Raw genomic sequence first — 71,672 nt, forward strand, 5'->3', positions numbered from 1 at the left:
ACATCAGCTGTTCTAGTAGCAGCTGGTTTTAGGGTTGGTTCCTTTCTGCTGAAATAGATATATGGGTAAGGATGTAACATGTACATGTAAGGACAGAACTAAAGTGGGTTAGTTCCTTTCTCCAAAAATCGAAATTGAGTATTTTTGTGGAACCAATGTTGGTTCTTTTCTTCGAAATTCATACACAGGATTCCAATCCAAACAAAATTGTGTTTGTTTTTTTTTTAATATTAATGTTGTTTTGATGAGTGAAACAATTTTTTTTTTTACACAGATTGATTTCCTAAATCCAAAACAAACAATATCTCAAAATATTTAATTTTGTGGGTTGGTTCCCTTCTGCTAAATGCGGTCCAATTGGCTTTAAATACTGAAATGAAATAAATAGACATCTCTTGTGTTAGTTAACAGTGTTATTTTATTGGATGAAAATTTAACTTAGTTGAATGAGTCTTTTACACAGTGCACTAGTGGGAAACGATATTTCCCTTTAATGTTTTTGATGTTTTAATCATTAATGCGATTTAAAAGTTCCTCTAAATTTTTGTAAGATATCTTATTAGATTGGCTGTTAAGAGGATAGTGAATGTATAGGTACCCACGGTACCACAGAAATCAGTTATTGACACACTGTCGTTGGTTCCAAACAACGATCATTTTTATTTTTAAAAACTAACAACATTACCTAACATTTGTGTCTAGTACTATCAATAGTCAAAGATGATACTAACCAACTTGTGTCATGTTTCAGGTGTGGTGGATGGTTGGAGGAGATATGACATCGACCCTGGAAAGTTCTCTAGTTTCTTGATGAGGACGTGTGATTGTCTAGAGTCCACAGGGCGTTTCAGCACCACAGAACCTGCTTGTCTACTCTTGTGTATCCTACTACGAGCCTTTAGAGAACAAGCAGCCCCGATATTGGGTGAGCGAATATTTGATCTAGATATTTGGCTATTTGGTCTGAAACTAGTAATTAGACAATGGATATACTTTATGCTCATTAAGAATAGTACACTGGAAACATTGTTGTCGTTTGTTGACGTTCATGCAAAAAGTTGTACTAAAAAAACTGTACTTTTTAGGAGACAAAACAAAAACTAAAATCGCCTACAGGCTAGGCTTTGTTTTGTCGTTCTAAAAAAGCAAAACGGGTGTTAAGTGGCAGTTCAAAATAACATATTATAATACCTGACCTTACCTATTAAAAAGGCATAGGGTCGCCTCGCCTAAGCCTTTCTTGGGTTTCTTGGCAGCTTAAGTGCCCAGAGCCTATTCTGAGGATGACTGTGCACCAACACCAACTCCCTAGGACCTCAGGCGGGATTCGAACCCGTGAACTGTGTTAAGCGCTTTGCTGCTGCAATCTGCTTAGTCTATAGGTGATTTTAGTTTTTTTTCGCCTCCTGTAAAGTACACCAACTTGGGGTCTGTTTCAGGTGTGGTGTTGGTGGTTGGAGGAGATACGGCATCGACCCTGGAGAGTTCTCTAGTTTCCTGATGAGGACTTGTGGATCGTCTTGTGTCCACGGGGCGTTTCAGCACCACAGAACCTGTTAGTCTACTCTTGTGTGTCCTACTACAAGCTGTTACAGAACAAGCTGCCCATATTTGGTGAGTGAATTTTCAGCATTGATTAAATAATAATATTGATCTTGTTTGGTTGGGTCATATTATATCTGAAATTAGTCATTTGACGATAAAGAATGAAGAATGAAGAAGATTCATAAAGAATGTAGATAAGAACGTACATAGATATGTTGACGTAATCAGTGTTGGGAAGTAGCGCGCTACTTTTTTTGTAGCGTTAGCTGTAGCTACGCTACTTTTAAAATTTTGTAGCTTTAGCTGTAGCTAGCTACATTTTTAAAGTAGTTGTAGCGGAATTTTAGCTACTTTTCTCGCTACATTAACATTTGTTTGAGATAGTGATTTTTATCATAACCTCAACCTTACGTGAAACAACCTCTTTCAGACTGAGATTTTCAAAAAAATTAGGCCTACTTTCTTGGCTTCAAACAGCTGGTTGCAGCCGTTTCATTCCCTATTACAACGTTGTGTGGACATAGAGGCCATTAAATGAGTGTTATCCACATTTTTGGCTCTCATTTCCTTAATTTACTACTCTATGATTACTGTCAGATAAAATAAAATCGCTTAGATGCAGACGACGTTTAAACGGTACCGGTGACAAGAGAAGCTATTGAATTGAATGCTTGCAAGTGATTGACAGGACAGGGGAATTAGTAATCAATTTAGTTTCTTTATTATATCGATAATGCTTCAACTTGGGGTTTAATGGAAACCAACACACCTTGAAATAATGAGAAAGCTGGTCTATCAACCTTTGCTTCAGCTATTGATTGTGGTTTATCATCACAAGCCCTTCCTTGGTTAGATTACGAAGATTTTTCAAAGGTTTACTAAATTAGCAAAGAGGAAATTACCTGATGAGATTTAAGATATGCCTAGACTACATGATAATTGTAATGAAAAAATCTCCATATAACATGAAACTTACATTGAAAAAATAGCATAGTTTGCTCCTGCTAACAGCTCTTGTATAGGACTGAGGCTATGGTTTAAGACGAATACCAAACCAAGTTCAATTATTATGAATATATCTGTTTAGTCCTTGCAAGAACAAGCCTACTATAGCCAACTTGTTACATAGCCAAGTAGGCCTACATGTTATTTTTACTTTACAAATTTCATCATGTTTAAATTAAAAGCCGATTTCAGGATAAGTTGCTGAATACTGTTTTCTCTACCAAACAAGGTTGAAGCACAATTTGCCCTATGCATAATGACAATAAAAGACGATTTCTTGACATTGAAAAGTGTTATTCGTAGAATAAGTAATTTATCACTTTAAAAGTTATAGCAATGTTGTTTTTAACATTAAAAGTAAAGAAAGGCAATAAACTCCAATTTCAGTAGGCTAGGCTCTGTAACACAAAAAGTATTTTTAAATAATCTTTTTGCAGTTTTATTGGTCTTAATTGTTGATATAAAACATCTATAAATGAATCTATATTAAATTAATAAAATTAGCTTTTAAAATATAGTTTGGTTGTATGTCCTTTGAACTTAATGAAAATTTCATTTTAAGATGCTTAAAAATAATGCAATATTTAAAAATAATTACTAAATATGATGGGACACCCAACTATTTGGTTCTGTTGTTGTAATGTTAGGTTTATAATGCCAACAAATTAAATACAATCTAGAAATAATTTGTTTTCCAAGTAATGTTAGATACAATACTGACATTTTTTTAAATGTTTGTTTAATAAAAATGTAGTTGCAATTAATTTTACATTTACCTAATGTGCGTGGAATAAAAATTAACGCCTTTGGAAATGTAGCTAAAATTGTAGCTGTAGCTACATTTCATTGTAGTTGTAGTTGTAGCTAGCTACTTTTTCGGAACTGTAGCTGTAGCTGTAGCTAAGCTACTTTTTTGGAAATGTAGCAGTAGTTGTAGCTAGCTACATTTTAAAAGTAGCTTCCCCAACACTGCTTAATGACGTTCATGCAAAAAGTCATACTGTACTTTTCAGGAGGAAAAAAAATAACTAAAATCACCTAAAGGCTAAGCTTTGTTTTGATATTCTAAAAAGCTAAACCAGTGTTTTGTGGCAGTTCACAATAATATATCATATCAGATCTTCCCAATAGGGGGCCTTTATAATAATAAAGGCATAGTCTCGCCACACCTAAGACTTTTAAGGTTTTCTTGCAGCTTAAAACATTAGCTGCTGACGACTCCGATCAGAGTCATGCCGTACTGGCACAGTCGGAGTAACAATGCAGTGTGTAACAAGTTGGTCTATTGTGACCTCCGCATTTATCGGGGATCAACTTCAACTAAACTATTTCAGCATGTTGTGCTGGTCCTATACCTACTTTAATTTGGGTTTAAGTTGGTAGTAACATTTCCCGTAAAATCCCGTCTGGCAACGCTTTTTGTCTTGTTTTCAGGGATTTTCTCTCTTCGAGCCATTACAAAAACATTGGCTACGTATCCAGGCAGTGCTGCTATCTGTAAGTTTTTCAGTGAACTTACGTCCACTCTCAGGGTAACACAGCACCATCACCACCGCTGTGTTTTGCTGCTGTCAAGACCGAATTATTTTAATGCTATTGCGTTCCCTGATTCACTGGCGCGCAGAGGCTGCGTCGCATTTCCGACCGTACCGGTATACTGCCAAAGGGATTCTCACAGCGAACGTGTTAAGTGCCCATAGCCTATCCCGATGATGCCGATATCATATGCCTGTTCACTGACACCAACTCCCTAGGAGAATCATGGCGGGATTCGAACCCGTGAACTGTTTTAAGCGCTGCGCTGACTGCAGTGCAGCGGAGAGGCCTAGAACCATTACAACCACTAACAAAAGTTACCGTAGGACTTTTGCATTTTTAGAACTTCAAAACAAAGCTTAGCTTAAAAACAATTTTAGTTTTTTCCTCCTAAAAAGTTGGCCTACACTAACTTGTGGCATGTTTCAGATGTGGCAATTGGTGTTGGTGGTTGGAGGAGATACAACATCGACCCCGGAGAGTTCTCTAGTTTCCTGATGAGGACGTGTGATCGCCTTGTGTCCATGGGGCGTTTCAGCACGACTGAACCTGCTAGTCTACTCGCGCGCAGCTACTACAAGCTGTTAGAGAACTAGCAGCCCGTATTGGGTGAGTTAATATTTGTAGAGGTGTGCGGATAGTGAAATTTCATTTCGGATCGGATAGTTGAGGCTCGGTTCGGATCGGATCGGATATTGGGAGGTTCGGATTCGGATATTTTCGGATTCGGATAGTTCGGCGCGGTTAATGATAAGCTGCATATGCATTTTTAACATATAAAACACTGTAAAGCTGTGTAAATAAACATAAATGGTGATTTTGAATCATAAAATTTCAAATTAGCCACGTCCACAGTTTTTCTCTCTTGAAAATCACAATTCACAACATCTATTTTCAAAAGTTGGTTGCTTGAATTAAGTACACTAACAGCCGAAATCTTCACACAACACTTAAGCTCAGCAGGACTGATGTCAAAGTTTGGGTTTGTTTACTTGAGGTTATGTTTTATGTTGTTTTCTGGTTCTCACAAGACAAGGATTTCTATCTCAATTTTATTTTCACATTGTATTTCCTTACGTTTTTGGAACAGATTATTGGCCTTAAGTGGCATTCTTGGGGTTTGCCAAGTTTAGAAAACATCACTAATACACTAAACTGGGCTCTAGATTTGATGTTGTGGCAAGTTAATTAGAGCAATTAGGCTTTATAACTCTGTAAAAGGTGTGTATCCCTGAATTTATAAATTTCATTCTACACTTATTCACTGCCAAACATAATTCAGTAGAACCTTGATGAACCAAGAATTACACTAGCCTACATAACTTCATTACCCCAAGTAAAATACCAAGATAAGTTTTAAAAGTAAAAAGTTAGAAGTTTGTTAAAAATGGATTTTAAATTCAACAATTATTGCAGTCCATTATTGTTATGCAGTATGGTCCCAAGTTATTGTTTTTGATTTTGAAACATCACAGTTCATTTGAAAAAATTAAAGTTGAAGCAGCCCAAGGTCAACAAGTCACGCACTACAACAATAGTTTTTTTACAAGCTTTCTCCAGACCACTGGGGAGGGTCGGGTCTGATAAGCCGTCTATTGTTCACTTCAACCCTCATTAGTGCCGCTCGGATGCACTCAGTGGGGAACCCAATACCACAAATCAATCTTTTAAATGAATAAACATATTTGGTAATAATTGTTTTATTGATATTCACCTTGAAATTCCATTAAATTTGGTGTAAAATTTGACAAAAACCGGCCAATTTATTAATACATTACCAATCAAGTACATTGGTAATTAAATAATAGGTAAAAATTAACCGATTTTCGTCAAGTTTTACCCCCTGCTGTGCTATGTCACAAAAGCTGATAACGACATGGGCAACTAGGCAACTTGTTGAATGCGTGATGAAGGGAAACCCAAGAAATAGAAGAACAAAGAGAAAGTATAATGACGTTGTTATCTTTATACCCTTTTTACAATTGCTGTTATTGTTATTATCTTTATGTAAGATTTTATGATTTTGTTTTATAGGTTTATAAAATAATTCTTTTTAACCACGGGAATATCAATTTATAATTTATCAACGTGTTTCTCCTGAAACAGCAATACCGGATGTATAATAAAGGTCAATGACCTAAAATATATTGATTGTGCAATATTATATTTTGATGTTGAAATTCAAATCATGACAAAAGTTTGTATATTTCCCCTGGTCCCTATCATTTAATCATTTTATATAGGCTACACAATCAATACTAAATAATCGTGGTTAGTTCTAACGTTCTAATTTTATTTTTGATTATTCAAAGTTTCTACACAATAAGACAATCCAAAGTCAAACCGGGCAATGAATACTCGAAAAACAACGTATCTTGTCCTGTGATTGGAATACCACTCGCCAGTCCTTTAGATTTAGGGAAGTAGTGCAATTCTATATATAGCTTCAAGGTCGTAACTGTACTTTTTAGGGGACAAATCGAAAACTAAAATCTCTTAAAGGCTAGGATTTGTTTTGACGTTCTACAAAAGCAAAACGAGTGTTTACTGGCAGTGCACAAGAACATATTATTATATCAGATCTTCCATATTATAAAGGCATAGGCTTGCCAAACTGGAGCCTTTCTTGGGTTTCCTGGCAGCTTAAGTGCCCAGAGCCTATTCCGAGGATGACTGTGCACCAACACCAACTCCCTAGGACCTCAGGCAGGATTCGAACCCGTGAACTGTGTTGCGCTTTGCTGCTGCAATCTGCTTAGTCTATAGGCGATTTTAGCTTTTTTTTGTCTCCTGAAAAGTACACCAACTTGGGGTCTGTTTCAGGTGTGGTGTTGGTGGTTGGAGGAGATACGGCATCGATCCTGGAGAGTTCTCTAGTTTCCTGATGAGGACTTGTGGATCGTCTTGTGTCCAGCACCACAGAACCTGCTAGTCTACTCTTGTGTATTCTACTACGAGCTGTTAGAGAACAAGCTGCCCATATTTGGTGAGTGAATTTTCAGCATTGATTAAATAATAATATTGATCTTGTTTGGTTGGGTCATATTATATCTGAAACTAGTCATTTGACGATAAAGAATGAAGAATGAAGAAGATTCATAAAGAATGTAGATAGGAACGTACATAGATATGTTGACGTAATGACGTTCATGCAAAAAGTAATACTGTACTTTTCAGGAGGAAAAAAAATAACTAAAATCACCTAAAGGCTAAGGCTAAGGCTAATCTCAAGGATGGCGATATCACATGCCTGTGCAGTGCACTAACACCAGCTCCCTAGGAGTAAAATCGACCCCTAGATATTTATAACTGTTTACTACCTCTCAGGCCCGGTCTGGCTCCATTGGAGGCCCTCGGCTAGATGTTGATTTGAGGCCCCCAGCCAGAAATAAAACAAGGACCATGGGGTGCTCTCACGGCAACAATTAGTTAGCATATATGTTTGCTGCATGCCAAAGGTGCATAAAAGGGGCCTAATGTGGTTTTAAATGATTAAAAGTTGTTGATAATTTTGATTAAATTAATAATTGCTAAATTTCCCTAAATTAAAATCTTTTTGTATTTATAAATTTAATTCCAAGGTATCAATCAATTTAAATTTGATATAAAATTTTCTCGTATTTCTATTCATCTCTACAGCTGCCATAAAATTTAAAGGTCTATTCTTAAAATTGTTTTAAGTCATCAATTTAAAAACAAGACCAAAACCTAGTTCTTGGAGTTTTTGCCATACATGGTAAAAAAGCATATCACGTACCACTTTTGAATTTTGAATACATATATGAATGGACCACATTTACTGTTTATCACACACTTTACTCCATAGTTGTACTTCAGCAACAAAGACAATCAGAAATAATCAAAAGTATTTTAATTTAAACGTTGTAAGGCTTACAAAAAACTTCTGATGATTTCCGCCTGCCTGTTTGCGACTTCTCATTGTTAGCAGAATCGGAACTGAAACCAGCTAACCTGCTAACCATAAGTTCAAACAGTTTGACTTTAATTTGTTTTTATTTTGAAATATTTCCTATCCATTTTTATTTTACTTGCGCCACTTGGGTGCACACGTTTCATTTTATAAACTGAACGATTCACGTGTTAGTAATCTTTCAAACAATACGTCATAACCCACTACGTAGGAATGACTGGAAACAGTCGTCGGTGATTAAACTAGTCGTAACACCATACTCGACCTTTTGGTGTTGAGATGAGGCTGACTGGTTGAATAAAATCAGTTGTAGATAAACTGACGGATAGGAATTGGGAACAGTTTTTGATGATACATAAAATGTAATTGCATTTATTTTTGTTTTTAAAAAAAGTATAAAATTGCCAAGACACTGTGTTTTATATACTGATGATTTAGATTTTAATGCCTGTAGTAAAATCTGTTTTAAAAACCAGGTAACAAATAAATAGGAATATTTGTTATACTTAGTTAGAGACATTAGGCCTACTGAATAATTTAAATCTTGCAGTCATGTAATAAACTAACATTTTTTAATTAATTTTAAATTTTGTCATTCTATTACGTTTTATACCAAAGTAACAAAACAAAATATTAATGCAAATGACAACAAACAATAGGAATCAAGCGGGAAAACTCCAATGTTTAAAGTAAAATTATATTTGATAATTTTCTTTGCAATGACTGAAACCACTGCACCGATTGAACCCCACCAGTTGTTGTTGTAGTGGAATTCTCTCGGTTTTTCATTCAACTGAAAAAACCACTGGTTTTAAAAACAACCGATTGACAAATTGACTAGTCGATAGTTTTTTCCAGTCGGTTGTCCCATCACTATACTAGTACAAGCGCTAAGCTGTCTGCTTGAGTCCAGACACCAGACATATCGCAGACGCGCCGGCACGGCAATGTCTCGTCACTACCGCGGAGCGCTGGGCACTGAAGTGATTCGAACGGTGCGTTGCAGTGAGATCGGTGACTATCCTCTAGTACCGATTGACTATCACTGTACTTAGGGGCTACCCCTAACTGTAATTCAATTAAAAAAAGAGTATTGTTTATTAAAAATTGTTTTTGTAAGACTACGTCGCTGTGAAACAGTTAAACAACATATTTTTTTTATTATAACTAAATTTTTTTGAATTGATTTTTTGGCTTTTGGAGGCCCCCTTGAGCCGGAGGCCCTCGGGGATCGCCGACCAGCCGCCCTGGCCAGAGCGGGCCTGCTATCTCTATTGTTTTGCCTTTGTACCACCATTGACAAGTTGTTCCAAGCCTCCCTCCTTTCCTAAATACCATGACTTTTGATTTATTTAAATTGAGGTTGAGGTTCCATATTTCACAGTAGTTTTCTAGCCTATTTATCATGTGCTGCAGACCTGTAGCTGTCGGAGATATAGTCACTATATCGTCTGCATACATCAGCATATTGACCCTCTGACCACCAAAGTTGCACCCACCTTCTAACACTTCTGGCAGATCATTAATGAATAATGTGAAATTAATAGGGCTGATTAGATATCCCTGTCTTAAACCCATGGAGGTATTAAAGCTGTTGGTTATTCCTCCAGGAACCCATATTGACGCCTTGGTTCCCGAGTAATAGTTCTTATAGTTAGTAATTTTGTTAATAAGCCTAAACACGATAATTTGAACATAAGGGCATATCTGTCTATTGTATCAAAAGCTGATGAAAAATCAATAAAAACAAAATAGTTTCCCCTTGTTTTCCTCTAATCTTAAGTGTCCCATACAGGTTAGGTTAAAAATATTATCTATTGTTGAATACCCCCTCCTAAACCCAGCCTAAAACTCTGTTAATATATTTTTTCATGGACCCAATTAGTAAAGTTTTGCTATACAATCAATAAAAGATAAACCTCGGTAATTTGCTACGCAGTTAATATCCCCCTTCTTATGCAATGGAAACACAATTGAACTTTAAAAGGATTCTGGTATTATTCCCGTTTTATAACAATTGTTGTAGATTTTAAGTAGTTTAATTAATAAAACCAAAGGCGCATTTTTGTAAAATTCATACGGAATTCTATCACGACCCGGTGCTTTGTTTTGTTTAGCACTGGACAAGACGGTTGTTAACTCAGCGAGAGTGAAATCACTATCAAGGTATGCATCTATGATAAAAGGTTCTGCATTACTTATCAGTGGCGGTTCCAAGGGGGGGCTACAGGGGCTTTGCCCCCCCTTGGACTCTGGAAAAATAAATTTAAACGTACGTTTCGTCCTTAAAACACGCAATGTCATAAAACAGACATCAATGTAGTTTTTATTCAACATAATAAGCGATGGCAGGAGTAGTATTAAGTTGCACATAGATAAACTTTGTGGACAATAGCACAAAGAATAAAACAATATTACGCTATGGAAGGTTGTACGCATCATCCAATTTTTACAGCAGTCAGCTGTTGACATGCTAGGGCAAAGGCGAGCGCCAAGCGAGGACGGTGAAACAGCTGATTTCCTGATGTTCCATAGTTAGTTTTCAAATTGCCTGCTAGCCGCTAACTTTACACAGGCATCAATCAGCAATCAGCGGTAGCACCAGTAGCCTATTACCATTGTGCTACCATTGCACTATATAAACACTAGTGTTAAGTTTATATAGTCGATACTATTACTGAATTCAATACTATACATATTGTGACAGATCTATGAAATGGAGAAAAACGTAAGGTTAAAAAACGTGTCTACTTGCTTGCATGACATATAACAGGTGAAATTGAAGGTTTTATGACAATTGGGCACAGTTCTAGACGTTAGAAATGGCTTTGTAAAGTCACCAAACGACTTTTAGGAGATATGGCTTCGTATTCTACACTAGGCCTATGTTTTGAAATTCATGAATGCAAGTTCAACATAGTTTGATTTTTTAAATGTTTACTTACTCATAACAAAGGCAAATAACAGGTGAAATGGGAGGTTTTTGGACAGTTGGACACACAGGGTGGCTAGTGAAATCACATTGAAAAATTCTCTGACTTTTCCCTGACAATTCCATGATTTTTTTAAGCTTTCCCTGATCGACAAATTCAAAATTACAATTTTAATACTACCTAACTAATTCTTCAAAAGGACTAATCTTTATCTAAAGAAAATCTTATGTTTGTTTACATGAAAAAAATACATAAAACCTATAGATACAGGCTAGCTCATATTCAAACTTTGCAACTTACCTTAATAAAATTAAACTGAGTTAAGATGATACGCAGTTTATAATAAAATTTAATTTGTACAAAAACACAAAATTTAATTGTAGAGACATATTTCTTAGTTTTTAACCACACGGCACACATACTCTCGACCTTTCCTAGTAATTATTAAAATTATGTTTATCATTTTACAATTTTCCCTGACTTATGACAAAATTCCCTGACTTTTCCAGATATTTAATATTCCCTGACATTTCCAGGTTTTCCAGGTCACTAGCCACCCTGACACAGATATAGACATTAATAATGGCTTCAGAAAGTCAGTAAACAGCTTTTAGGAGGATATGGCCGTTGCCTACAATATGTTTTGAGATTTATGAATGCAATCGTCATAGTTAGTTTAAAAAATGTCTGATTATTCATGACAAATAAATGGGTAAATTTGAGGTTTTGCACACAGTTCTAGACGTTAAAAATGGCTTTAGAAAGTCACCCAACGGCTTTTAGGAGGATATGGCCGTAGTCTACAGTGTGTTTTGAAATTCATGAATGCAATCGTCAAAGTTTAATTTTTTAAATGTCTATTTGCTCATGACAAACAACAGGTGAAATGGGAGTTTATGGACAATTGGGCACGGTTTCAGGTGTTAAAAATGGCTTTAGAAAGTCACCAAACGGCTTAGAAAATTCCAAATTTTCCCGGGGGAGGACCCCTGACCCCCCTGCTTTATTGGTGGGTGCTCCACACCCCCCAAGCCCCTCGGTAGCCCCCCCCCTTGACAAGGTCCTAGAACCGTCACTGTAACTTATCTTCTCTACTAGTAAAGGTGGGTTGAGTAGGGTGTGAAAATGTTAAACCCACTCTGATGATGCAATTTTCCCAATCTTCTTCCCTTCCTTTTAGCGAATTTCCCATATAGGGAATAAGCTATTACCGTAGTACTCATGGTAAGACCTGGACCCGGGACCGATTTTTTTTTCGTTTTGAGGGCCTCCCTAGAGGCCAAAAACACTATCCGTTCAAATTCATATATATATATATATATTATACTAGCTGAACCCGGCAGACGTTGTCTTGCCTTTGACTATTTATAATCCCGCGGGCTTTGCCCCGTTTAACTTCTTAATTTTCAAGATGATCTCGTTCGCATGGCTCAATCACGTCCTGGTTGAAGTTCACCTTTAGGTTGGAGCTCGTTCGCTACGCTCACTCACCTTTAGGTTGGAGCTCGTTCGCTGCGCTCACTTGCCTTCAGGTTAGCTCGTTTGCTACGCTCACTTGCCTTCAGGTTAGCTCGTTCGCTACGCTAACTCGCCTCCAGGTTGAAGTTCGTTCGCTACGCTCACTCACCTTTTGGTTGCAAATTAGCTGTTGTCATAAATGTAAAAGAAATAATAGTGCTGCACCCTGTTGGTAATCCTTGTAACTTTAATGCTATTGGACATCATAGAACAGAACCAACTTGTTTAATTGAAACAGCTATTAAGATTCATTAATTCCATTTCTCATAAGGTTAACATGGGAAACTCCAGAGCCACTGGGGCGGAGCCGATTGGACGGTTCACGAAATTGATGGTGTGTATAAACCTATTCCATGACATTCTACACGTATGTACCAAGTTTCGTGGCAATCGGTTCAGCGGTGTCTGAGTTTATCACTGCCAAACAAACAAACAAACAAATATATATACAAACATCCTCTTTTATACTTATAGATATATGTGTCCGTTAGCGCGATAACTCGAGCAAAAATGATCCGATATTGATGAAATTTGGTACAAACGTGTAAACCTACGTATATTCGAACGAGTTCGCGAACCAGCATGATCGGACCATGGAAACGGGGGTTTATGGGGGCTTATATGGGGTAAAAATGGGTTGTCCCAATTTTTACCCAAAAACATAAAATTTTTCAATTTCTTTCTAAACTATTTTGTAGAGCTTAAAAAAACAAATAATTTAGTATATTGAAGCGTTATAATGCGCCTAATGGTTACGGAGAAAATTCCGAAAAATTTAAATATAAAATTCCCATGTTATTCTTATGGAGAATAAGTAAACTGTTGTAGTTTGCTTGTTTATTAACATATTTTGCCCAAATTTGGAAAATGTTTTTATTTCTTACTAACTATTAACATTTTACATAAAAAACACTTTTACCCTCCCTGTTGCAGCTATGTATGTTTTAAGTATGTTTTAAACTGATTCTATTTAAATAGGGAATAAATGTGATATTTTTAAGGAGACATTTTAGTGTAAATCCATTCAGGGAAATGGAAATTCGCTTAGTCTGCAGGTTTGCTGCGGCGGGGGTATGTTTTAATTACACTGACTGCTTGCCAAAAATTCCTTGAATCTGATGTTTGACTTAAATTGATAACTAAATTATTTTGGTAGCCTACAATTGTTTTTTTCTCTACAAAGGGATCTATAGTTCGGCCGCTTAGAAAACGACCTGCGCGCTAATGCTAAACCAATGCTGGAGGAGGTCGCTTTCTAAGCGGCCGAACTATAAAAGCTTTTTGCTCATGTGAGTACTGTAATTTGATTATTTGGCAGTTTGATTTCCTGTAACGATTTAACATCTTAAAAACCCGTTTTCTTTGAGCCAAATATTTGTTATCGTACCAAAGCTGTTTCTTAATAAAAGTATAAGATTTGTGTTGTGGCTTTAGTTTAAATATAATAATTTCTATATCTGCAGGGTTGTCACCAGCCATGAAAACCTTGAAAAGCTTGAATTATGCATGAATTCTTGTGACCATGAAAAAAGGCATGGATTAGGGCCTATGCATGATTTCTCCATTGGACCATGAATTTTCAAAAATCAGGAAAAATTGTTCTACTAGTATCATTAAATTTGCCAAAATTTCATATTTAAAAACAGTTCAGTAAAACGAACACCAAGAGAGAATACCATTTGGAGACGAGTATTTAAAATTTTCCACGTTCAGAAACAATTGCTTAGTTCATTCCAATTCATTTTGGGTTAGATGCTGATGTCAGCTAAGTCTTCTGATGTATGAGATCTTAGATCTTTGACTGTAAATGGTTCGAAAAATCATTAAGTGGCCTACCCCCGCGTATGGGTACAGGGGTATGGGGACTTTAATCACAAAAATAGAAGTTTTAGACCAAGCACGAAATTGAAACGGGGCACATAATAAAACAATAAAATCGAATTTCTGGCTCTCACGCCTGATGTTTTTAGCTTTGTGGATAAAACCACAGACAATAAACCATTAATTGTGTCTATAATCTGTGATTAAAAAAAACCAATAAGTACATTGTGTAATAAGATAAACCAGAACACAGGATATTTCATGACATTCATATGGGGGGAAAACAGGACTTTTTGGCCGGGTGAACGAGATCAAACTCAAAATTAGTGTAACCAAGCGGTCAGACATGCTTAAAGATGATGTTCGTTTTCAAGCGGGCATACGAGGACTGTTATACACAGCAGCACGGACTCGTCCGATCTGACTTTGAACGGCTTGTCAGCTTCTTTTTGAACGCAGAAACCATTGTTTTATAGTTGATTGTCTACCACATGATTGTGCCACATGACGGAATCAATGTCGCCCTAATAAAAAAAAAAATCACCAAACTGCAGCTGAGTTGCAAGGACTCATTATGAATCATTATTTTTTAAATTTGACTTGATAACAAACGCACGATGCTCAGGTGACCACTGCTCTATGACCACAGATAATAACATCGTGTAGGCTTTCCAACGAGCCTAACTCCACCACTCTCAGACGACATGTTGCTGAACAGTGTGCTACATAAAATAGATCTGTTTTTTTGCCGCAACTTGTATGAGCGTATTGACTATGAATTTTTTCAAACTACCAATGAAAACCATGAATTCTGCATGAATTTTGTCATCTCACTATGGTGGGTACCCTGATCTGGCTTGGGGGTAAAATTCAGGTTTTTATTGTTAATCTAATTAATCTTGCTCTGTCTATTTTCATTAGACTTCCAAATCCGCGGGGATTTTTGAGTACTACGTCATAGTGACCTCAGCTTTGCCCAGGGGGTAAAATTCCAGGGGGATAAAATTTCGGTGACCCGAATTCACAATTTTTATTTGGGTTTTTCAACACAATTTTGTGTGTAATGTTTTTTGTTTAGGACTGTTAAAAGACTACTTTATTTTTCAAGCTAGTAAAATTATCATCTCTAAATATTTTTGGTCATTCCTTAACTTATTTAGGCCTACCTAAAACTAGGATAACAGTGCTTTTTAAATTATGATGGGTACCTATTTTTATAAGGAGGGCTTGAAGAAATGTCCTATTGTAATGATCCGATAATTTATACCTAGTATCTAGGTAGGTACTGGAAACAAAACCAGCTAATGTTCCCTATTTACCTAGAAAGTTTATAAAACTTCATTTTTGTACAGTTCTCATTTTATCTGTCACGGTCCAGATGGTTATACAAATGGCTGACCCTCTTATCGGTAGCCTAATAGTATTTTTTGTAGTGACAATAGCCAAAATTTTAAATTTACATTGTTATTGTTACCCTTCTTGCATTTGAGTATTTAACTTAATTTAAAATACGTTAGACTGTTCATACCAACATACTGAAACATGTATCAAATCACTGTTTATATGATACAATTGACTTTAAATACTGAAATGAAATAAATATACATCTCATACGTTAGTTGCCAGTTTTATTTTTATTGTATGAAAGTAGTTGAATAAGTCTTTCAGAGAGTGCACTAATGGAACAACCTTTTAGTTATTGATTCTTTAATAATTTATGTGATGTAAAAGATCCTGCAGTGTTCAGTAAGATGCCTTTTTAGATTGGCTTGGTTAAAAGGTTGATGTATACCATGGAAATTAGTTATTGACAAACACACTGCCCTTGGTACCATTCAACAACGTTCATTTTTATTTTTAAAAACTAACAACAACATTACCTAACATTTGTGTCTAGTACTATCAATAGTGAAAGATGATACTAACCAACTTGTGTTGTGTTTCAGGTGTGGCGGACGGTGTTGTTGGTTGGAGGAGATACAGCATCGACCCTGGAAACCTACGTGGATCTAGTCTCCACCACTGCACCTGCTAGTCTTCTAGCGCGCAGCTACTACGAGCTGTTAGAGAATAAGCAGCCCATAACTTATTGGGTGAGTAAATATATTGATTTTGATTGATATGGTCATATGGTCTGAAACTAGTAATTAGACAATGGGTATACTTATAGCTCATTAAGAATAGTACACTGAAACTTTTTGTCGTTTCGTTGACGTTCGTGAAAAAGTTGTGTGTAAAAAACTGTACTTTTCAGGAGACAGGAAAAACTAAGATCGCTTAAAGTGACTTTGTTTTGACGTTCTTATAAAGCAAACAGGTGTTTACTGGCAGTGCACAAGGACATATTATAATATTAGATCTTCCATATTATAAAGGCATAGGCTTGCCAAACTGGAGCCTTTCTTAGGTTTCCTGGCAGCTAGGAGCCTATCTCGAGGATGGCGATATCACATGCCTGTGCAGTGCACCTACACCAGCTCCCTAGGAGCCTCAGGCTGGATTCTAACCCGCAAACTCAGAGTAACCAGGTGAGTCTACCTAATTTTAATATCTTGTTTGTTAATTTTGTATGGTTTGTACACACAAATTTAGAAACAGTTAATCTCCTCGATAAATTGTAATTATTATTTTAATTGATTTTACTTCAAGATAAATGATAATAAAATAAAAATTACTTTCATAAAGACATGCCGGCATGCCCCATTTCCTACGCGACAATAAAATAAGGACATAAAACCCAAGAGCCTAGAAACACGTCTTATTCTGCCCAGATTATTAGGATGTCTTATTTCATGTAACACTTGTTAGGAAGTTAGTAGTAATAAAGATGTTAACTGAATCTTAGTTCTATAATTGTTTAGCCTATCTTGGGCTAACACAATAAAACATTGTTGAAATCTATTTCAAAACACAATGTGTTATACGCCAGAGGAAGTAGACACATGAAATTACCCAGTGGAAGATGGAGATGTTATTCTGGTCGCCACAGACGGAGTATTTGACAACCTTCCTGACCAGGTTAGCCATAGAAATGTTAAATTGTACTTGAAAAAAGGTTTATACAAAGGCAATTATTATCAATGGGGATTTAAAATAATGCAGTGGCTGTTTGAGTACACGGCTAAGCTAAATGGATGTCGGACCTGGCTATAATCAAAAACTGTCAAATGCACAACTCTCAACCATAACTGGTAGCCGTGCTCTTAAATTTTTTGTCAAATTTTAAGTGATCATAACTGAATTTATTCAAATTGGACTTGATATAGGTAGTGTAACCATTACCTGGAATTTAGTAAAAGGCCTACATATAACACAAGTGAAAAATAATTTGCTACGCATAACACTATACCAATAATTAATGTATTTTAAAATCAATTGGTTTGTATTAAAATTAGGTTCTCATTTTCACAACACCTTTATAAAGAGTGTTTTTTTAAATGTGCAACCTAAATTAAATGTACTTTGAGACATTTGAATGACAAAAACAAAGTTATTTTTTGATATTCCTGTATACTTTACTACATTGCTGATCAGCTAATATGCATTGTTGCAATCAATGAGGTTTGGTGTTATTGGGAATTTATTGTAAATAAGACACAACGTGGCATTTCCCCAATCTAAAGTGAATAATTTGTTTTATGCCAAGAAAAATTTGAAATTAAGTTTCCAGGTGTGATTCCAGAACCTAATAAATCGCCTTTTTGACGTTTACTAATTAAAGGAAACCAAATCCGAAATTAAAGCTAACTTAAATCTCTAGATTTAAGTGGAAATCAAATCAGGCAAATATAAATTTGCTTATTCGACATGTTTGACTGGGGTATTTTTTGTTTACAACGGATTTGAGTTCCTTAAATTTGTACATGTCTGGTTTTGTCCTTGGCCGGCCGCGTGTTTGTATATTTTTGCAAATATAAATGTTTCTTTTGTTTATATGTGTTGGTTTATATGTTGTGAACTTTGAATTAACTTTGACAACGGCAAATGCAAGAAGAATATGTTTGACAGTTGATGAGAAAAGGATTTGAAAATAGGATTCTAACCCTGAAACTAGACATCCACGACAAATCGGGATTGATTGAGGACAGGTTAGTAACATATTATTTTTGTCTCAGTATTTATTAGTAAACACCACAAAATCCATTATCTAAATGGTCGTCTGATTTTGGCATTTATGCCTATCTTACCTATGCATAAATAAATACACCTTCATATACCCTGCTTCCCGACCAGAGACGGATTTATAAATATTTCCCCCCTAGGCACTATCCTTAGTGCCGCCCCCCTTCATAGAATGTTTCGTACCTAGGACCAGTTCGGGACCAAGTCAAGAGCTGCAAAATCCTCTCGGCCCGTGGTACGAACGCCATTTTTCACCACACTGTACAAAAATTGAGGGTCTTAAGTTGTCATTTTCACACTATAAATGCATATAAACAGTTAACACAACTACAACTTTAAGGTTATAAATATATAGATGTGAAGGGTCTGACTTAGGGGAGGTACGAATGAGGCATTTAGTTCTAAATTCCTCCGTGAACAGCGCTGTAGTAGAGAGCACTTTGGCAATGAAGGTTTACCAATCGCAAAAATAGTTCTGTTCATAAAATAAAATTATAAATGCCTCAAATTCAATTTTATTATTTTTTAATTATAAAATTAAACTATCATAACCTAACCGAACTAACCAAACTTGCTGATAAAGAAATAATATAACAAAAGTTTAGTAATCGGAAAAATAATTCTGTTTATTAAATAAAACTAGAAATTGCTCAATTAAAATTTTATAACGACTTAATAATAAAATTAAACTGTAATAACCGAACCAAACCAACCAAACTTGCTGATAATAAAAACATCTTGGACAAAAAGTTAATGCTACCAGCGGGATTCGAACCCGGGACCTACAGTATATCAGCCCAGCACGCTAACCATTAGACCACCGAGGCCGATGGCTATTGTCCGTTTTGTTACGGTAATGGCGTTCCCTCAGCTAATAAGAAGCCCACAGCTGTCATCGTAGCCTCTTCTATACCTCCCCTGAGTAAATACCAGATGTGAAGAAATAATCTAGAGGAACCAGCAATAATATACTAATAAATAGTTGCTAGGCAGTGATGACATAACGTGCATATGGATATTGCTTGTATATTTTATTTTATATACATTGATGTTTTAAGTAAGTAAACGAACAACTGGTTTTGTGACCCTAGGGCCGTAAAAACCAAATCGGTCCCCAATGACGATGACAGCTGCCATTTCGGTCCTGGACAGCAATTCCACACAGGACAGGACACATTGGACAGCTTCCAGCCTCCAATTAACGTTTTGTAAAACGGCTAAAAACATCTTTGTGTGGTGAAATTTATTATTTTTTAAAATTTGAGTTGAATGTAAGAAATAACGACTTCAAAATTATATATTTTCACATAAATATCTTTGTAAAGTCTTCATTCTGAGTCCTTACGATTATTTTGTAATTCGACTTCCTCAACATTTATTTAAACCACAATGTTGTTTGTCAATTATAGGTTATGTATCCAGATGACCAATAAAATAAATTATTCATTATTATTAGATGTTTGGAAATAACATTCAATTTGCCCAGGGAAAGCGAGACCCAGTCAAGATACAGAAGGTGGCCAACTTCATCGCGTGGATGGCTCGCAACTTTAGCGTTTGAAGACAAGTCTCTCATCATATATCAAGTCTGCAATGGCCAATGGAATACACGCCATAGGTATGTTTGCTACTTAATAACTTAGTTACTAGACTTGCTGTACCAGCCAATGTGTGACTGTTGTGTAGTCAAGTCACAGCAATATGATTACTATTGAACTGAAATAATGTATACATATCATAGGGCTACATCTAGACATACCACTGGATTGTCAGTAGTGTGTTTATTCACTTTCACTATTTACTGTAAATTGTAAATACAGCTTAAACAAGGTATTATTTATTTTTTAATGGTGGGCTCTAAAATGCCCCTTTTCGCTTTTGGTTGTACTGAACTGTTCTAAGGGTAAAGAAAACCCCTGCAACAGCAATCCTGCAGTCTAAGCAAATTCCATTTGCCCGATTGGATTTTCACTAAATATTTTCCTATTCAGACTTCCCTCATTAAGCTTATAAAACGCTTAGATATACATAATTTTTTTTTCTGGACTCAACAAGTTTGTAAAGAAATTGTGAAATTTAATCTTTTGAGTGTGAAAAATTGAAAAAAAAACTCACTTAACCCCATAAAACCCTGTTGCCATATTCCGGCCACTCGTTTTAAGAATGAATGATAGGGTTCACATATTTCTACCCAATTTCTTCAAAAACATATAATTTTAGCGAATTTTCCATGTATGGAATATTAGCGTACAAGTACCTATTTCCCATTTTGTCAGAGACCAAAAACACCATTCCACCAAATTCATACACGTCCAAGGTCAATTAACCTCTTATTTACTTTGTTGAACATTCATATTTTACCCCATTTATAGAATTTGGCTTATCGTCCCATTCTAAGGAATAAGCAATTCCGTAGGTCTCATGGTAAGACGGAGACACCAGACTTTTTTGTTTCAAGGTTCCCAGATTAAAAAAAAAAACATTCTTTCAAATTCATTTTTATAATATACAGCATGTCCGATAGCAGGATAATGAGCTGGTTTAGATGAAATTTGTTACAAATAATATGTAAACCTACTTTTAGGCTATTTGAACCAGACGTTAGTAAAGGGGATTTGCAGGGTTGTTCGGAGTAAAATGGAGCTTTTTATTTTTGACCCTCAAAGCAGAAATCTATGCAATTTGATTCAATACCGTTTCTTAGAGCTGGAAAAAATAATATGTTTACTTCAAACGATTACGTAGAAAAGTTCTAAAACTGCATATATTATTTAAAATACCTAAATTTCCCTTATGGACATTCAGTAAATTATTGTATGTTTCCTAGGTTGCAAGATGTATATTAACAAAATTAGGCTAATTTATTTTATCCTTGGAGCGAACAATATTTAATTAAGTAACACACCTTATTACCTTGCCTGTAGAAGCTAACCTATGTATTCATTAAACTATGTATTATAAAATACGTAATAAATCTGAGATTTTAACAAAATATTTTAGTGGAAATTTTAATTTGCTTAGTCTGCAGCAAGGGTAATAAGATTGTGATGTGGTGGTAGTGTGGGGTCAATTTTATGTTTAATTTTTCAAATTTATTTAAATGAACATTTGTTTATTTTCATATGAAAAGTAAATGTGAGTCAAGGAAAGCAAAAGGTCAATCTAACATAAAGATTTTATTTGACAGAAAATTAATTACAACATAAGGATGGGAACAATCATGTTGTGCCAAATAAAAAACTTCAATGAAGAGGTAAAGAGGGAAAAGCATCAGCGGCGCAACCTTGGATTGGGTCTACCTTACAGCAATGTGTAGACCATTCCTGGCCTGGAGTCCCGTAAAACAAGATCACCGCTGGAGTAACCTGAAAACCAGATCAAGTATAAAGCGGTATGTCAGTAGAAAATAATTACTAAAGAGGGCAGTGGGGGATAAAGGAAGTACTAGGTAGAGCAGCGTTAGGTGCAGATGGAGCCAGTAGGGCAAGATAGGGTACAGCTAGGGCCAGTAGGGCAGTGTAGGGTATAGCTGGGGGCGAGCAGGGCCAGGGTAGGAGACAGCTAGGGCGAGCAGGGCAGGTTAGGGTACAGCCAGGGCCACTAGAGCAGGGTAGGGTAGGGTACAGTCAGGGCCAGTAGGGCAAGATAGGGTACAGCTAGGGCCAGTAGGGCAAGATAGGGTACAGCTAGGGCCAGTAGGGCAGTGTAGGGTACAGCCGGGGGCGAGCAGGGCAGGGTAGGAGACAGCTAGGGCGAGCAGGGCAGGTTAGGGTACAGCCAGGGCCACTAGAGCAGGGTAGGGTAGGGTACAGTCAGGGCCAGTAGGGCAAGATAGGGTACAGCTAGGGCCAGTAGGGCACTAGAGCAGGGTAGGGTAGGGTACAGTCAGGGCCAGTAGATCAGGGTAGGGTTCAGATAGAGCCAGTAGGGCAGGGTACAGCTAGGGCCAGTATAGCAGGCTAGGGTCCAGCTGGGGTTGAGCAGGACAGGGTAGGGGTACAGCCAGGGCAGCAGGACAGGGTAGGGTACAGCCACGGCCAGCAGGGCAGGATAGGGTATGGTATAGCCAGGGCCAGCTGGGCAGTGTAGGGTACAGCAAGAGCCAGCAGGGCAGCGTAGGGTAGGGTACAGCCGGGGGCGAGCAGGGCAGGGTAGCAGAAAGCTAGGGCGAGCAGGGAAGGTTAGGGTACAGCATGGGCCACTAGAGCAGGGTAGGTACAGCCAGGGCCGGTATAGCAGGCTAGGGTACAGATGGGGCCAGTAGGGCAGGGTAGGGTACAGCTAGGGCCAGTAGGGCAGGGTAGGGTACAGCTAGGGCCAGTAGATCAGGGTAGGGTACAGATAGAGCCAGTAGGGCAGAGTAGGGTACAGCAAGGGCCAGTAGGGCAGGGTAGGGTACAGCCGGGGGCAAGCAGGGCAGGGTAGGGTACAGCCTGGGGCGAGGAGGGCAGAGTACAGCCGGGGGCAAGCAGGGCAGGGTAGGGTACAGCTTGGACCGTAATGGCAGGGTGGGATATACAGCTTGGGCCAGTAGAGCAGGGTAGGGTATAGCTGGGGGCGAGCAGGGCAGGGCAGGGGTATAGCCAGGGCAAGCAGGGCAGCGTAGGGTACAGCTAGGGCCAGTAGGGCAGGGTAGGGTACAGCTAGGGCCAGTAGGGCAGGGTAGGGTACAGCTAGGGCCAGTAGATCAGGATAGGGTACAGCTAGGGCTGCAAGGGCAGGGTAGGGTATAGCCAGTGCTAGCAGGGCAGTTTAGGGTACAGCCAGGGAGGGCAGGGTAGGGTACAGCTAGGGCCAGTATAGCAGGCTAGGGTGTAGCCAGGGCCAGTAGGGCAGGGTAGGGTACAGCTAGGGCCAGTAGGGCAGGGTAGGGTACAGCTAGGGCCAGTAGGGATGGGTAGGGTACAGCTAGGGCCAGTAGATCAGGATAGGGTACAGCTAGGGCCACTAGAGCAGGGTAGGTACGGCCAGGGCCAGTATAGCAGGCTAGGGTACAGCTGGGGGCGAGCAGGGCACGGTAGGGGACAGCTAGGGCGAGCAGGGCAGGGTAAGGTATAGCCAGGGCCAACAGGGCAGGGTAGGGTATAGCCAGTGCTAGCAGGGCAGGTTAGGGTACAGCCAGGGCCACTAGAGCAGGGTAAGGTAGGGTACAGCCAGGGCCAGTCGATCAGGGTAGGGTACAGCTAGGGCCAGTAGAGCAGGGTAGGTACAGCCAGGGCCACTAGAGCAGGGTAAGGTAGGGTACAGCCAGGGCCAGTCGATCAGGGTAGGGTACAGCTAGGGCCAGTAGAGCAGGGTAGGTACAGCCAGGGCCAGTATAGCAGGCTAGGGTACAGCTGGGGCGAGCAGGGCAGGGTAGGGGACAGCTAGGGCGAGCAGGGCAGGGTAGGGTACAGCTAGGTCCAGTATAGCAGGCTAGGGTGTAGCCAGGGCCAGCAGGGCAGCGTAGGGTACAGCTAGGGCCACAAGAGCAGGGTAGGTACAGCCTGGGGCAAGCAGGGCAGGGTACAGCTAGGGCCAGCAGGGCAGGGTAAGGTATAGCCAGGGCCAGCAGGGCAGGGTAGGGTATAGCCAGTGCTAGCAGGGCAGGTTAGGGTACAGCCAGGGCCACTAGAACAGGGTAAGGTAGGGTACAGCCAGGGCCAGTCGATCAGGGTAGGGTACAGCTAGGGCCAGTAGAGCAGGGTAGGTACAGCCAGGGCCAGTATAGCAGGCTAGGGTACAGCTGGGGCGAGCAGGGCAGGGTAGGGGACAGCTAGGGCGAGCAGGGCAGGGTAGGGTACAGCTAGGTCCAGTATAGCAGGCTAGGGTGTAGCCAGGGCCAGCAGGGCAGCGTAGGGTACAGCTAGGGCCACAAGAGCAGGGTAGGTACAGCCTGGGGCAAGCAGGGCAGGGTACAGCTAGGGCCAGCAGGGCAGGGTAGGGTATAGCCAGGGCCAGCAGGGCAGGGTAGGATAAAGCCAGTGCCAGCAGGGCAGGTTAGGGTACAGCCAGGGCCACTAGAGCAGGGTAAGGTAGGGTACAGCCAGGGCCAGTAGATCAGGGTAGGGTACAGCTAGGGCCAGTAGGAGAGGGTAGGGTATAACAAGGGCCAGCAGGGCAGGGTAGGGTACAGCTAGGGCCAGTATAGCAGGGCAGGGTAGGGGACAGCTAGGGCGAGCAGGGCTGGTTAGGGTACAGATAGGTCCAGTATAGCAGGCTAGGGTGTAGTCAGGGCCAGCAGGGCAGCGTAGGGTACAGCTAGGGCAACAAGAGCAGGGTAGGTACAGCCTGTGGCAAGCAGGGCAGGGTACAGCTAGGGTGCAGTAGGGCAGGGTAGGGTACAGCTAGGGCCAGTAGGGCAGGGTAGGGTACAGCTAGGGCCAGTAGGGATGGGTACAGCTGGGGCGAGCAGGGCAGCGTAGGGGACAGCTAGGGCGAGCAGGGCAGCGTAGGGTACAGCTAGGGCCACAAGAGCAGGGTAGGTACAGCCTGGGGCAAGCAGGGCAGGGTACAGCTAGGGCCAGCAGGGCAGGGTAGGGTATAGCCAGGGCCAGCAGGGCAGGGTAGGGTATAGCCAGTGCTAGCAGGGCAGGTTAGGGTACAGCCAGGGCCACTAGAGCAGGGTAAGGTAGGGTACAGCCAGGGCCAGTCGATCAGGGTAGGGTACAGCTAGGGCCAGTAGAGCAGGGTAGGTACAGCCAGGGCCAGTATAGCAGGCTAGGGTACAGCTGGGGCGAGCAGGGCAGGGTAGGGGACAGCTAGGGCGAGCAGGGCAGGGTAGGGTACAGCTAGGGCCAGTAGATCAGGATAGGGTACAGCTAGGGCCACGTAGGTACAGCCGGGGGCAAGCAGGGCAGGGTACAGCCAGGGCCAGCAGGTCTGGGTAGGGTATAACAAGGGCCAGCAGGGCAGCGTAGGGGTGCAGCTAGGGCCACTAGAGCAGGGTAGGTACAGCCAGGGCCAGTATAGCAGGCTAGGGTCCAGCTGGGGTTGAGCAGGACAGGGTAGGGGTACAGCCAGGGCGGCAGCAGGACAGGGTAGGGTACAGCCACGGCCAGCAGGGCAGGATAGGGTATGGTATAGCCAGGGCCAGCTGGGCAGTGTAGGGTACAGCAAGAGCCAGCAGGGCAGCGTAGGGTAGGGTACAGCCGGGGGCGAGCAGGGAAGGGTAGCAGAAAGCTAGGGCGAGCAGGGTAGGTTAGGGTACAGCATGGGCCACTAGAGCAGGGTAGGTACAGCCAGGGCCAGTATAGCAGGCTAGGGTACAGATGGGGCCAGTAGGGCAGGGTAGGGTACAGCTAGGGCCAGTAGGGCAGGGTAGGGTACAGCTAGGGCCAGTAGATCAGGGTAGGGTACAGATAGAGCCAGTAGGGCAGAGTAGGGTACAGCAAGGGCCAGTAGGGCAGGGTAGGGTACAGCCGGGGGCAAGCAGGGCAGGGTAGGGTACAGCCTGGGGCGAGGAGGGCAGAGTACAGCCGGGGGCAAGCAGGGCAGGGTAGGGTACAGCTTGGACCGTTATGGCAGGGTGGGATATACAGTTTGGGCCAGTAGAGCAGGGTAGGGTATAGCTGGGGGCGAGCAGGGCAGGGGAGGGGTATAGCCAGGGCAAGCAGGGCAGCGTAGGGTACAGTTAGGGCCAGTAGGGCAGGGTAGGGTACAGCTAGGGCCAGTAGGGCAGGGTAGGGTACAGCTAGGGCCAGTAGATCAGGATAGGGTACAGCTAGGGCTGCAAGGGCAGGGTAGGGTATAGCCAGTGCTAGCAGGGCAGGTTAGGGTACAGCCAGGGAGGGCAGGGTAGGGTACAGCTAGGGCCAGTATAGCAGGCTAGGGTGTAGCCAGGGCCAGCAGGGCAGCGTAGGGTACAGCTAGGGCCAGTAGGGAAGGGTAGGGTACAGCTAGGGCCAGTAGGGCGAGTAGGGTACAGCTAGGGCCAGTAGGGATGGGTAGGGTACAGCTAGGGCCAGTAGATCAGGATAGGGTACAGCTAGGGCCACTAGAGCAGGGTAGGTACAGACAGGGCCAGTATAGCAGGCTAGGGTACAGCTGGGGGCGAGCAGGGCACGGTAGGGGACAGCTAGGGCGAGCAGGGCAGCGTAGGGTACAGCTAGGGCCACAAGAGCAGGGTAGGTACAGCCTGGGGCAAGCAGGGCAGGGTACAGCTAGGGCCAGCAGGGCAGGGTAGGGTATAGCCAGGGCCAGCAGGGCAGGGTAGGGTATAGCCAGTGCTAGCAGGGCAGGTTAGGGTACAGCCAGGGCCACTAGAGCAGGGTAAGGTAGGGTACAGCCAGGGCCAGTCGATCAGGGTAGCAAGCAGGGCAGGGTAGGGTACAGCTTGGACCGTTATGGCAGGGTGGGATATACAGCTTGGGCCAGTAGAGCAGGGTAGGGTATAGCTGGGGGCGAGCAGGGCAGGGCAGGGGTATAGCCAGGGCGAGCAGGGTAGGTTAGGGTACAGCATGGGCCACTAGAGCAGGATAGGTACAGCCAGGGCCAGTATAGCAGGCTAGGGTACAGATGGGGCCAGTAGGGCAGGGTAGGGTACAGCTAGGGCCAGTAGGGCAGGGTAGGGTACAGCTAGGGCCAGTAGATCAGGGTAGGGTACAGATAGAGCCAGTAGGGCAGAGTAGGGTACAGCAAGGGCCAGTAGGGCAGGGTAGGGTACAGCCGGGGGCAAGCAGGGCAGGGTAGGGTACAGCCTGGGGCGAGGAGGGCAGAGTACAGCCGGGGGCAAGCAGGGCAGGGTAGGGTACAGCTAGGGCCAGTAGATCAGGATAGGGTACAGCTAGGGCCACGTAGGTACAGCCGGGGGCAAGCAGGGCAGGGTACAGCCAGGGCCAGCAGGTCTGGGTAGGGTATAACAAGGGCCAGCAGGGCAGCGTAGGGGTGCAGCTAGGGCCACCCTAGCAGGGTAGGTACAGCCAGGGCCAGTATAGCAGGCTAGGGTCCAGCTGGGGTTGAGCAGGACAGGGTAGGGGTACAGATGGGGCCAGTAGGGCAGGGTAGGGTACAGCTAGGGCCAGTAGGGCAGGGTAGGGTACAGCTAGGGCCAGTAGATCAGGGTAGGGTACAGATAGAGCCAGTAGGGCAGAGAAGGGTACAGCAAGGGCCAGTAGGGCAGGGTAGGGTACAGCCGGGGGCAAGCAGGGCAGGGTAGGGTACAGCCTGGGGCGAGGAGGGCAGAGTACAGCCGGGGGCAAGCAGGGCAGGGTAGGGTACAGCTTGGACCGTTATGGCAGGGTGGGATATACAGCTTGGGCCAGTAGAGCAGGGTAGGGTATAGCTGGGGGCGAGCAGGGCAGGGCAGGGGTATAGCCAGGGCAAGCAGGGCAGCGTAGGGTACAGCTAGGGCCACAAGAGCAGGGTAGGTACAGCCTGGGGCAAGCAGGGCAGGGTACAGCTAGGGCCAGCAGGGCAGGGTAGGGTATAGCCAGGGCCAGCAGGGCAGGGTAGGGTACAGCTAGGGCCAGTAGAGCAGGGTAGGTACAGCCAGGGCCAGTATAGCAGGCTAGGGTACAGCTGGGGCGAGCAGGGCAGGGTAGGGGACAGCTAGGGCGAGCAGGGCAGGGTAGGGTACAGCTAGGTCCAGTATAGCAAGCTAGGGTGTAGCCAGGGCCAGCAGGGCAGCGTAGGGTACAGCTAGGGCCACAAGAGCAGGGTAGGTACAGCCTGGGGCAAGCAGGGCAGGGTACAGCTAGGGCCAGCAGGGCAGGGTAGGGTATAGCCAGGGCCAGCAGGGCAGGGTAGGGTAAAGCCAGTGCCAGCAGGGCAGGTTAGGGTACAGCCAGGGCCACTAGAGCAGGGTAAGGTAGGGTACAGCCAGGGCCAGTAGATCAGGGTAGGGTACAGCTAGGGCCAGTAGGAGAGGGTAGGGTATAACAAGGGCGAGCAGGGCTGGTTAGGGTACAGATAGGTCCAGTATAGCAGGCTAGGGTGTAGTCAGGGCCAGCAGGGCAGCGTAGGGTACAGCTAGGGCAACAAGAGCAGGGTAGGTACAGCCTGTGGCAAGCAGGGCAGGGTACAGCTAGGGTGCAGTAGGGCAGGGTAGGGTACAGCTAGGGCCAGTAGGGCAGGGTAGGGTACAGCTAGGGCCAGTAGGGATGGGTACAGCTGGGGCGAGCAGGGCAGCGTAGGGGACAGCTAGGGCGAGCAGGGCAGCGTAGGGTACAGCTAGGGCCACAAGAGCAGGGTAGGTACAGCCTGGGGCAAGCAGGGCAGGGTACAGCTAGGGCCAGCAGGGCAGGGTAGGGTATAGCCAGGGCCAGCAGGGCAGGGTAGGGTATAGCCAGTGCTAGCAGGGCAGGTTAGGGTACAGCCAGGGCCACTAGAGCAGGGTAAGGTAGGGTACAGCCAGGGCCAGTCGATCAGGGTAGGGTACAGCTAGGGCCAGAGCAGGGTAGGTACAGCCAGGGCCAGTATAGCAGGCTAGGGTACAGCTGGGGCGAGCAGGGCAGGGTAGGGGACAGCTAGGGCGAGCAGGGCAGGGTAGGGTACAGCTAGGGCCAGTAGATCAGGATAGGGTACAGCTAGGGCCACGTAGGTACAGCCGGGGGCAAGCAGGGCAGGGTACAGCCAGGGCCAGCAGGTCTGGGTAGGGTATAACAAGGGCCAGCAGGGCAGCGTAGGGGTGCAGCTAGGGCCACTAGAGCAGGGTAGGTACAGCCAGAACCAATATAGCAGGCTAGGGTCCAGCTGGGGTTGAGCAGGACAGGGTAGGGGTACAGCCAGGGCGGCAGCAGGACAGGGTAGGGTACAGCCACGGCCAGCAGGGCAGGATAGGGTATGGTATAGCCAGGGCCAGCTGGGCAGTGTAGGGTACAGCAAGAGCCAGCAGGGCAGCGTAGGGTAGGGTACAGCCGGGGGCGAGCAGGGCAGGGTAGCAGAAAGCTAGGGCGAGCAGGGTAGGTTAGGGTACAGCATGGGCCACTAGAGCAGGGTAGGTACAGCCATAGCAGGCAGTATAGCAGGCTAGGGTACATATGGGGCCAGTAGGGCAGGGTAGGGTACAGCTAGGGCCAGTAGGGCAGGGTAGGGTACAGCTAGGGCCAGTAGATCAGGGTAGGGTACAGATAGAGCCAGTAGGGCAGAGTAGGGTACAGCAAGGGCCAGTAGGGCAGGGTAGGGTACAGCCGGGGGCAAGCAGGGCAGGGTAGGGTACAGCCTGGGGCGAGGAGGGCAGAGTACAGCCGGGGGCAAGCAGGGCAGGGTAGGGTACAGCTTGGACCGTTATGGCAGGGTGGGATATACAGCTTGGGCCAGTAGAGCAGGGTAGGGTATAGCTGGGGGCGAGCAGGGCAGGGGAGGGGTATAGCCAGGGCAAGCAGGGCAGCGTAGGGTACAGTTAGGGCCAGTAGGGCAGGGTAGGGTACAGCTAGGGCCAGTAGGGCAGGGTTGGGTACAGCTAGGGCCAGTAGATCAGGATAGGGTACAGCTAGGGCTGCAAGGGCAGGGTAGGGTATAGCCAGTGCTAGCAGGGCAGGTTAGGGTACAGCCAGGGAGGGCAGGGTAGGGTACAGCTAGGGCCAGTATAGCAGGCTAGGGTGTAGCCAGGGCCAGCAGGGCAGCGTAGGGTACAGCTAGGGCCAGTAGGGAAGGGTAGGGTACAGCTAGGGCCAGTAGGGCGAGTAGGGTACAGCTAGGGCCAGTAGGGATGGGTAGGGTACAGCTAGGGCCACAAGAGCAGGGTAGGTACAGCCTGTGGCAAGCAGGGCAGGGTAGGGTACAGCTAGGGCCAGTAGGGCAGGGTAGGGTACAGCTAGGGCCAGTAGATCAGGATAGGGTACAGCTAGGGCCACGTAGGTACAGCCGGGGGCAAGCAGGGCAGGGTACAGCCAGGGCCAGCAGGTCTGGGTAGGGTATAACAAGGGCCAGCAGGGCAGCGTAGGGGTGCAGCTAGGGCCACTAGAGCAGGGTAGGTACAGCAAGAGCCAGCAGGGCAGCGTAGGGTAGGGTACAGCCGGGGGCGAGCAGGGCAGGGTAGCAGAAAGCTAGGGCGAGCAGGGTAGGTTAGGGTACAGCATGGGCCACTAGAGCAGGGTAGGTACAGCCAGGGCCAGTATAGCAGGCTAGGGTACAGATGGGGCCAGTAGGGCAGGGTAGGGTACAGCTAGGGCCAGTAGATCAGGGTAGGGTACAGATAGAGCCAGTAGGGCAGAGTAGGGTACAGCAAGGGCCAGTAGGGCAGGGTAGGGTACAGCCGGGGGCAAGCAGGGCAGGGTAGGGTACAGCCTGGGGCGAGGAGGGCAGAGTACAGCCGGGGGCAAGCAGGGCAGGGTAGGGTACAGCTTGGACCGTTATGGCAGGGTGGGATATACAGCTTGGGCCAGTAGAGCAGGGTAGGGTATAGCTGGGGGCGAGCAGGGCAGGGGAGGGGTATAGCCAGGGCAAGCAGGGCAGCGTAGGGTACAGTTAGGGCCAGTAGGGCAGGGTAGGGTACAGCTAGGGCCAGTAGGGCAGGGTAGGGTACAGCTAGGGCCAGTAGATCAGGATAGGGTACAGCTAGGGCTGCAAGGGCAGGGTAGGGTATAGCCAGTGCTAGCAGGGCAGGTTAGGGTACAGCCAGGGAGGGCAGGGTAGGGTACAGCTAGGGCCAGTATAGCAGGCTAGGGTGTAGCCAGGGCCAGCAGGGCAGCGTAGGGTACAGCTAGGGCCAGTAGGGAAGGGTAGGGTACAGCTAGGGCCAGTAGGGCGAGTAGGGTACAGCTAGGGCCAGTAGGGCAGGGTAGGGTATAGCCAGGGCCAGCAGGGCAGGGTAGGGTATAGCCAGTGCTAGCAGGGCAGGTTAGGGTACAGCCAGGGCCACTAGAGCAGGGTAAGGTAGGGTACAGCCAGGGCCAGTCGATCAGGGTAGGGTACAGCTAGGGCCAGAGCAGGGCAGCGTAGGGTACAGCTAGGGCCAGTAGGGAAGGGTAGGGTACAGCTAGGGCCAGTAGGGCGAGTAGGGTACAGCTAGGGCCAGTAGGGATGGGTAGGGTACAGCTAGGGCCAGTAGATCAGGATAGGGTACAGCTAGGGCCACTAGAGCAGGGTAGGTACAGCCAGGGCCAGTATAGCAGGCTAGGGTACAGCTGGGGGCGAGCAGGGCACGGTAGGGGACAGCTAGGGCGAGCAGGGCAGCGTAGGGTACAGCTAGGGCCACAAGAGCAGGGTAGGTACAGCCTGGGGCAAGCAGGGCAGGGTACAGCTAGGGCCAGCAGGGCAGGGTAGGGTATAGCCATGGCCAGCAGGGTATAGCCAGTGCTAGCAGGGCAGGTTAGGGTACAGCCAGGGCCACTAGAGCAGGGTAAGGTAGGGTACAGCTAGGGCCAGTAGAGCAGGGTAGGTACAGCCAGGGCCAGTATAGCAGGCTAGGGTACAGCTGGGGCGAGCAGGGCAGGGTAGGGGACAGCTAGGGCGAGCAGGGCAGGGTAGGGTACAGCTAGGGCCAGTATAGCAGGCTAGGGTGTAGCCAGGGCCAGCAGGGCAGCGTAGGGTACAGCTAGGGCCACAAGAGCAGGGTAGGTACAGCCTGTGGCAAGCAGGGCAGGGTAGGGTACAGCTAGGGCCAGTAGGGCAGGGTAGGGTACAGTTAGGGCCAGTAGATCAGGATAGGGTACAGCTAGGGCCACGTAGGTACAGCCGGGGGCAAGCAGGGCAGGGTACAGCCAGGGCCAGCAGGTCTGGGTAGGGTATAACAAGGGCCAGCAGGGCAGCGTAGGGGTGCAGCTAGGGCCAGTAGGGCAGGGTAGGGTGCAGCTAGGGCCACTAGAGCAGGGTAGGTACAGCCACGGCCAGTATAGCAGGCTAGGGTCCAGCTGGGGTTGAGCAGGACAGGGTAGGGGTACAGCCAGGGCAGCAGGACAGGGTAGGGTACAGCCACGGCCAGCAGGGCAGGATAGGGTATGGTATAGCCAGGGCCAGCTGGGCAGTGTAGGGTACAGCAAGAGCCAGCAGGGCAGCGTAGGGTAGGGTACAGCCGGGGGCGAGCAGGGCAGGGTAGCAGAAAGCTAGGGCGAGCAGGGTAGGTTAGGGTACAGCATGGGTCACTAGAGCAGGGTAGGTACAGCCAGGGCCAGTATAGCAGGCTAGGGTACAGATGGGGCCAGTAGGGCAGGGTAGGGTACAGCTAGGGCCAGTAGGGCAGGGTAGGGTACAGCAAGGGCCAGTAGGGCAGGGTAGGGTACAGCCGGGGGCAAGCAGGGCAGGGTAGGGTACAGCCTGGGGCGAGGAGGGCAGAGTACAGCCGGGGGCAAGCAGGGCAGGGTAGGGTACAGCTTGGACCGTAATGGCAGGGTGGGATATACAGCTTGGGCCAGTAGAGCAGGGTAGGGTATAGCTGGGGGCGAGCAGGGCAGGGCAGGGGTATAGCCAGGGCAAGCAGGGCAGCGTAGGGTACAGCTAGGGCCAGTAGGGCAGGGTAGGGTACAGCTAGGGCCAGTAGGGCAGGGTAGGGTACAGCTAGGGCCAGTAGATCAGGATAGGGTACAGCTAGGGCTGCAAGGGCAGGGTAGGGTATAGCCAGTGCTAGCAGGGCAGTTTAGGGTACAGCCAGGGAGGGCAGGGTAGGGTACAGCTAGGGCCAGTATAGCAGGCTAGGGTGTAGCCAGGGCCAGCAGGGCAGCGTAGGGTACAGCTAGGGCCAGTAGGGCAGGGTAGGGTACAGCTAGGGCCAGTAGGGCAGGGTAGGGTACAGCTAGGGCCAGTCGATCAGGGTAGGGTACAGCCAGGGCCAGTAGAGCAGGGTAGGTACAGCCAGGGCCACTAGAGCAGGGTAAGGTAGGGTACAGCCAGGGCCAGTCGATCAGGGTAGGGTACAGCTAGGGCCAGTAGAGCAGGGTAGGTACAGCCAGGGCCACTAGAGCAGGGTAAGGTAGGGTACAGCCAGGGCCACTAGAGCAGGGTAAGGTAGGGTACAGCCAGGGCCAGTCGATCAGGGTAGGGTACAGCTAGGGCCAGTAGAGCAGGGTAGGTACAGCCAGGGCCAGTATAGCAGGCTAGGGTACAGCTGGGGCGAGCAGGGCAGGGTAGGGGACAGCTAGGGCGAGCAGGGCAGGGTAGGGTACAGCTAGGTCCAGTATAGCAGGCTAGGGTGTAGCCAGGGCCAGCAGGGCAGCGTAGGGTACAGCTAGGGCCACAAGAGCAGGGTAGGTACAGCCTGGGGCAAGCAGGGCAGGGTACAGCTAGGGCCAGCAGGGCAGGGTAAGGTATAGCCAGGGCCAGCAGGGCAGGGTAGGGTATAGCCAGTGCTAGCAGGGCAGGTTAGGGTACAGCCAGGGCCACTAGAGCAGGGTAAGGTAGGGTACAGCCAGGGCCAGTCGATCAGGGTAGGGTACAGCTAGGGCCAGTAGAGCAGGGTAGGTACAGCCAGGGCCAGCAGGGCAGGGTAGGGTATAGCCAGTGCTAGCAGGGCAGGTTAGGGTACAGCCAGGGCCACTAGAGCAGGGTAAGGTAGGGTACAGCCAGGGCCAGTCGATCAGGGTAGGGTACAGCTAGGGCCAGTAGAGCAGGGTAGGTACAGCCAGGGCCAGTATAGCAGGCTAGGGTACAGCTGGGGCGAGCAGGGCAGGGTAGGGGACAGCTAGGGCGAGCAGGGCAGGGTAGGGTACAGCTAGGGCCAGTAGATCAGGATAGGGTACAGCTAGGGCCACGTAGGTACAGCCGGGGGCAAGCAGGGCAGGGTACAGCCAGGGCCAGCAGGTCTGGGTAGGGTATAACAAGGGCCAGCAGGGCAGCGTAGGGGTGCAGCTAGGGCCACTAGAGCAGGGTAGGTACAGCCAGGGCCAGTATAGCAGGCTAGGGTCCAGCTGGGGTTGAGCAGGACAGGGTAGGGGTACAGCCAGGGCGGCAGCAGGACAGGGTAGGGTACAGCCACGGCCAGCAGGGCAGGATAGGGTATGGTATAGCCAGGGCCAGCTGGGCAGTGTAGGGTACAGCAAGAGCCAGCAGGGCAGCGTAGGGTAGGGTACAGCCGGGGGCGAGCAGGGAAGGGTAGCAGAAAGCTAGGGCGAGCAGGGTAGTTTAGGGTACAGCATGGGCCACTAGAGCAGGGTAGGTACAGCCAGGGCCAGTATAGCAGGCTAGGGTACAGATGGGGCCAGTAGGGCAGGGTAGGGTACAGCTAGGGCCAGTAGGGCAGGGTAGGGTACAGCTAGGGCCAGTAGATCAGGGTAGGGTACAGATAGAGCCAGTAGGGCAGAGTAGGGTACAGCAAGGGCCAGTAGGGCAGGGTAGGGTACAGCCGGGGGCAAGCAGGGCAGGGTAGGGTACAGCCTGGGGCGAGGAGGGCAGAGTACAGCCGGGGGCAAGCAGGGCAGGGTAGGGTACAGCTTGGACCGTTATGGCAGGGTGGGATATACAGCTTGGGCCAGTAGAGCAGGGTAGGGTATAGCTGGGGGCGAGCAGGGCAGGGGAGGGGTATAGCCAGGGCAAGCAGGGCAGCGTAGGGTACAGTTAGGGCCAGTAGGGCAGGGTAGGGTACAGCTAGGGCCAGTAGATCAGGATAGGGTACAGCTAGGGCTGCAAGGGCAGGGTAGGGTATAGCCAGTGCTAGCAGGGCAGGTTAGGGTACAGCCAGGGAGGGCAGGGTAGGGTACAGCTAGGGCCAGTATAGCAGGCTAGGGTGTAGCCAGGGCCAGCAGGGCAGCGTAGGGTACAGCTAGGGCCAGTAGGGAAGGGTAGGGTACAGCTAGGGCCAGTAGGGCGAGTAGGGTACAGCTAGGGCCAGTAGGGATGGGTAGGGTACAGCTAGGGCCAGTAGATCAGGATAGGGTACAGCTAGGGCCACTAGAGCAGGGTAGGTACAGACAGGGCCAGTATAGCAGGCTAGGGTACAGCTGGGGGCGAGCAGGGCACGGTAGGGGACAGCTAGGGCGAGCAGGGCAGCGTAGGGTACAGCTAGGGCCACAAGAGCAGGGTAGGTACAGCCTGGGGCAAGCAGGGCAGGGTACAGCTAGGGCCAGCAGGGCATAACGGTAGGCATAACGGTCCAAGCTGTACCCTACCCTGCCCTGCTTGCCCCCGGCTGTACTCTGCCCTCCTCGCCCCAGGCTGTACCCTACCCTGCCCTGCTTGCCCCCGGCTGTACCCTACCCTGCCCTACTGGCCCTTGCTGTACCCTACTCTGCCCTACTGGCCCCATCTGTACCCTAGCCTGCTATACCGGCCCTGGCTGTACCTACCCTGCTCTAGTGGCCCATGCTGTACCCTAACCTACCCTGCTCGCCCTAGCTTTCTGCTACCCTGCCCTGCTCGCCCCCGGCTGTACCCTACCCTACGCTGCCCTGCTGGCTCTTGCTGTACCCTACACTGCCCAGCTGGCCCTGGCTATACCATACCCTATCCTGCCCTGCTGGCCGTGGCTGTACCCTACCCTGTCCTGCTGCCGCCCTGGCTGTACCCCTACCCTGTCCTGCTCAACCCCAGCTGGACCCTAGCCTGCTATACTGGCCCTGGCTGTACCTACCCTGCTCTAGTGGCCCTAGCTGCACCCCTACGCTGCCCTGCTGGCCCTTGTTATACCCTACCCAGACCTGCTGGCCCTGGCTGTACCCTGCCCTGCTTGCCCCCGGCTGTACCTACGTGGCCCTAGCTGTACCCTATCCTGATCTACTGGCCCTAGCTGTACCCTACCCTGCTCTAGTGGCCCTAGCTGTACCCCTACGCTGCCCTGCTCGCCCCTGGCTATACCCAGCCCTGCCCTGCTTGCCCCCGGCTGTACTCTACCCTGCCCTACTGGCCCTAGCTGTCCCCTACCCTTCCCTGCTCGCCCCCAGCTGTACCCTAGCCTGCTATACTGGCCCCAGGCTGTACCTACCCTGCTCTTGTGGCCCTAGCTGTACCCCTACGCTGCCCCACCGGCTGTACCCTATCCTGCCCTGCTGGTTCTAGCTGTACCCTACCCTGACCTGCTGGCCCTAGCTGTACCCTGCCCTACTTGCCCCAGGCTGTAGCTACCCTGCTCTTGTGGCCCTAGCTGTACCCTCTCCTGATCTACTGGCCCTAGCTGTACCCTACCCAGCCCTACTGGCCATAGCTGTACCCTACCCTGCCCTACTGGTCTAGCTGTACCCTATCCTGATCTACTGGCCATATCTGTACCCTACCCTGCCCTGCCCGCCCGCGGCTGTACCCTATCCTGCCCTGCTGGCCATAGCTTTACCCTACCCTGACCTTCTGGCCCTGGCTCTACCCTGCTATACTGGCCCCAGGCTGTACCTACCCTGCTCTTGAGGCCCTAGCTGTACCCCTACGCTGCCCTGCTCGCCCCTGGCTATACCCAGCCCTGCCCTGCCCTCCCTTCTGGCCCTGGCCCTAGCTGTACCCTACCCTGACCTGCTGGCCCTAGCTGTACCCTGCCCTACTTGCCCCAGGCTGTACCTACCCTACCCTAGTGGCCCTGGCTGTACCCTACCCTAGCCTGCTATACTGGCCCTAGCTGTACCCTACCCTTCCCTGCTGGCCCTAGCTGTACCCTACCCTACCCTGCTATAGTGGCCCTGGCTGTACCCTACCCTGCCCTGCTCGCCCCGAGCTATACCCAGCCCTGCCCTGCTTGACCCCGGCTGTACCCTACCCTGCCCTGCTCGCCCCCAGCTGTACCCTAGCCTGCTATACCGGCCCAGACTGTACCTACCCTGCTCTTGTGGCCCTAGCTGTACCCCTACGCTGCCCTGCTCGTCCCTGGCTATACCCAGCCCTGCCCTACAGGCCCTAGCTGAACCCTACCCTGCCCTACTGGCCCTAGCTGTACCCTACCCTGGCCTACTGGCCCTAGCTGTACCCTACCCTTCCCTGCCCGCCCGCGGCTGTACCCTATCCTACCCTACTGGCCCTAGCTGTACCCTACCCTGCTATACTGGCCCCAGGCTGTACCTACCCTGCTCTTGTGGCCCTAGCTGTACCCCTACCCTACCCTGCTCTAGTGGCCCTGGCTGTACCCTACCCTACCCTGCTCTAGTGGCCCTGGCTGTACCAACCCTAGCCTGCTATACTGGCCCTAGCTGTACCCTACCCTTCCCTGCTCGCCCTAGCTGTCCCCTACCCTTCCCTGCTCGCCCCCAGCTGTACCCTACCCACTATACTGGCCCCAGGCTGTACCTACCCTGCTCTTGTGCCCTAGCTGTACCCCTACGCTGCCCTGCTCACCCCTGGCTATACCCAGCCCTGCCCTGCTTGCCTCCGGCTGTACACTATCCTGCCCTGCTGGCCCTAGCAGTACCCTACCCTGACCTGCTGGCCCTAGCTGTACCCCTACGCTGCCCTGCTCACCCCTGGCTATACCCAGCCCTGCCCTGCTTGTTTCCGGCTGTACTCTACCCTGCCCTACTGGCCCTAGCTGTCCCCTACCGTGCCCTACTCGCCCCCAGCTGTACCCTAGCCTGCTATACTGGCCCTGGCTGTACCTACCCTGCTCTAGTGGCCCTAGCTGTACCCTATCCTGACCTACTGGCCCTAGCTGTACCCTACCCTGCCCTACTGGCCCTAGCTGTACTCGTACGCTGCCCTGCTCGTCCCTGACTATACCAAGCCCTGCCCTCCAGGCCCTAGCTGAACCCTACCCTGCCCTACTGGCCCTAGCTGTACCCTACCCTGCCCTACTGGCCCTAGCTGTACCCTACCCTGCCCTACTGGCCCTAGCTGTACCCTATCCTTATCTACTGGCCCTAGCTGTACCCTACCCTGCCCTGCCCGCCCCCGGCTGTACCCTATCCTGCCCTGCTGGCCCTAGCTTTACCCTACCCTGACCTGCTGGCCCTGGCTGTACCCTACCCTACCCTGCTCTAGTGGCCCTGGCTGTACCCTACCCTAGCCTGCTATACTGGCCCTAGCTGTACCCTACCCTTCCCTGCTCGCCCCCAGCTGTACCCTAGCCTGCTATACTGGCCCTGGCTGTACCTACCCTGCTCTAGTGGCCCTAGCTGTACCCCTACGCTGCCCTGCTCGCCCCTGGCTATACCCAGCCCTGCCCTGCTTGCCCCCGGCTGTACTCTACCCTGCCCTACTGGCCCTAGCTGTCCCCTACCCTTCCCTGCTCGCCCCCAGCTGTACCCTACCCTAGCCTGCTATGCTGGCCCTGGCTGTACCTACCCTGCTATACTGGCCCTAGCTGTACCCTACCCTTCCCTGCTCGCCCTAGCTGTCCCCTACCCTTCCCTGCTCGCCCCCAGCTGTACCCTACCCTGCTATACTGGCCCCAGGCTGTACCTACCCTGCTCTTGTGGCCCTAGCTGTACCCCTACGCTGCCCCACCGGCTGTACCCTATCCTGCCCTGCTGATTCTAGCTGTACCCTACCCTGATCTACTGGCCCTAGCTGTACCCTACCATGCCCTACTGGCCCTAGCTGTACCCTACCCTGCCCTACTGGCCCTAGCTGTACCTTACCCTGCCCTACTGGCCCTAGCTGTACCCTATCCTCATCTACTGGCCCTAGCTGTACCCTACCCTGCCCTGCCCGCCCCCGGCTGTACCCTACCCTGACCTGCTGGCCCTGGCTGTACCCTACCCTACCCTGCTCTAGTGGCCCTGGCTGTACCCTACCCTAGCCTGCTATACTGGCCCTAGCTGTACCCTACCCTTCCCTGCTGGCCCTAGCTGTCCCCTACCCTTCCCTGCTCGCCCCCAGCTGTACCCTAGCCTGCTATACTAGCCCTAGCTGTACCCTACCCTTCCCTGCTCGCCCTAGCTGTCCCCTACCCTTCCCTGCTCGCCCCCAGCTGTACCCTACCCTGCTATACTGGCCCCAGGCTGTACCTACCCTGCTCTTGTGGCCCTAGCTGTACCCCTACGCTGCCCCACCGGCTGTACCCTATCCTGCCCTGCTGGTTCTAGCTGTACCCTACCCTGACCTGCTGGCCCTAGCTGTACCCTGCCCTACTTGCCCCAGGCTGTACCTACCCTGCTCTTGTGGCCCTAGCTGTACCCTATCCTGATCTACTGGCCCTAGCTGTACCCTACCCAGCCCTACTGGCCATAGCTGTACCCTACCCTGCCCTACTGGCCTAGCTGTACCCTATCCTGATCTACTGGCCCTATCTGTACCCTACCCTGCCCTGCCCGCCCGCGGCTGTACCCTATCCTGCCCTGCTGGCCATAGCTTTACCCTACCCTGACCTGCTGGCCCTGGCTCTACCCTGCTATACTGGCTCCAGGCTGTACCTACCCTGCTCTTGAGGCCCTAGCTGTACCCCTACGCTGCCCTGCTCGCCCCTGGCTATACCCAGCCCTGCCCTGCCCTCCCTTCTGGCCCTGGCCCTAGCTGTACCCTACCCTGACCTGCTGGCCCTAGCTGTACCCTGCCCTACTTGCCCCAGGCTGTACCTACCCTACCCTAGTGGCCCTGGATGTACCCTACCCTAGCCTGCTATACTGGCCCTAGCTTTACCCTACCCTTCCCTGCTGGCCCTAGCTGTACCCTACCCTACCCTGCTATAGTGGCCCTGGCTGTACCCTACCCTGCCCTGCTCGCCCCGAGCTATACCCAGCCCTGCCCTGCTTGACCCCGGCTGTACCCTACCCTGCCCTGCTCGCCCCCAGCTGTACCCTAGCCTGCTATACCGGCCCAGACTGTACCTACCCTGCTCTTGTGGCCCTAGCTGTACCCCTACGCTGCCCTGCTCGTCCCTGGCTATACCCAGCCCTGCCCTACAGGCCCTAGCTGAACCCTACCCTGCCCTACTGGCCCTAGCTGTACCCTACCCTGGCCTACTGGCCCTAGCTGTACCCTACCCTTCCCTGCCCGCCCGCGGCTGTACCCTATCCTGCCCTACTGGCCCTAGCTGTACCCTACCCTGCTATACTTGCCCCAGGCTGTACCTACCCTGCTCTTGTGGCCCTAGCTGTACCCCTACCCTACCCTGCTCTAGTGGCCCTGGCTGTACCCTACCCTACCCTGCTCTAGTGGCCCTGGCTGTACCCACCCTAGCCTGCTATACTGGCCCTAGCTGTACCCTACCCTTCCCTGCTCGCCCTAGCTGTCCCCTACCCTTCCCTGCTCGCCCCCAGCTGTACCCTACCCACTATACTGGCCCCAGGCTGTACCTACCCTGCTCTTGTGGCCCCAGCTGTACCCTAGCCTGCTATACTGGCCCTAGCTGTACCCTACCCTTCCCTGCTCGCCCCGGCTGTACCCTACCCTGCCCTGCTCGCCCCCAGCTGTACCCTAGCCTGCTATACTGTCCCTGGCTACACCCTAGCCTGCTATACTGTCCCTGGCTACACCCTCGCCTGCTATACTGGCCCTAGCTGTACCCTACTCTGCCCTGCTCGCCCTAGCTGGCCCCTACCGTGCCCTACTCGCCCCCAGCTGTACCCTACCCTGCTATACTGGCCCTGGCTGTACCTACCCTGCTCTAGTGGCCCTAGCTGTACCCTATCCTGACCTACTGGCCCTAGCTGTACCCTACCCTGCCCTACTGGCCCTAGCTGTACTCGTACGCTGCCCTGCTCGTCCCTGACTATACCAAGCCCTGCCCTCCAGGCCCTAGCTGAACCCTACCCTGCCCTACTGGCCCTAGCTGTACCCTACCCTGCCCTACTGGCCCTAGCTGTACTCGTACGCTGCCCTGCTCGTCCCTGACTATACCAAGCCCTGCCCTCCAGGCCCTAGCTGAACCCTACCCTGCCCTACTGGCCCTAGCTGTACCCTACCCTGCCCTACTGGCCCTAGCTGTACCCTACCCTGCTCTAGTGGCCCTAGCTGTACCCCTACGCTGCCCTGCTCGCCCCTGGCTATACCCAGCCCTGCCCTGCTTGCCCCCGGCTGTACTCTACCCTGCCCTACTGGCCCTAGCTGTCCCCTACCCTTCCCTGCTCGCCCCCAGCTGTACCCTACCCTGCTATACTGGCCCCAGGCTGTACCTACCCTGCTCTTGTGGCCCTAGCTGTACCCCTACGCTGCCCCACCGGCTGTACCCTATCCTGCCCTGCTGGTTCTAGCTGTACCCTACCCTGACCTGCTGGCCCTAGCTGTACCCTGCCCTACTTGCCCCAGGCTGTAGCTACCCTGCTCTTGTGGCCCTAGCTGTACCCTATCCTGATCTACTGGCCCTAGCTGTACCCTATCCTGATCTACTGGCCATATCTGTACCCTACCCTGCCCTGCCCGCCCGCGGCTGTACCCTATCCTGCCCTGCTGGCCATAGCTTTACCCTACCCTGACCTGCTGGCCCTGGCTCTACCCTGCTATACTGGCCCCAGGCTGTACCTACCCTGCTCTTGAGGCCCTAGCTGTACCCCTACGCTGCCCTGCTCGCCCCTGGCTATACCCAGCCCTGCCCTGCCCTCCCTTCTGGCCCTGGCCCTAGCTGTACCCTACCCTGACCTGCTGGCCCTAGCTGTACCCTGCCCTACTTGCCCCAGGCTGTACCTACCCTACCCTAGTGGCCCTGGCTGTACCCTACCCTAGCCTGCTATACTGGCCCTAGCTGTACCCTACCCTTCCCTGCTGGCCCTAGCTGTACCCTACCCTACCCTGCTATAGTGGCCCTGGCTGTACCCTACCCTGCCCTGCTCGCCCCGAGCTATACCCAGCCCTGCCCTGCTTGACCCCGGCTGTACCCTACCCTGCCCTGCTCGCCCCCAGCTGTACCCTAGCCTGCTATACCGGCCCAGACTGTACCTACCCTGCTCTTGTGGCCCTAGCTGTACCCCTACGCTGCCCTGCTCGTCCCTGGCTATACCCAGCCCTGCCCTACAGGCCCTAGCTGAACCCTACCCTGCCCTACAGGCCCTAGCTGAACCCTACCCTGCCCTACTGGCCCTAGCTGTACCCTACCCTGGCCTACTGGCCCTAGCTGTACCCTACCCTTCCCTGCCCGCCCGCGGCTGTACCCTATCCTGCCCTACTGGCCCTAGCTGTACCCTACCCTGCTATACTGGCCCCAGGCTGTACCTACCCTGCTCTTGTGGCCCTAGCTGTACCCCTACCCTACCCTGCTCTAGTGGCCCTGGCTGTACCCTACCCTACCCTGCTCTAGTGGCCCTGGCTGTACCCACCCTAGCCTGCTATACTGGCCCTAGCTGTACCCTACCCTTCCCTGCTCGCCCCCAGTTGTACCCTACCCACTATACTGGCCCCAGGCTGTACCTACCCTGCTCTTGTGGCCCTAGCTGTACCCCTACGCTGCCCTGCTCACCCCTGGCTATACCCAGCCCTGCCCTGCTTGCCTCCGGCTGTACACTATCCTGCCCTGCTGGCCCTAGCAGTACCCTACCCTGACCTGCTGGCCCTAGCTGTACCCCTACGCTGCCCTGCTCGCCCCTGGCTATACCCAGCCCTGCCCTGCTTGCCCCCGGCTGTACTCTACCCTGCCCTACTGGCCCTAGCTGTCCCCTACCGTGCCCTACTCGCCCCCAGCTGTACCCTAGCCTGCTATACTGGCCCTGGCTGTACCTACCCTGCTCTAGTGGATCAGCTGTACCCTACCCTGCCCTACTGGCCCTAGCTGTACCCTACCCTAGCCTGCTATACTAGCCCTAGCTGTACCCTACCCTGCCCTGCCCGCCCCCGGCTGTACCCTACCCTGCCCTGCCCGCCCCCGGCTGTACCCTATCCTGCCCTGCTGGCCCTAGCTGTACCCTACCCTGGCCTGCTGGCCCTGGCTGTACCCTACCCTAGCCTGCTATGCTGGCCCTGGCTGTACCTACCCTGCTATACTGGCCCTAGCTGTACCCTACCCTTCCCTGCTCGCCCTAGCTGTCCCCTACCCTTCCCTGCTCGCCCCCAGCTGTACCCTAGCCTGCTATACTGGCCCTGGCTGTACCTAGCCTGCTATACTGGCCCTAGCTGTACCCTACCCTGCCCTGCTCGCCCTAGCTGTCCCCTACCGTGCCCTGCTCGCCCCCAGCTGTACCCTAGCCTGCTATACTGGCCCTGGCTGTACCTACCCTGCTCTAGTGGCCCTAGCTGTACCCCTACGCTGCCCTGCTCGCCCCTGGCTATACCCAGCCCTGCCCTGCTTGCCCCCGGCTGTACCCTACCCTGCCCTACTGGCCCTAGCTGTACCCACACAGCACTGCCTATCACCAGTCATGCAAACAACACTTCCTTATCAGTAGCCCTGCACCCTACCATTAGTCATGCACACAACACTGCCCTATCAGTAGCCCTCGCTGTATCACTTCGCTGTCCCTTAATTAGCTACCCTGCACTCTACACTGCCTCTCCCTTAAGCCCCTAAACCTTCACTGCCCTACCCGTATCCTGTACCTACTCTACACTGCCCTACCAACTGCCTTTTCAGCCTCTGTACCCTATGCTACCCTCCCTACCACCAACTGCCTTTACAGCCTCTGTACCCTATCCCGTATCCTCGGTACTGTATGCTACCCTAGCCTGTAACCTCGTTACTCTATGCTACCCTAACCTGTAACCTCGGTACCCTATGCTACCCTTTCTCGTAACCTCGGTACCCTATGCTACCCTACCTCGTAACCTCTACGCCCTACCCCATAGCCCCTGTACCCCCCAAACCATAATGATTGTGATTATCATTTAAATAAATATAAATAAATAAATAAATTATAAGGGGCCACTCACATCTTAGGAGTCTTAAGAATTGTAAATCCTCCATTCTGGTAGAGAAAGCCATCCTCTAAGAAGTAGTAACTAGTACAATCCAGATGTTGTCCAGCAGAACTGAGAATCCCAGCAGCCTGGACAAACATCACAGCTAGAGTTGTACAATACATGCTGAATGGCTCAACATATCAGGCCTACTAGTTAAATAACCTAATATCTATTACTGTTATTTTGGAGTTTTCAAGATTATATCCTAAAGAACTGTTGAAATAGTAGGAACTTGGAAGTTATTTTATGGTTGCATTAACATATCTGCAAAATAGATAGCAAAGTTTTAACCAATCTCACAATGCATTGGGGCCATGTTGGGTTGATCCATAATGCATTAAGAAACTTGGTTCTTTTTAGCACATATATCCTGTTTCAAGCTATGGATGATGACACCTTTTTTTCCTTGGCGTCCTTAGATGCTGTTCCGGTTACCAGAGAAATGTTATATAACTACACATATGGAGAGGGAGTGTGGGATAGTGTCTGCTCTCTGGTCGGAACTCCGTGAGACACTGAAACTTTGACAAACATCGGAGCGGTTCGACTTCTTAACAACATCCAGGATTCAACCCAACCGAGAACTTCATGATTTGTCCACTCCAAATACCTCTACAATTGTCTTGCAGCTGTGTGGTCACACTAAATTATCAATTGTATAAAACTGGTGTCAATAAAATATGATTTTAACATAAACAGTTGTTCTGACTAAACCTAATCGTGGATGAGGTTATTTTAGGGTAAATACAGAAAAGTTAGTTTAAATTTGGCAGTAAGGTCAGTCAGTGGGGCACACGGGAGGGACTATGGCTAACACTTCTATTAGTGTCAGCGTTCGCCGCTAGAACCGCTAAGTTGAAAAAATTTTAATTAAATATATAATTTTTAGTTATAAAATCAACTTTTTAATCATAAAATTAAACTGTCATAACCTAACCTAACCAACCAATCTTGCTGATAATATTACAAAATATTTAACAAAAAAATCAAATGAATGTTTACTTATAATCTTTAATTATAAAATTAATTTTAAAATTTAGTATTATAAAATTATAAACTGTCATAACCTAACCTAACCAACCAAACTTGCTGATAATATAAAAAAGATTAAGATAAAAATCAAAAAAAGGTTTACTTAAATAAAACTTTCTGTTCATAAATAAAATTATAAATGCATCAAATTCTAACAAAAGATGTACAGTTTAAGAAGTAGTCACATTCAAAGCAAAATCTTTGACAAAAAGTAAATGTCCCCGGCTGGTTTCGAACTGGAGACCTCCTGAACACCAGACCGAAACGCTATCAACTATGCCACAAACGCCGCTGGAATCACATCGTCTCGTTAGGGTAATCGTGTTGCCTCAAGAGAAGACATTAGCCACATGACGTCACCACACCATTAGCCAGAGTCCCTCCCGTATGCAAATTCCGTAAGGTAGTATGTTTGACTAGACTTGGCTTGAAAGTGAGGCTATGTCACAGCTGACTGCTGAATTTTGGCGGGATTCGCTGCCTGCTAACGTTTAGGTTGCAGAGGTTAAAAAATACTGGTCTATGGAAAATTACTGATACATCCCCATAAAGACTGGCAAAAAACCAAATTACATAAAATAAATTATAAAATTTCAAAATTTCCAAAAACAGTAAAATCTAACCCATTACTCATGTAACTAACCTACTATGCTGTACCTTTGACTATTAATACAACTAGACATACCATCCCCATGTTAAAATTTGTAGCCAGTTCTTTTACCAAAATGTTTGTAGTTGATGTGAGCCACCGACAGATTGTGCTGATCTACATTGCTTATTTCTGTCAAATACACAATCTTTTTTACTAATTCAAACTAATGGAAGGACTTATTGTGAGCTATATCAACTGTTAAGACCCATCAACTTGGCCAGCAACAAAAATAAGGTAGGAAATAGAATTTTTAGAAATATAAATTTAGTCACTAGCACATTCTGTGGCTGCCCAGCCCTGCTCGCCCCCAGCTGTAATCTACGATGCCCTACTCAGGGTGTCTAGTTTATTTTCATTATAAAATTCAAGACTAATTCCAGACTTTTCAAGACTAATTCCAGATTTTTCAAGACTAGTTTTTTTCAACAATTAGTGGGTGTTGATACCAAAATGTATCGATTCTCGATTCTTGATACCGATACCAATTTTTATAGCTTAACCAAATTTTCTGAATAATACTACACCAACCCCTGCCTTTGTCATAAAGTAGTATTATGATAATGTGGTGTTTTCAAGTAAAGAAATAATGCAGCAATAAGAAGTTCTAACTAGCAAATTTGGTTTTTTTTTATCATGAAATGTTCCACGGTACCGTACGTTTAGACATCATCTATGACTGCAGCGGTTACAGAAACGCGATCGTCGTCGTCCGCGATCACCGCAATATCATGAACATTTTCCGCGGCCTTGTAGACATCAATGACATCATCGTCGTCTCCCGAGGTCTCAGAAACGTCATCGTCATCGTCCGCGATCGCGGCAAAATCATGGACATTTCCCGCAGCCGAGCAGATACCATCGTCGTCTCCCGCGGTCACGGAAACGTCATCGTAGTCTCCCGCAGTCACGGAAACGCCATCGTCGTCGTCCGCGATCGCGGCAAAATCATGAACATTTCCCGCGGCTGTTTAGACATCACCATCATCTCCCGCGGTCACGGAAACGTTATCGTCGTCGTCCGCGATCATGGCAAAATCATGAACCTTTCCCGCGGCCATGTAGGCATCATCGTCGTCTCCCGCGGTCACGGAAACGTCATCGTCGTCTCCCGCGGTCACGGAAACGTCATCGTCGTCTCCCGCGGTCACGGAAACGTCATCGTAGTCTCCCGCTGTCACAGAAACGTCATCGTCGTCTCTCGTGGTTTCGGAAACGTCATCGTCTTCGTCCACTATCGCGGCAAAATCGTGAACATTTCCCGAGGCCGTGTAGACATCATCATTGGCTTTTGCGGTTACGTAAACGCAAGACGACGATCACGGCAAAATCATGAAAATTCCCGACTTTGAAATCAAATTTAAGACTAAATCCCGACTTTTCAAGACCATTTTGAAATTCAATACTAATTCAAATACTAATTCCCGACTTTCCCGATTTTTCTGACTACTAGACACCCTGCCTACTGGCCCCAGCTGTACCCCACGATGCCCTGCCCGTCAGTCTCCAGCTGTAAACCCTGCCCTGTTAGCCCCAGCTGTACTCTATACTGCCTTGTTCGCCCTAGCTGAACCCTACGATGCCCTGATACACCCAGCTGTACTCTATACCTTGCAATTTTCGCCCTAGCTGTACCCTACGATGCCCTGCTACATCCAGCTGTACTCTGTACTGCCCTTTTCGCCCTAGCTGTACCCTACGCTGTCCTGCTCGCCCCAGCTGTACTCTACCCAGCCCCCAGCTGCACCCTACCCTGCTCTGGTACAACCAGCTGTACCCCAATTCTGCCCTACTGGCCCCAGCTAACCTGTAGCCCCAGTACCCTACACTGCCCTCCAGTAGCTCTAATAGTTTAAAGTGCCCTACCAGCCCCAGTACCCTATCGGTACTACCCTAACCTGTAACCGCATTACCCTACACTGTCCTACCTGTAGCCCCTTTAACTGGAAAACTGTATAAGAGAGTAAATTTAAAGTACATTCAGCCCAAAAATCGTCTAGTGAAGTGCTACTCACAAGATCTGAGGGGTCTTGAGAATTCTAAATCCTCCGTTCTGGTGGGGCAAGACATCCCTAAGAAGTAATAGCATCACCCGACAATCATCCCCATGAGGTCCACAGATTGTCCAGCAGAACTGAGAATCTCAGCAGCACCCAGGGTAGGTACGGAGCCTGGACATACATACATCACAGCTGGATTTGCACAATACATGCTGAATTGGTCGTCATATCAGGCCTTAGCTCTCAGTTTAATTATCTAGAGTTTTTGATAAAAATATCTTATTATGTTATTTTAAACTAAATCCAAATATGACACAAATGTTTGTAGAAATTCCATGTACACATATCATAATGGGTTTCTTAATTTCTTCTTGGTGGCAACACGCCTTAATTTAAACGAGAGTTATTACAAACACACTCTTATAAGCGTTAGTTTAAAAATAATGTACCATGGCAACCACTAAATGGCAAGACTCAAAGAAACAGTAAATCAACCTTTTAAAACCTAAGCTTGAGTATAGCTCAGGGTGTTAGTTTGTTGAATCTCACCTGCAAGCGCTAATGTGCTTATAGTGACACTTCTTGAAATCGGCCAATGGTGGCATGGTAGCTCAGTCGGGGTTACACTGTCGTCTACATGTGTGGGTTCACACTTGGCTATCCATACTAAGCTCAATAATGTGTGGCTTAGCTGGCAGGAGGCGCCCACCTTAAATAAACGGTGTCCGGCTTCGGTAGAAGTTGATGGCATTATTGAGCTATGAGTTTAATAGGTATTGCACACAACACCTGTTTTGTGACCTTTTAACATTAGTATTGAGGATGTGTATTCCTAAAATAGTTTTGCCTGAACATCTGGAAAAATTCACACTTAACATGCAAAACACTGCTGTTCTGGATATAAGAAGGTATCAACTGACTACAAGATCCCCGTACGTAGAACGGGCACACAGCTAGTATATTACGAGGTATGCGGCCTCATGTCTGCCAATTGAGCAGAGTGAGCATCGATATAAACAAATAACCTTATTTACAAATACAATTTGTTATTACAAATATTATAGATTACAACATAAAAACATGAGTTAATGCTATTCATCGATAAACCTCATTAATTAGGGCTAAAAACCATCTTAAGATTTCCTTGATTCACTGGAAAACAAATTTCATCCCGTTCTCATCCCACAATCAGGATGGGAATGAAAAACCCCATTGAAATAAAAGTAAGATACCGTAATGTAGAGTTTGGAATACCTGGAGTATTTTGGCTTGCCTCCACCAAGAAGCTCAAAAGCTGGGCCATTGTTTTCTGAAGTAGGTCTATTCGATTTTCATTTGCCTGTGAATGAAATATAAAAGAACATGAACTAAATAAAGATGATTGACTAAATTTTGGATTTTGTCATCATCCACTATTAATGGAGTATTGGGGATTAGCATGGCCTTAGATTTATAAATACTTTTATTAGTAAGCATTTTCCCCAGCCGGAAAATACAATTGGACGATTCGTGTTTTTTTTTTTTACAGAATTAATTTGAATTTAAAGTAGGGTTTGAATCTAGTAGAGAGCTTTTTGGGAAGAGAATCTTGGGTTTTTATCCCATTTGCAGAAATCGTTTTCAATAATAATAGAATTGCAAACAATTTTGTATGGGATATACCTACCTCAGTTATCAGGATCCTGGATTATAATTTTAATCCAACTTTTTTCATGCAAGATCATCAGGTATTTATATACGTTTTAGACAACTTGTTTTATAATTAGGTTCTTTTTAATAATTATTTTTTAATTGTAAGTAATATTTCAGAAACCATTTCTATTTGTTTTACCAAGGAAAAACTTAATCAGGGTTGTCAGCAGGATCTATAAACAAAATTCACGCATTTTTCCCGGTTTTTCCGGCTAAAAAGTACGGAATTCCCGGCGTCTATTATACTTATAAGAACGGCACAACACAAGTTACACTTATCAGTAAATTAAAAAAAAGCAAGCCAAATTGCCCAAGGGACTACGTAAGCCCCGACCGATGAAACGGTGAACACTTCGTGACACATAATTAATTAGTGACGCACTGATGGTCGGGCGGGTAAGGGGTAGCGCGGTGGGTCATTATGGGTGCCATTTTGATAACATCCACTCATAATACTATATTTGGCTAATAATTTGTTCAGAATTATCAGAGGTTATAAACTCTATTACCTTAAACATTAATTGATCAAGCTAGTACAGTAGGCTAGACTAGTCATTTGATCAGTTTCAAACTCAAATAAAGGCCACTCTTCTTACTTGTGTGTAATAATTGTTTAATAATGCTTATAAAAGGTTACTATAAGGTTGTATTACAGAGACATACGTCACTGCCACAAAAACTATTCTCTAATGCGAATGAATGAACTGAGTGTTTATTTAGTGTGAAGCCCCGCCCACCGTCTAACGGGACATGGGGTAGGAAAAGAGAAAGTTTGCTTTAAAGCCTGGTTCACATGCCCTCCCTTACCCTTGGCGTCAGTCGCTTGCAGATTTCCATTACACAAACGTTTCTGAGTGTTAATTATTTTAAAACACTGCAAATGTTTGAATTTGACTGTGATGAAGTCTAATAAAGTTTCCTCTAATTTATTAATAGGCTTAGGCCTACAAGTATTAATCTAAGTCATTTGACAGTTTTTGTATTTATTTTTAAAAGCAATTGCAGTTATACTTTTAAAAAACTACATACATCTTGACCTATAAATACTTTAAGGAGAGTCTTTTCTCTATAAGAAGTAAAAACGATCGTGGTCAAGGAATGACTGTGTTAAAACAGCACACTGTCAATTTTTACAAAAGTATTTTGACTGAAACCTGGTATTTTTTAAAGAGTTATAGAATAAGTCGACGTCTGTGGAGTAAAGTATGGCAATAGATAAGTTTTACTTTTAGCCTACAATAAAGATTATGTTTAGGGATTAGAATCTCCAAAAGAGTGCTTTTATAAAACATTCCATAGTTTTATTTAGTAACAAAAGTGTTTGACTATGTTCCCGATGATACCAAGAGTATAGGTTCGGCAGAGTAGATTCACTGTGAACCGGCCTGCCTGGCCCTTATGCACGACGTCACTATAACTTCCGTGTAGGGGTGTCAAAAATGGATCGTAACAATCGATGTTTTGAACCTGTCTGTAACTAACCTAGTTTTTTTATACTTAAATACTCATTATGCATAAACGAACACGTACTACATATCGGATCTCGAATCACGATAAATTATCGATACCCTTCCCACCCACAATAAGCAAAGCACATAAAACGATGTCTAGCAATCGTCATTTGCTCCATTGAAACACGAAAGTCGATTGGCTGACATGGTAGTGCATTGTCGCCTCCTGACCAATGAGAACTGTTGTTACATACTTTTATTGTCAACATTCACCATTCGTTATAACATTACAAAATCTACATGGACTAAGGCTTATGATATTTTTCAATAAATGCATTGTGTCATAGTAGCTCTTAAAACTTCACTTAACTCTTAAATCAGGTAGTTAGTACATATAAATATGGACCTACTTTTTGGCGCAATATAAAGCAAGCCTAACCATACGACGATGACGATGTTAAAGTTTAATGGTTGAATATTGCAGGTAGGAAACTGAACATTTCGACGTGTTTAGGTTATTTATTTTGTACTAAAAATAAAAATAATACATCTAAATGTCTGACTTATTGATACAGACATTGTTTAGTATTAATTAATTTCGTGTTGGCAGGACATTCGCGCGCCGGTTGTCTCATGAGTTGAGTCTGACCGTCTGACATCTTGAAATGTAGATTGTGTTGTGCAATGAGCTCAAATCAAATCAAATCAAATCCATTTATTGCCATCAACACTAAAATACATGTATAGCAACGTCATACAATTTCATCACAGTATATCCATTAACCTACTTAATATGTTCTACAAATTCTTTGACCTTATACACACATAAATCACACAAAATCTTTCTAATAGTCAATTTAAATTGTCGTATTTCAAGACATTTAATGTGAGCAGGTAACATATTATACAACCTTTTGCCAAATTCACTAAAGTTATTAATTGTGGTCATAAAATTACATTGGTTTGGACGGAGAAAAGTGTTTTGTCTGGTAAAATGGTTATGAACTGAATCATTTGTAGGGAAATCTCTAATATTATTTTTAACATACAGTAAACAATCTAAAATGAAATGGAGCTGAAGCTAAACAATGTCACCGGCACCGTCGCTGTTTTGAACTAGATAGTTTCTATGTTGGCTATGAAAATTGTTAACCGTGATTACAAAACTAATCGTGATTACAAAACTAATACTGTAGCTATAAAGTTAATAAATGTTAAAAAAAATATTTATCCCTGTCGGGTGTCCGGTGTTATCGGAATCGACTTTTGACAATCGAGTCTTGGTACCGAACCGATACCAATGTCCAAGTGGTAACCAATGGATGGTTGTATCGATGACGATAATCGATACATCCCTTTTTAGAGTCGAATTGAAATTTCAATACACCGCACTCGCTGCACACACAGTACCTATCACTATCACCATCACCCAGTGTCAGCTGTCGCTGTCAGTGAAATGGATGACGCAAGCGATACCTAGGTTGCCGATTATTATTAGGCCTAGTATGTCAATATTGAAAGGGGTTAAGGGATTAAATAAAACTCAAACATTTTCCTTTCTTATTATTTACTTGTCAAACATCAACGAAATCGGCTTAACCTCTATTACTCGACTCGAGTTGCGAGTATATTTAACTAAGTGCTTCCGGCGACCGGCGACGTCGGCTTCCCGCGTAGGCCTATTTATGGTGGTAGGTAGTGTACATCCAACTTACCTTCTGCTTCTTCCGAACCATCGCCACTCGCCAGTAAATCGTAAATTTTGGTTTGCTATAAAATCAACCAAGAAAGTATTGCAAAACGGTTTATAACTATTAAAATTACTTGAAAAAAAAACTGTATTAACGATATCAATTAAATTCACGGAATAATACGATTTTCACGCATATTTCCCGGTTTTTTCACGGCTGTTAAAATTCACGCATAATTCCCGATTTTCCCGGAATTCCCGGCCGCTGACAACCCTGTTAATCCTTGGAAGGATTTTAAAGCCACTGTCAAAATCCCATCATAAACTTAAAACCCAGTCTCTATAAGGAATGTTTGATTCTTTTAAAGCTATAAAAAATGCATGATAGCTTACCTCTTGCATGGCAGCACAGATTACAGAGCCAATAAAGGCTGTAAAGTAGGGGACAAAATCCTTAAACGAGGAAAGCTGTACCAGCTGCAACAAACGCTGTACAATATTCATATCTGCGATGAGACGAACTCTGTCATAACTCCGAGTGTGGTTGGAGATCTTTGAACTTTTGAAGGAAGTCCATGCAACACCTGCAAAGTTATAAACATCAACATCTTAATTGCTATACTATGCAAAACAAAAGTAAATGTTTTAAAACTTATTACATCATCTGGTTTCCATTGTCATTGTCTAGGTAGCTGAGTGATTAGCTACTGGACCTTCCAACGAGAAAGATCGGAAAGATAAGAAACTATTGAAGCTTCTGTCTTCTAATGTATTCAATTTTAGACAGATTCCAAACATTACATTTTTGGAACTCCAGATTCTAAACAATTAAACATATAATAACACTAATAATCAGCTGCTACAAAATCATCTAAAATTAAATGTTATATAATAGTTACAAGCAGAGTACCGGTCCTCCGTACGGGGTTGGCGTATGAGTATAAAAGGCTTATTGCAGTTATACTTGGCTTTGCGTTAGCACGGTTTGAGACAATTGGCCGTGACGCCTAGAATGGCCACCAGCGTAATACCATTGACTATAAAGGTAATACGCTAGTATGGGCCAAAATTTGTTTATCGGTGAAAAAACTACTTATAATCAACTCTGATGTTAACAATATATACCATGATGTATGATGTATACCATTCCAAAGATCACATTCTGAACTTTCATTTTATTATATAAACAAGCCCTATAGCAGTCTATAACAATTACACCATGATTAGAAATCAAATTAATTTTTGGCGTGGCACGCCTTTTGCAGCTGACACTTGGGAACTGTCAAAACACGACTTGTTTTGCATTACCCTGCTCAAGAAATTTTCGTCTTGGGATGTTGCGGGTGGTACCACTGGATAGCCATTGATTTTTATCTTCATTGTGGTATTGATATTTAGAACAAAATATTGATTGCACAACAGGTACGATTTTATGAAAACAGCTGTTTTAGAAATTTAGAAAAAATGGCCAACCAGCGTAATACGCTAGTACGGAAAATACGAATTACATACAGTGTAAGTTATTATTACTAGTCATAATTAATTATAATATGTCATTTTTAAGAGGAAGAAATGTAGCTTGTGATAGTGGTAGCCCTGCGCTCAGGATTATTTCCATTTTCACTCAGGAAGAAGACGAAAGTGCGTCACTTCTGTCAAGGTCTCATACACAAAGTGCCTTGTATTCGCCATTGCGTCACCATTGCGTGTTGTTGCAGGTGAGTTTTCGCTCTAGTGTTATCCGCGATTTATTACTAAATTTGTTATTATTTCGTAGTGTTAGAGAAATGTGTGTGTATATATAACAGTAATCTTCATGCATTTTATCATGCATGAATATTTACTGAATAGTGTGAAATTGTGTTTACCAATAAAAGGTTGTATTTTTCTTGCGGTTGTATTTTGCGGTTTTCTATTTATTACAGTATGTTATTATGTCCCTAACAGGTAAAAACAAAAATTGTTACCCAACGTGTTATACATTTTTATGTAGGTAATTGAATACACTACAAGATGATTATGTTGGTTTGAAGTAAAACATTTGGTATAAAAGTTTTGTACTAAAGAATATGAACTTTTGTCACAAAATCGCAAAAATATTTTAACATTATTTTATTTATAAACTAGCTGTACCTGCGGGCTTTGCCGCGTTTAACTTCATATGTGAGCTCGTTCGCATGGCTCAATCACGTCCTGGTTGAAGTTCGTTCGCATGGCTCAATCACGTCCTGGTTGAAGTTCGTTCGCTACGCTCACTCACCTTTAAGTTGGAGCTCGTTTGCTGCGCTCACACGTCCTGGTTGAAGTTCGTTCGCTACGCTCACTCACCTTTACGGTTGGAGCTCGTTCGCTGCGCTTACTTGCCTTCAGGTTAGCTCGTTCGCTACGCTACCTCGCCTCCGGGTTGAGGTTCGTTCGCTACGCTCACTCACCTTTTGGTTTCAAATTAGCTGTTGTCAAATATTTAAAAAAATAATAGTGCTGCACTCTGTTGGTAATCCTTGTAACTTTAATGCTATTGAACATCATAGAACAGAACCAACTTGTTTAATTGAAACAGCTGTTGTGATTCATTAATTCCATTTAAATATGAGTACTCATTAGATAAACATGGGAAACTCCAGAGCCACTGGGGCGGAGCCCGAGAGTCCGATCAAAATAAAAACCACTTAGTTTTCCTATTTAATGCCTAAAGAATCAGTGTACCAAATTTCAGCCTCCTAGGTAAGTGGGAAGTGGGAGAATTAGTGATGAGTGAGTGAGTGAGTGAGTCAGTCAGTCAGTCAGTCAGTCAGTGAGGGCTTTGCCTTTTATATATATAGATAAAAAATTATTTTTAACATAAACTTTATGACTTTTTTGGATTCCTTACTTCATTAGCTTTACAAACATGTATGTATCATTTTTAGTATACACATATATTGTATAGCTTTTTACAACACAAACCAACACTGTATGGTTTCAATTTTTTCGGTTCTCCGTTTGTTATTATATTTCGCCCCAAAAACTTATAAACAAAAATATTTTCCTATCATGTTATATATTTCTATGTAGGGAATTAGACTGTCTACAAAATGTACATAATGAATTTCCCATAAAAAATCTTCAGAAAAAATTTTACAACCGAGGCTGCTTTTGAAATTTCATAAAAATATATTTTAATTATTTATTTTTTTCACTTTACCGAAAAATACACCGTCTAAATCATTATTATATTACTATTTATAGATTCTCCTGTTCTTCCTGAAAAAAATGAATATAAGGTTAGCTAGGTTTACTTGTATGGTTTTTTTTTAAGAGGGCCAGGCTTTAAGTAATTATGGGATTGCAGCGCAGCTAGAACAGCTTATTATTGTGCACCCTCATTCACAGGTCCTCATTCTTTGTCAAATCCCAGGTCCTTTGTAAACCGTGAGATCCTTTTGACTATAGTGACCCGTTCTTCCCTTTGATCTCCAGTTGATAGGCCAAGGGATCTCATGCGCAGACCTTGTATGGCTGGGCACATAAATATCACGTGGAATGCTGTCTCCTCCTCCTCTCCACATTTCCTACATAAGAGGCTTTCAACTTGAATTCCCATCTTGTGTAAATGTCCACGGAATACCCAATGGCCGCTAATAAAGCCAACCACCTTCCGCAGGGTCTTCCTACTCAGCCCAAGGGCATCTGCCGCTATCGCACCTGTAGGTGCCTTCAGCATTCTCTTTGACTGTACATTTCCTTCTGTTCTTTCCCAGTTCCTTCGATTTTCTATGCCCATCCACTGGCGAACAGCTCTCCGTGCTGTGCTGTGAGCAATGCCACACGTCGGCTCTGGACCCATGAGCGGGCTTTCAGCTCCTTTGTTTGCCCACTTGTCAGCTCCCTCATTGCCAGCAATACCTTTGTGCCCTGGAACCCAACTAAGGATGATCCTGTTGGTCTTTCCCAGGGCTTTCATGGCTTGATGACAGTCCCATACAGCCTTGGAGGTAAAGTCGAAACTGTCAAGTGCCATTAGTGCTGCTTTGCTGTCTGAGTTCATGTATACAGTGTGGCCTATAAGACCGCGCTTCAAACACACTCTCGCACACTCAGACAGGGCAACAACTTCTGCCTGGAATACAGTGGCCATTTTTCCCAAACTTACGCTGAACTGCGCCTTGGGTCTGACTCCATATATTCCAGCCCCCGTGCCCGTTGGCTTTTTCGAGCCATCCGTATACCAAGTGATCCCCCTTTTCATGTATTCAGGTTCACCCTTGTCCCAGGCATCCCTGTCAACAATGTTGACATTGTATGGTTTTTCTAGATCTGTGATCTTCACCATCCTGTCTGGTAGCATTTCCAAGGAGTTCATTTGCACCTTGTCTACAATTCTTGTGTGCTCACTGGAGGCATTATACTTCCAGTTGCCACTGCAAGCCATTCTGTAGGCTATCATCCTTGCCTCTCCTTTCACAATGATGTCGAGAGGTGGCAGGTTTAGCACTAATTCCAGGGCTGCAGTTGGAGTGCCTCTCATGGTTCCTGTGATGCTAAGGCATGCCACTCGCTGGATCTTTTGTAGTCTCTTTACAGCGGTAGTTTGCATTACCTTGGTCCACCAGACCACCGAGCCATACACCATCATCGGTCTTGCAACCCTAGTGTATAGCCACTAGCCAGTTAGTCATTTGTGGGCTTAGACCCCAGGTCTTCCCAACAGCCCGTCTCATCATCATAAGTGCGGTCTGAGAGCGTTGCGTTATATGTGCAAAATGGCTGTTCCAGGTGAGCTTGTCGTCCAGCCTTATTCCTAGGTACTTGAACTCCCTCTTAACCTAGATCTGATTACCGAAGAGAGTTGGTACTCTAGCGATATCAACATTTCTCTTCCTTGTAAATGGTACCATTACAGTCTTCATTGGATTGACCCTCAGACCTTCCTGGTTACACCACCACTCCACTATGGACAATGCCCTCTGCATGAGTTCCAGGCAAGTGTTCATAAATTTTCCTCTTATTAGTACAACAATGTCGTCAGCATATCCTTGAGCGTACATGCCCTGTGCATTGAGCTCGGACAGGAGATTGTCGACCACCAGGTTCCACAGATTTGGTGACAAGACGCCACCCTGTGGACACCCTCTTTGGGCCTTGACATCTCTCACCTTCCCACACAGAGAAGCTTGTGCTCTCCTACTTTCGAGCATGTTGCCTATTCACCTCACTACAGTGCTTTCCACATTTCTTGACACCAGCTTTGATACAATAGAGCGAGTACTAGTGTTGTCAAAAGCTCCTACTATATCAAGAAATGCAGCCACCGCTATTTCCTTGTTCGAGATAGCACTTTCAATCTTGCTAACCAGCGCATGCAGGGCTGTTTCGCATGACTTTCCCTTCTGATAGCCATGTTGGTTCGGATGCAAAGGGTGGCTTACCAGGACCCTATCCTTTATTCGTCTATCCACTTGTACGGTTGAATATTTACGAATTTAAAAAAAGGGCTGCAAAATCGCCAAAATGGGTTGGCCATTCCCCACTTCTAACATTGGCCACTGCTAGGGTTAATTTACAGTATGTTATAGAGCACATCTACCATCTTAGACATAATGTTCTACCAGTGCACCTAAACAACAGAAAAAAGTAAAGTTCTCATCGTATATAACAGCTTTTTGGTTGCTAGTTGGTTCAAATTACCTGTTGTCGTAAATGCCAAAAAATGTAATCGTGCTGCATCCTGTTGGTAAACCTTATAACTTTATAATGCTATTTAATATCATAGAACCAACTTGTGTTGTTGAAACAGCTGACAAAATTCTTTAATTTGTTTTAAATATGAATACTCAAAAGTTTATCATGGGAAACTCCGTGGCCACTGGGGTGGAGCCCGAAAGGATTTCGGAGATAAGAATATGTCTATATGTCAATCGGGAATGTGAGCTAACACCATACCAAATTTCAGCCCAATCCAACTAATAGGTATGCGTGATTGAACTTCAAACAAACACACAAATTTAAGAAGATTTAAAATAATTGTGTCGTTAGTACAAGGTTAGTACCGGGAGACCGAGCTTTGCTCGGATAAAGTTAAAGATTTTTAGATAAGATAATTAGCTTAATTTAAAAACATCTATTATGTAATCAATGTGAACAGATTTTAGATTATTCAAATAACACATTACTATTATAGAGGACCCATGCTGCTTTGCAGTAAATATAATATCCGAGAAATAATCAAATTTATGATTATTGATTGAGTAATACAGTATCTTGAACGTAACTGATTCAAACGATCAACAGCACAACATCTCAAATTATAGTCTACAATTTACTGATTGTTTTGAGTCTAAAACAAATAAGAAACATGAACAATACTGGAGCCATTAATTTTTTGTCATAGAAAAAACCTTATGAAAAATCATTGTTGTTCACCTTGCGTTAACTTGAAACTCGTCCGATTTGAGTAAATAATAGCTTAATGAAAGCCGGTATTTCACTGAAGGTTCTTAGACCAAAATATATAGGATTAGATAATTATAACTGGTGAAATACATCTTAAATTGAAGTAAGATTAACATATAGACATTTTCTTATCTCAAAAATCCTTTCGGGCTCCGCCCCAGTCGCACTGGAGTTCCCCATGTTAACCTTATGAGTATTCATATTTAATGGGAAATAAAGAATTCATTGGTCAGTTATTTCAACTATCTAAGTTGGTTCTATGATATGCAAAAGCATTAAAAAGTTATAAGATTTACCAACAGGGTGCAGCACTATTATTTTTTTGCATTTATAAAAATAGCTAATTTGATCTAAGTACTCTGCTACTGTAGTACTTGTAGTACAGAATACAGTTGTAAATTTCTGGTATGGTTAGGTACAGCTGTGGGTGCATCGTAACCAGGCCCGCTAGCCCTAGCTGTACCCTACTCTGCCCTGCTAGCCCCAGCTGAACCAAGAGAGCACAGAATAGAAATAGAGAGGGCATTGGGCGAGAGAGGTGAAGCCGCCCGAAAATCGGCGTTGCCCGTATAAGTGGTGGGGAGAGCGATGCCCGATGAGTCATCCTAGTTCCACGCGTCTCTGCCTTGGATATATAATACTAGCTGTGTGCCCGTTCTACGCACGGGGATCTTATAGTAGTCAGTTGAAACCTTCTTATATTAAGAACAGCAGTTGGTTTGCATATTTTCAGATATGTTGGAAAAACTGTTATACAGGGTGACACAAAGGAACCGGACGTTTTTTAAATAAGTAGTACACAGTAGTTAAAAGGAATAAACTGGATTTAATACTGTACATAGTGAGGTAAACATTTGCCATTTGTTATAAAACCGTCATTATTTGAAAATGACGTCATGCAAATGGCGGCCATGTACTTATCTACAAATGTTCATTCTGGTCTGAAAATCATCTGAAACTCGGGTCAGGAGGTTCAATGCCATTTGATATCTTCTATGATTGCAAACTTCAAATCCCCTAGAGTAGTTTGTGAGCATGAACACGCTCCTTAAGAAACCCCCAAAGGATATAATCACTAGTGGACAAGCCGGGTGATCTTGGCGGCCACGGCATGTCACCAAAGCGAGAAATCACCTTAGGAAACATTCATTCAATACTGCTCTCTTTCTGGCAATGTTTTCGGGTGTTCTCGAAGTTCTGACATGGCCTGGTGGTTTCTTTCTTGTTATATTCCCAGTTGTTCGGAACCCTGAAACCCATCTTAATAGCGTATTTCAACTTGGAACCGTTCCATGGCGTTCAATATTAAAATGTCGACTAAATTCCCGCTGGATTTGACGACGGATTCACCATTTCGGACCAAAGTGTCGTATGCGAAAACGTGATGGTCTATGGTCCACTGAGCCACTTCAACAAAAATGGCAAGCCTTACTGAAGGTAATGACATAACTTCAATCTTCCTATCACGTGCAACCACAATGGAACAGCTGTTTAAAAAACGTCCGGTTCCTTTGTGTCACCCTGTATATACACCTTCGCAAATACAGTATCTGACAGTTTCAAGCCAAAACAAACGCTTCACAATTAAATGTCATATCACCCCATATGTTAGTCCATATGTTAAATCAATGATTAAACTAAAAAAGCTTTATAGGCCTACTATGAGAAATAGATGTATGAGTCATAGCCCTAAGGTAGGCCTATAGTTGAAAGTTACTTTCCACAATGGTTAAAAGTATTTAAAGTACTACCTCAACCTCACCATTTAACACTTTATTCGGGTTGACATTTTCATTATCAAAGGTGCTCAAATTGCCCTTTTCGTGACACTAAGAAATAAGGACATTAATGCGTTACAAACAGACATACACACAAAAATACAGAACTTAATTAGGGAATTTGTTACGTTTTAAGCATACCAAAGTACATATAAAATTAATATTAGAAATCTTTGTCAATGTCATCAAATTTTATCGTAACAATTTATATTTGCTTGGGCCGAAGATGACGCGAAATGCTGTCGAAATGCTGTCGAAATGACTGCTTACTATATGAAATGAAATACTATGGACGATTTAGATTGGTAATTTATAATACAAATTACCAAAATAGGCCACGAACTATTAAAACATAAACAACGTAAATCGTAAACAATTCACGATGGTTTGCTAAACAAATGTTTTACTTAAATGAGTTATCATTTTCTTAGCATAAACTAACATTTTGGAATCCAGACAGAAAAAGCAAAACTTATCAATTAAATTAAGACATCAATTAAACTGATTAGGACTGTATAAATAAGGTGCAATACCAACGATAATTAATTTGTAAATTACAGTGATGTGTTGGTACGTAAAAATTATTATTGCTGCTACTAATGGTTCTAAAGAAAAGAACCAGTACCAAAAACCAACGTTTACAGTTAGCAACTAAAGTACATTCGTCCAATTAAATGCGTTAATCAAGTCCCAAGGTTATTGATTTCTTGGTTTTGAATTTTCTGGTAAAAAGTTATCAGCAATCAAAGTTATTTCCCATTAATTGCTTTATTCGTAAACAACTTTTAATTTAGGCCTAAACTTATTGGTGTCACTTTGAAAAAAAAAACAACCTTATACAAACAACTTTTTGTTATTTAATAGATTACGTATTCTCTAAACAATGATTGGTATATCTATTAACATTAGAAAGAAATGTGACAAAAATCACACAATGCTGGGTTTTTGGACGTTTGTAATTTTATTTCTTAAGTAGGGAGGCCGTGTATTCTAGGGAAAAGTACCGGTATCAAGGATCGTCGTCAAAAAGGTTGTTATGAATAATTGGGTAGGCGTAAGTACCCAAGAGATGGGCTATGGGCCTATTGGCTGTATGGTCCAGCGATTGCATCACACGGTGAGTAGGAACAGAAAGTGACACATCGGAAAAGCGAGTTTAGCATCATCCGTAAACCGTAAACCTCTGTTAATCACCCACTGCAGTTGTTTACTTAACACTTTACACAACCGCCATTGAAGCGCCGTCTATGAGTGGAAACCTTGTTTGTAAGCTATTGGCGACGATCATTCCCAGCCCTATACAACACTGATTCAAGGTCTTCTTTCTGGTTATCTAACCTCAAGAACAATTTTATACACAAAGAATATCTGGTTCCTGACCTGGATGACGCCTAGTTATTTAATTTCATTTACGGTTACACTATATTATTCCACTTGCGATTAATTAAATCCGTTATGTAAGAAAAACGTTTTAAATCTCACTTGGTTAGGATTTGCTTTCAAAATGTGATCGGAAATGGTTGTGGTATTTGTAAACAGCATTTGTAAACATATCAGTGACAGCTAGAAAAAATAATCTTGATCCGAACAGCTGTTCGTTATTTCATAGATGATTATGTGATAAAAATTGGACGAAAACTTGATAAAAATCGCATAAAACTGCATTTTTGATCGTCCGTAATTTTATTTACAAAGTAGTGAGGCCATATTTTAATGGCTAAAGACACTCTCGCCAATCCAGTGAATACATTAAAATGACTTGGATCGTGATAGGTACTCTCGTTTTCCTGGAGAAGATTGCGTAAAATGCCGTCTTGAGTGTTACAGAAAGACAGACAGACAGAAATTTAGATGAGACTTGTTTCGGCTTCTTTAATGTATAGTCATAGTCATAGTTCTTTATTCATTTTTTTGTACATAGTTTGTACAGTAAATAGCGTCATATATAATACAATACTAAATCTAATTAAAATCTACTATTTACAATTAACCAAGTAAAAATGAAAAGTAGTAACAAAAATATTTATATCTACATTAGGTTATATCTGGGAGGTGGAAAATTCTTCTATGGAGTAAGGGGCCAGTTGTATTAAATATTCTTTCAGCAATTTCCTGAACTTATTTAAATTATTTTCTCTTCTTATGTTTTCTGGAATATATTTAAGAAAAGTATATCCCATGTAGGTTGGTTTCTTTTCAAAAAACTTTAATCTATGTGGCAGGATAACCTCATTTCTCTTTCTAGTATTATACGAATGAGCTGGGGACTTAAAATTGATAGTTGTACAATTCTTTGCAATGAGAGTAGTTTCAATAATATATTGCCCGTAAACAGTTAAAATATTTAGATTTTTGAAATGTTCTTTTGCTGGTGCATCATACTCTAACTTAAGCATGATCCTGATTGCTCGTTTTTGCTGTTTTAATATTTTTTCCAAATTTAAATTTTTTGTTGAACCATACAGCGCTATGCAGAACAATATATGAGAGTGAACATGGGCGAAATCAATTTTTTTTAATGTTTTCAGATCACAGTAATAAGACATTTTAGATAATGCGTGAATTCCTTAATTAATTTTGCCCAAAATTTTATGCACATGTTCGTCCCAATTCAGATTTTGATCTACTGTCAGACCCAAAAAATTTATACTTTTTTCGTGTTCAATGTTATGGTTATCATGTATTATTAAAGGTTCTAGTAGTATTTTACTTTGAGCTGTCTTGAACATTACAAATTTAGTTTTTTGTGGATTTAAAAGTAAATTGTGATTTCTCAAATAGTTCTCAAAAAGGTTTTCCAATTCAATGTAAGAACACACTTCAGTTTCTTCTTGTGAGGCAGTTGATAAAACGAGATTTGAATCATCAGCGTAAAGACACAACTTACTATTAAGCTTATAGATTAATGCGCTGTTTACTCCTCTCAGGTAGCAAAGAAAAAGCAAAGGCCCAAGAATTGATCCTTGAGGTACTCCAAACCTGATTGGCTTACAATTTGATGATATTTTAGTAATCTATATTTATAAAAAAGGAAGTTTGTATGTATGTATATATATATATATATATTTGAACGTTATGGACTCCGAAACTGCTAAACAGATTGTAATGAAACTTTCAGGCATTATTAAGTATTATTCAAGGATGGTTTGTGTGAAGTTTGGTGCAGATCCGTCAAAAGGGCTCCGCCCCAGTGGCTCTGAAGTTTCCCATGTTAACCTTATGAGTACTCATATTTAAATGGAATTAAAGAATCATAACAGCTGGTTCAACTTAACAATTTGATTCTGTGATGTTAAATAGCATTAAAAAGTTAATAGGTTTACCAACAGGGTGCAGCACTATTTTTTTTTTTATATATTTATGACAGCAGCTAAGTTGCAAACAAAAGGTGAGTGAGCGTAGCGAACAAACTTCAACCTGGAGGCGAGTTAGCGTAGCAAACGAGCTAAACCTGAAGGCAAGCGAGCGCAGCGAACGAGCTCCAAACCTAAAGGCCAGTAAGCGTAGTAAACGAACTTCAACCAGGACGTGATTGAGCGATGCAAACGAGTTCATCTTGAAAATGAACGAGCATTTGACATAAACCCACATTAGGACAGGACGACGTCTGTCGGGCCAGCTAGTTTTATTATATTTAGTTAAGTGGGAAATTTCTACATACTGAGATCTATCATGGAGGTAAGAACTGAACCGAAGTTTTTCTATTAGCTTTACTGTATAGAACGTAAAAATAACCTAAAACTTTATGATTCTGAGCAATGTACAGACAAAACTCTCATTTTATTTATATAGATATCTATGGTCTCTGCAAGTTGCTACTATGCAAAACTTATAGACTGATGCATGTAGCTGGAGTCAGGAACGGTACAAAACAAAAATTTTGAATATTAACAAGTGTTGGAAACAAAGTGTGTATTTTATTTTCCAAATTATTTATGTGAACGTTTTTATGTTGTAAAAATACTTGTAAAATATCCAATTTACCGTGGTTAAAAGGTTTTCTTAATGTGTAATTGTTTCACTGGCATCTTAACACGATTTGTAATTGATATAGATTGAGTACTACGCACCAATGATGATTTAGTCAACTTTCTGGTTTGGATTCTGTGGTTGATATAGTCATTAAATACGCGAAACAATAGTAACACAAATAAAATAGCTATTATATGAAATAAATATATTATTTAGATAAAAAGCGTATAAATTATAGTGCAAAATCCTGTGTTTTTGTAATGTGTAGGCTAATTCATTTATTGCCATTTACACTTGATTTGTAGTTGTTTGAGCAAAGTAAAACAAACACAAAAGGATATTTTTGTTTTTAAGTTATATTACATAAAAGTCGATTTAGGCACCAATTTTTGTTTTGTTATCTAGTTAGTAATGTTTGCTGTATTATATTTAAGTAAAAAAAAATACAATGTACTTATATGTATATAATTATGGGAAATAAAATATTATTTCATTCATTCATTCACCATCTAACAAAGGTTGTACCATTTTTAGGACAGTAAAAGTATTTTTGAACAGATTTATGAACAGCAATTTGTTGTCAAATGTTTTATGTCCAAACTATTATTGTTAAAACATGTAATTTACCGTGAAAAATTATGTGTTATTATTAAGTGTAATTGATTTATTGCCATGATTTGTAGTTGTTTGAGCAAAGTTAAACTTACCCAACAAAATAAATTTGTTTTAGCCTAGTATCCATGTTAAAAGTTTGTAAACAGGCTTCAATGTATTGTTCAATATAGGGCCAATTTAGTCGCCATTTAGTTATATATTACACAAAATAATAATTAAATTAACGTGAATAGCAATTTTATGCACACAAATGTTACCCTGGTTATATTATAAATGTATACATTAGAATGAATATTGAATGCATAAATCACTGTGTGCGTAGTAGTGAGAGATGTGTAGTCGCAAGGCAGCGCCTGAGCGTCAGCAGGTCCCAAATTTTGCTTCCTCTTCTACCTGATTTATTTCCAAAACTATTCATCATTAATTTTTCCAAAAATATATGTTATGATTCAACTCAAGCTCTCAAACTTTGCCGCTAACAAAACTTTCCTGACCAAAAAGTTAAAAAAAAATTCTAGATCACTTACTTTTTCATGTTCTAATTCTTAATTTAATAATTTCTTTGGGTTTTAATGGCTGTTAAAATTACAATAAAATTATTTTTTTGAATTCCAACCTTACTGTCAGTGAGAAGAACTAATTTATAGTAGCTGTGCCAAATTTGGTAATTTTAGGTCTACTCTAAGTGTGTCTAATCATCGTACATTAGGAAAAGGTGATCTACTGCTATATGCAGCAGTTGTCGCCACATGCCCGTATAAGTGGTGGGGGATTGGCTTCTCACTGCCCGCAATGCTTGCTGGATATACATAGCCCCTCTATTTATTTTCTGTGCTCTCTGGCTGAACCCTTCCCAGCAGCCCTACTTGCTTTAGCTGTACCCATCGAAGTATATAACACAACTGGAACGCCGGGTAGATAGGAGATGTGGGATAAAAAGCGTGCCGTTTCGGCAACCTTCCCCCGTCACTATGTGGGACCCAACGCAGATATGTCAGTTAATACGCTCCTGTCCGTGCATACAATAGGTTGACTGCAATTATATTCGGAATGTGCATTAACTGCAGAATCTGACAGAATAAATTTAATCTTATTTAAATCGTAATTCAAATTTTAACAACTGAAAATGTTAAACAAATATCACACCTTAACATGAAAAAATTAATAAGCGAGGATTTTTTTTATTTTTTGGTCAGAAGCAAACTTCAAGCAACAAAATTGTAGCTAATGAGATGGTCTTCAGCATACCCTACCCTGTTCTACTGGCCCTGGCTGTATGCCCTATAGGCCGTGGCTGTACCCTACGCTGCCCTGCTCGTCCCCAGCTGTACCCTAAAATGCCCTACTGGCCCTAGCTGTACCCTACCTTGCTCTACTGGCCCTAACTGTACCCTAGCCTGCTATACTGGCACTAGCCGTACCCTACCCTGCCCTGCTCGCCCCCATCTGTACCCTACGCAGATCTACTGACTCCAGCTAAACCCTAGCCTGCTATACTAGCCCCCAGTACCCCTACCCTGCCTTACTGGCCCTAGCTGAACCCTGCCCTGCCCTGCTCGCCCCCCACTGTACCCTACGCTGCCCTACTGGCCCTAGCTGTACCCTACCTTGCTCTACTGGCCCTAGCTGTACCCTACCCAGCTCTACTAGCCCCAGCTGTACCCTACGCTGCTCTGCTCGCCCCCAGCTGTACCCTAGAGTGCTATACTGGCCCTAGCTGTAACCTACGTTGCCTTGCCCTGCTCGCCCCCCAGCTGTACCCTACACTACCCTGCTGGCAATGACTGTACCCTACCCTGCCCTGCTCGACCCCAGCTGTACCTTACGCTGCCCTGCTTTTCCCCAGCTGTACCCTACGCTGCCCTCCTGGCTCCTAACAGTACCCTACACTACCCTACTGGCCCTTGCTGTACCCTACCCTGCTCTACTGGGCCCAGCTGTATCCTACTCTGCACTGCTCACCCCTAGCTGTACCTTACGCTGCCCTACTCGCCCCCAGCTGTACCCTTGCCTGCTATACTTGCCCTGGCTGTACCCTACCCGGCCCTTCTCGCCTTAGCTGTACCCTACGCTGCCCCGCTCGCCCCCAGCTGTACCCTAGCCTGCTATACTTGCCCTGGCTGTACCCTACCCGGCCCTTCTTGCCTTAGCTGTACCCTGCCCTGCTCGCCCCCAGCTGTACCCTACGCTGCCCTGCTCGCTCTAGCTGTACCCTACCCTGCTCTACTGGCCCTGGCTATACCCCAACCTGTTCTAGTGGCCCTAGCTGTACCCTAGCTCCCTGCTGGTCCTGGCTGTACCCTACCCTGCCCTCCCCAGTTGTACCTTCACTGTATAGGGTTCTGCTAACCCCCAGCTACAACCTACCCTGCCATACCAGCCCTAGCTGTACCCTACGCTGCCCTGCTGGACCTGGCTGTACCCTATGCTGCCCTGCTCGCCCCCAGCTGTACCCTACTGGCCCTAGCTGTACCCTACGCTGCCCTACTTGCCCCTAGCAGTACCCTACACTACCCTACTGGCCCTTGCTCCTCCGGTCAGAACTCCGTGAGACACTGAAACTTTGAGAAACATCTAAGGGGTTGGACTACTTAACAACATCCAGGATTCAAGACAACCGAGAACTTCATGATTTGTCCACTCCAAATGCCCCTACAATTGTCTTGCATCGTGTGGTCACACTAAATTATCAATTGTATAAAACTGGTGTCAATAAAATATGATATTAACATAAACAGTTGTTCTGACTAAACCTAATCGCGGATGAGGTTATTTTCTAGGGTAAATACAGGAAAGTTAGGTTAAATTTGGCAGTAAGGTCAGTCGGTGGGGCACACGGGAGGGACTATGGCTAACATATCTATTAGTGTCAGCGTTCGCTGCTAGAACCGCTAAGTTGAAAAAATTAAATTTATTTTATAATTTTTCATCATAAAATTAAACTGTCATAACCTAACCTAACCAACCAAACTTGCTGATAATATAAAAAATATATAAGAAAAAAATCAAATAAATGTTCTACTTATAAACTTTAATTATAAAATAAATTTTAAAATTTAGTATTATAAAATTAAACTGTCATAACCTAACCTAACCAACCAAACTTGCTGACGATATAAAAAAGATATAAGATAAAAATCAAAAAAAGGTTTACTTTAAAAAAAAGTTCTGTTCATAAATAAAATTATAAATGCATCAAATTCTAACAAAGAATTTTTAGTTTTCTAGTTCTTCTAGTATTTCTAGTATTTCTAGGAATTCTAGTTTAAGAAGTAGTCACATTCAAAGCAAAATCTTTGACAAAAAGTAAATGTCCCCGGCTAGTTTTGAACTGGAGACCTCCTGAACACCAGACCGAAACGCTATCAACTATGCCACGAACGCCGCTGGAATCACATCGTCTCGTTAGGGTAATCGTGTTGCCTCAAGAGAAGACATTAGCCACTAGAGATATGACGTCACCACACCTTTAGCCAGAGTCCCTCCCGTATGCCCATTCCGTAAGGTAGTATGTTTGACCAGACTTGGCTTGAAAGTGAGGCTATGTCACAGCTGACTGCTGAATTTTGGCTGGATTCGCTGCCTGCAAACGTTTAGGGTGCAGAGGTAAAAAAATACTGGTCTATGGAAAATTACTGATACATCCCCATAAAGACTGGCAAAAAACCAAATTACATAAAATAAATTCAAAAATTTCAAAGTTTCCAAAAACAGTAAAATCTAACCCATTATTCATGTAACTAACCTACTAAGCTGTACCTTTGACTATTAATACAACTAGAGACATTCCATCCCCATGTTAAAATTTGTAGCCAGTTTTTTTACCAAAATTGCCATAGTTGATGTGAGCCACCGACAGATTGTGCTGATCTAAATTGCTGATTTCTGTCAAATACACAATCTTTTTTACTAATTTAAACTAATGGAAGGACTTATTGTGAGCTATAGCAACTGTTATGACCCATCAACTTGGCCAGCAACAAAAATAATGTAGGAAATAGAAATTTAGTCACTAGCGCATTCTGTGTCTGCCCAGCCCTGCTCGCCGCAGATAACCCTGCCCTACCCTCCGAGCCCTAGCTGTACCCTAAGCTGTCCTGCTAACCCCCAGCTGCAACCTACCCTGCCATACCAGCCCTCGCTGTACCCTACGCTGCCCTGCTCGCCCCCAGCTGGACCCTACGCTACTCTGCTCGCCCCCAGCTGTACCCTAGCCTGCTATACTGGCCCTAGCTGTACCCTACCCTACCCTGCCCTGCTCTATCATAATGGTTTAATTAATTTCTTTACGTTTCTTCTTGGGATGCATGGCATAAATACTACCCTGTACCTACTCAAGTAATAAGGCAAAGCGAAAAGCTACTAGTACAATCGGGAATAATTTACAATAAAATTGATTTATGGGCTAGACAAGGCCTAAGCTAATCTTTATAGCAACTCAATTCACTAGTATAGCCTACTGTCTGTTAGTAAGTAATCTCATAAAATACGAGGAGTTTAAAGAGTTAACTTACCTGAAGCAACTATCGTCCATCAACTGTTGAGTATCAACAGGAGTTGGGTCTAGGAAACAAGTGATCACATCTTCTACAACAGAAGGCCACGTATGGAGACAACCAGTTCCAAACAGTGCAAGACCACCACCTAGTGCTGCGTGGGCTCGGACAACACCCTGTGAATAAAACAGGTTATATCTTTGGTCTTAGAATACTTTAAACACAATATTCCAAATAATATACAGGGTGTCACAAAAAAGTGTGATGGGCTATACAGGACCTAATTCTACAACCAAACTTGCTGATAATATAAAAAATATATAAGAAAAAAATCAAATAAATGTTTTACTTATAAACTTTAATTATAAAATAAATTTTAAAATTTAGTATTATAAAATTAAACTGTCATAACCTAACCTAACCAACCAAACTTGCTGACGATATAAAAAAGATATAAGATAAAAATCAAAAAAAGGTTTACTTTAAAAAAAAGTTCTGTTCATAAATAAAATTATAAATGCATCAAATTCCAACAAAGAATTTTTAGTTTTCTAGTTCTTCTAGTATTTCTAGTATTTCTAGGAATTCTAGTTTAAGAAGTAGTCACATTCAAAGCAAAATCTTTGACAAAAAGTAAATGTCCCCGGCTAGTTTTGAACTGGAGACCTCCTGAACACCAGACCGAAACGCTATCAACTATGCCACGAACGCCGCTGGAATCACATCGTCTCGTTAGGGTAATCGTGTTGCCTCAAGAGAAGACATTAGCCACTAGAGATATGACGTCACCACACCTTTAGCCAGAGTCCCTCCCGTATGCCCATTCCGTAAGGTAGTATGTTTGACCAGACTTGGCTTGAAAGTTAGGCTATGTCACAGCTGACTGCTGAATTTTGGCGGGATTCGCTGCCTGCTAACGTTTAGGGTGCAGAGGTAAAAAAATACTCGTCTATGGAAAATTACTGATACATCCACATAAAGACTGGCAAAAAACCAAATTACATAAAATAAATTCAAAAATTTCAAAGTGTCCCAAAACAGTAAAATCTAACCCATTATTCATGTAACTAACCTAATAAGCTGTACCTTTGACTAACAACTAGAGACATTCCATCCCCATGTTAAAATTTGTAGCCAGTTCTTTTACCAAAATTACCATAGTTGATGTGAGCCACCGACAGATTGTGCTGATTTAAATTGCTGATTTCTGTCAAATACACAATCTTTTTTACTAATTTAAACTAATGGAAGGACTTATTGTGAGCTATAGCAACTGTTATGACCCATCAACTTGGCCAGCAACAAAAATAATGTAGGAAATAGAAATTTAGTCACTAGCGCATTCTGTGTCTGCCCAGCCCTGCTCGCCGCAGATAACCCTGCCCTACCCTCCTAGCCATAGCTGTACCCTAAAGCCGCGTTTACACCGGAGTTTGAAACACGAGTTGCAAACAGAAATTGCAAACATCTCTAAAAACGCACATTTTTAGACGAAACATTTCGCTGTTGCAAACAGTTTTTCAGTGTTTGCAACAGAAATTTTTGTTTCCACTTGAAGTCGGTAAAGATCAAAGGGAGTTGCAAACTCTCTGTTTGCAACACTAGTTTCGGTCACTATGAGCCGTTGAAACACGAAACAGAAACATTTCTCCGCCATCCCCTACGCTACCACCTCCACTCTCTCTCACGTGATTACTGCGACCCTGTGTCTCGATTCAGTGTTAAATTAATCGGGAAACTGCTGTTTGACTGTCAATGAATTAACACTAATCTCAAATGACAAGGTCGTCTAATTTAAAAATAAAAATAACGTCTCATGTGAATTAAAAGGGTTAATTAACTCCTTGCAATCTTTAAAAAATAATAATAATTTTAATTTGATGATTTATACAATCACCGATGTTCACCCAGCATCGTCTCGGCCTACGTT

At 45.0% G+C, this 71,672-nt stretch overlaps 2 long non-coding RNA genes across 3 annotated transcripts; both read left to right on the plus strand.

Moving 5' to 3' along the window:
• The first annotated feature begins 758 nt into the window (after positions 1–758).
• LOC128993872 (uncharacterized) lies at positions 759–16,287 on the plus strand. The gene is made up of 4 exons (XR_008490845.1): positions 759–925; positions 1,440–1,614; positions 4,516–4,695; positions 16,236–16,287. It is a non-coding gene; the product is annotated as an uncharacterized LOC128993872 (long non-coding RNA).
• A 689-nt stretch (positions 16,288–16,976) lies between these two features.
• On the plus strand, positions 16,977–44,631 carry LOC128993859 (uncharacterized). 2 transcript variants are annotated; one of them, XR_008490837.1, is made up of 4 exons: positions 16,977–17,307; positions 19,898–20,029; positions 21,599–21,802; positions 44,355–44,631. It is a non-coding gene; the product is annotated as an uncharacterized LOC128993859 (long non-coding RNA). The 2 variants fall into 2 exon arrangements; XR_008490838.1 differs by lacking the exon at positions 16,977–17,307 and adding an exon at positions 18,294–18,377.
• The last annotated feature ends 27,041 nt before the right edge of the window (positions 44,632–71,672 follow it).

Source organism: Macrosteles quadrilineatus, unplaced genomic scaffold, assembly GCF_028750875.1.
Source record: "Macrosteles quadrilineatus isolate MER2022 unplaced genomic scaffold, UCM_ALF_1.0 Scaffold_1__1_contigs__length_201487025, whole genome shotgun sequence".
NCBI classification, from domain to species: Eukaryota; Metazoa; Arthropoda; class Insecta; order Hemiptera; family Cicadellidae; genus Macrosteles; species Macrosteles quadrilineatus.